The 72,089-nt window shown below is 40.0% G+C and overlaps 1 protein-coding gene, 1 long non-coding RNA gene and 1 other non-coding gene across 7 annotated transcripts; all 3 read left to right on the top strand.

Moving 5' to 3' along the window:
• The first annotated feature begins 3,812 nt into the window (after window positions 1-3,812).
• RNF138 (ring finger protein 138) lies at window positions 3,813-44,166 on the top strand. 5 transcript variants are annotated; one of them, XM_003914282.4, is made up of 8 exons: window positions 3,813-4,201; window positions 4,670-4,856; window positions 23,836-24,001; window positions 26,003-26,118; window positions 36,362-36,418; window positions 37,559-37,670; window positions 39,504-39,611; window positions 41,815-44,166. In XM_003914282.4, the coding sequence occupies exons 2-8, from the start codon at window positions 4,747-4,749 to the stop codon at window positions 41,881-41,883; spliced, it is 738 nt and encodes a 245-aa protein (XP_003914331.1). In that variant the 5' UTR covers window positions 3,813-4,201; window positions 4,670-4,746; the 3' UTR covers window positions 41,884-44,166. The 5 variants fall into 5 exon arrangements, with proteins under 5 accessions (XP_003914331.1, XP_021785707.1, XP_009190837.1 ...); XM_021930015.2 differs by lacking the exon at window positions 39,504-39,611; XM_009192573.3 differs by lacking the exon at window positions 4,670-4,856.
• On the top strand, window positions 6,303-6,405 carry LOC116271538. Its single transcript, XR_004180165.1, has one exon. It is a non-coding gene; the product is annotated as a small nucleolar RNA U13 (small nucleolar RNA).
• Window positions 14,586-16,121, top strand: LOC116271460. Its single transcript, XR_004180041.1, has 2 exons — window positions 14,586-15,083; window positions 15,926-16,121. It is a non-coding gene; the product is annotated as an uncharacterized LOC116271460 (long non-coding RNA).
• Window positions 44,167-72,089: the final 27,923 nt, after the last annotated feature.

Raw genomic sequence — 72,089 nt, forward strand, 5'->3', positions numbered from 1 at the left:
CTGCACCTAGATATTTGTAGTTTTTTGTTATTTTTTTGAGACAGGTTCTCTGTTGCTCAGGCTGGAGTGCAGTGGAGTGATCATGGCTCACTGCAGCCTCGACCTCCCAGGCTCAAGTAATCCTCCTAATTCAGTCTCCTGGGTAGCTGGGATTACAGGTGTGAGCCACCACACCATGCTAATTTCTAATTTTTTTTTTTTTTTGAGACGGAGTTTTGCTCTTGTTGCCCAGGCTGAAGTGCAATGGCATGATCTCAGCTCATTGCAACCTCCGCCTCCCAGGTTCAAGCGATTCTCCTGCCTCAGCCTCCTTAGTAGCTGGGATTACAGGTATGCAACACCATGCCCAGCTAATTTTGCATTTTTAGCAGAGGCAGGGTTTCTCCATATTGATCAGGCTGGTCTCAAACTCCCGACCTCAGGTGATCCACCCACCTCGGCCTCCCAAAGTTTTGGGATTACAGGTGTGAGCCACCATGTCTGGCCTCTAAAATTTTTTTGTACAGACAGGGTCCCACTATGTTGTCCAGGCTGGTCTCAAATTCCTGACCTCAAGCTCTTCTCCCACCTCAGCTTCCCAAAGTGCTGGAATTACAGGAATGAGCCACCATGCCTGGCCTTGTCTTTGATCATCAAAGAAAAGTACTTGCTGATGCCCCTCATAATAATTCCCTTCACAGCCTTTTGGTCATAATTGAGTCACATACAGACTCATGCTTAAACCACTGGTAAGAGGAAAGGGCCAATCCAGGGAGGGCATGGAAGCTCTGCACCTCTTCCCCCATACCTTACTCCATGCATCTCGTCATCTGTATCATTTGCAATATCCTTTATAATACACCAGTAATCGTGTTTCTGAGTTCTCTGTGCTGCTCCAGCTTCAAGTTGCGGTTCCCACAGCCCACTCTTTGGGTTTCATTAATTTGCTGGAGCAGCGCACAGAACTCAGAGAAACACAATTACTGGTGTATTATAAAGGATATTGCTCCAGCAAATTAATGAAACCCAAAGAGTGGACTGTGGGAACCGCAACTTGAAGCTCATTGGTCAGAAGTTCTGGAGGCCCGGACTCGTAAGTGGTGTCTGGGGGTATGGAAGCCAGTCTTGGGAACTGGGCCCCCAACCTGTGGGATCTGACACTGTCTCTGGGTAGGTAGGAACTGAATTAGGGGACACCCAGCTGCTGTCTGCTGCTTGGTGCGAGGGGAAAAACCCCCACATATTTGTTCACAGAAGTCTTCTTCTGTGTTGATTGTTGTGGTGGTATGAGAGTAAAGGTAAAATAGGATTAGAGTTTTCCCTACACAATTGGTTATCGTGGAGCTTAAAGAACTCCATCATGGATGTTAATATGCTAGGTTAACTTCCGATTAACCCTAGTTCCAGGAATGCCCCTAAGAGTTCTTCTTTATGATTCCTTGTGTAAAAAGAGCATGTTCTTAATCATAAATCCTGCCCTTAAGCAAATTATAGGCTGTAATCCACATAGTATTCTTGTCTTTCCCTCAGGGGTGAACTTTAATTTTCCTACACATTATGTATACCCTTTCCTTATGGTATAAAAGCCCTGGGTCTGCAGGATAACAGTACAAAGACCCACCTGTTTTGCTGCTGCCCAAGACCACACTTCCATCCATAAGTTCCCCAGTAAATCACCTGCTACCAGCGAACTCCTGGATTTGTTTGCCTCTTCTTTGGATTTTTGGCTGCTTCTGCATTTGAGAGTCACTTTGCATATATAGTCCTTTCATGGAACAGTCATGTATGTACATAGTCAAGAGTAATATTAAAAATATTTAGCAACTGGAACCAAATTGGCGCTGGTCATTCAGAACAGACTACTGACCAATCAGGATGGACAAGGCTGAAAAAGACTGGGAAAGTGGTACTGGTACAAACCAGCTGAGCGTCAACACTGCACGTGGTACCAATTTACAAAGATACCAAAGGGTAGAGAGTGAAACATGAGCCTCTCTCCTGTTCCATCCTCCAGCTTCCCAGTTCACTTCTTCAAAGGCGATCACTTTTACCAGCAAAACAGGATTTTGAGGGTTTGTAGTAAGATAAAGCCAGGCCTTGTCAAGAAATCAGTATTCTAAATTATTTTATTTTTCTCTTTAGCATATCAAGGTCTATCTCATTTGACTGGAGAGTTTTATTTATTTTTATTTTTTGAGATTGAGTCTTGCTCTGTCACCCAGGCTGGAGTGCAGTGGTGTGATCTCAGCTCACTGCAACTTCCGCCTCCTGGGCTGCTTTTGAGATGTACACTAAAACTCGTTTCCTCCATAACGTTTTCTGTTAAATCCATATATTTCTAATCATTCCATTTCCGATCCTCATTATAGCCATCGCTTAATGCAAAATTTGATACTTTGGCAAATACCATTTTTTCTCTCTCATTCTGATAGATATGTAATAATGTAAACTAGTGGAAAGCAAAGTTCATGACATCTGCATAACACCTAACAGTGCCAATGTCAACATAGACAATAAATGGCGGAATTGATTTAACTAGTCCCTTAAATGGCTTCTATTTATTCATTTAGACCATGGGGGAGGGTTTTAACAAAGTATGGTAATAAAACCTTTCTTTTCTCTGAAGCTAATTGAATATGCTATATAATGTTCCAGATTTTCCTTAGCTTCTTTCAGGTCATTGTGATCCCATCTTATAGATTTATCCTTTTTTTCTGTTTTTCTTTTTTTTTTTTTGAGACAGAGTCTCACTGTCGCCAGGTCTGGAGTGCAGTGGCACAATCTCAGCTCACTGCAACCTCTGCCTCCCAGGTTCAAGCGATTCTCGTGCCTCAGCCTCCCGAGTACCTGGGATTACAGGCTCCCACCACCATGTCCGGTTAACTTTTGTATTTTTGGTAGAGATGGGATTTCATCATGTTGGCCAGGCTAGTCTTGAACTCCTGACCTCAAGTGATCCACCGCCTTGGCCTCCCAAAGTGCTTGGATTTCAGGCGTGCGTCCAGCCTTCTCTATTTTTTTTTCTGAGACGGAGTCTCACTCTGTTATCCAGGCTGAACCATCTTATAAATTATCAATTGTGCAGATATATCTGGAAATTAAGGGCTCATCAAACAAACAAACAAAACAAAAAAAACAAGCAAGGCGTGGTGGCTCACGCTTGTAATTCCAGCACTTTGGGAGGCCCAGGCGTGTGGATCGCTTGAGGTCAGTTTAAGACCAGCCTGCCCAGCGTGGTAAAACCCTGTCTCTAATAAAAACACAAAAATTAGCGGGTGTGGTGGCACACGCCTGTGGTCCCAGCTACACGGGAGGCTGAGGGGGCAGAATCGCTTGAAACCGGGTGGCAGACGTTGCAGTGACCCAAGATCGCTCCACTGCACTCCAGCCTGGGAGATAGAGTGAGTACCTGTCTCAAAAAAACAAAAAAAGAATAAAATAAAATAAAACACTTAAATTAGTGAATAACCTTGGTGAAAATCCACGTCCATGCTTCTACAGCATTTCTCTTCAAAGTTAAAAAAAAAAGAAAAAATCAAAAATCAACCCAAAGGTGTGGGTAGAAGACTCCATCTGCGACCGTATTTAAGCATCAGTCATGCCGTTAAAGGAGAAAGTGGACATTCTCTCAAGGAAACTTTAATCCTGTCCCCAAAGGATTAAAATCCTATAACAAATACTTGTTTATAACACATCTTGACAAGATCAAATCATTCTGGTGGGGCAAATAGTAAAGACTAAATCTTGAACATTGACGAAAACTTCCTGAAAAGCCCAATGTATTTGACAGGAAAGGTGGCTGGGGTCCCGGGCCTAGGGAGGCAGGGCGGGGAGGCGCAGGTGTCACCGCGGGCGCCCAGCTGCTTATGTCACAACCCGCAGAAGGTGCCACGCGCCGGTTGCTATAGAGGCCGCGCTTCACACCCCGTCCCGGCTCCCAGGCGCTCCCGCGTTCGGTGACGGCCGGGTAGGCTGTAGGCAGCGCGATGCCAAGAGAGAGCTGCTGGCGGGGGCGGGCGAATCTCCCTACACCATGAGCCTCGGGTCCGGCCCCGTTTGGGGCCGATAAGCACAGCGCAGGCCGCCCTCCATTTGCCCCGGGGCCTCGGCTGCGAAGGTAGCGGCGGCCGGACAGAAAGCCCGAGGAAAGCGCAGGGCCGCGTCTCTACGAACACGTGAAGGAAAAGCAGCTCCGTCCACAGCACCGCTTCGGGGCTCCTAGGTGAAGGTCCCCCCGGCGGAAGCGTGGAGGGGCCGGGGTGCCGGGAAGCGAGGCGGGGAGGAAGTCGCGGACACGGGTTGGGGGCTCGGGGCTCGGGGCTCGGGGCTCGGGGTCGCGGTGAGGAGAAGAGGCGGGAAAACAGTGAAAAGGAAGACCTTGGGCGAAGACGAGGGCTGAGGGCGGAGCTACAGCCCGCGCCTGGAGCTCGGTGAGGGCGTGGCCTGGGGCGTGAGGCCGCGGCCTGGGGGCGAGCCGCGCTGGCCCACGGCACGCTGCAAGCCCAGCCTCCCGCCAAGCACCGCCCCCATCCAGCCCCTGTGGGAGGAGCCGTGGGAGGGGTCGCCTCTTGCCCGGCGCGTGCGGCAGTCGCGTCTCTGCGTTCGGCCCCGCCCTACCCAGGGCCCCGCCCCCTTCCTGGCGCGCGCCGCATCCTGACGCGATCCCCCTCCCCCCTCCGGGTTCGCGTAGGGAGTCGGGCCCCGGGCCGCCACCGTCACCTCGGCCGCTGCCGCTGTCGCCATCGCCTTGTTTCCCCATCCCCCGCCATGGCCGAGGACCTCTCCGCGGCCACGTCCTACACCGAAGATGATTTCTACTGCCCCGTCTGTCAGGAGGTGCTCAAAACGCCCGTGCGGACCGCGGCCTGTCAGCACGTGTGAGTAGACGCCCCCTCCCCCGCGCGGAGCCGGGTTGTCGCTTAGGCCCGGCCTCCGGCCCGGGACCCCCGGCTGCCGCCTGGCGGGAACCGAGCCCGCCGCGGCCTGCTCGAGCGTCGCTGCCCCCCGAGGTCCCGTTCCCTGCCCCTCAGAGCCCCGGGCCGCCCTCCTCCTTAGCCTCGGGGCCCGCTCTGCGCGTCCTGCCCCCTCAGCCCGAGCTCCCGCTCTCCCGCTCTCCCTGGCTTTCGCGCCCCCGGGGCAGTGGCCAGGCCGTTCCCTGCGGCGTCTTCAGGCCCCGGAGGCCCTAGTAGTCTCCGCCAGGCCCGGGAGGAATTGCAGGGAACTTGGAGCCTTTTTGTTTCTTAGCAACCCGGGTGAAGGTTGGGGTGTCGAGTGTCAAAAGCGGCCGGCGGTGCCCGCGCGGGCCCGCTCGCCCCGCGACCTGCCCAGCTTTCAAGTTTCCTCTTTCAGAACCTTGGTGCGTCCCCTCGGTCCAAGAGCTCTTCTGTAACTTCCCCTCACCCCTGCTTCACAGAACACCCTCCAGAGCGTTTTGTTTCGTTTCCAGTCCACTGTGTGTTAGAGGGATCTAGAATGAGTTTTCTTCTCTGGTCTGTGAAAACCGACAGGATTTTCGGGCATTGAAGTGAGCGTTCCCCTTTGTTTTACTTTTCTGCTTATTACTTGATTAATACAAGGGTGGAGAGGAGAAAGGAAGACTTCTGTTACGAGGAATGGGCCGAAAGTGAAATGCTCCCCAGGGTGGGGGAGAACACACAAAGGGGCTGGGTGAGATAACGCGTGCGTTTGATTGGCAGGCATATTTACAAGAACTTTGATAAGACTTTATGGACGGCTAGGGTGTGAGTAAGGGTTGGAAAGCGCCCTTCTTGAAAAGGTGTATAGCCCTTCTGACAGACCTGACTGATAATCAGAGTCCCCCGGGAACTTTTTAAGTAAACATACCAATTCCCAGGCTCCATTCCAAACTTACAAAAGAATTTTTGGGCAGGTGGGGCCTGGAAATCTTTATTTTTAAAAAATACACTCAGGCTTGAAAGTTACGTGTGCTTGCAAACAACCGAAAAGAATTGACTAACCTTCTAAATGTATTTCATTCTCCTTCCACTTTTTTTTTTTTTTTTTTTTTTTTTTTTTTGAGGTAAGGCTCTATAATTTTGTAAAGGATGGATTGAATTTTTGGGTCTTAATTGCAAATGCCCTTACTCTGGTTGTTTTCTTGATACCAACTCTTCTCATTTTGTTCCCCAATCTTAACTGCACTGTCTACTTTATTTCTATTTTGTGCTGGTTGTGTGAGCCAAGAGTGTGTGGATTTTCATGATAGAGATTATGCCAGTTACGCTTTCGCTCTTTAAGGGAGATGAATGACATCTTATTATTTTGTGCAACAAATGCAGATTCTTAGAGAAATGTTTTGAGGGATCCTTTTGTAGTTCATAATGTGATGATTGAGTGTTCACAGGCATGTGTGAGATGTGCCACCCTCAAACCTTGTTACAAGGTCAACACATTACCCATTTGACATGAAAAAAAAAGGTTTGGAGGTGTCTAGGGCACAATATAGATCTTTCACCTTTAATCTAGCATAACTTGGTCCCTTTCCAATATATAAAAAAATTTAAGTGCTGTGTTGGCAGTGGGTAGATAAAAGGGAGGGAGGAGGGCAAGGTGAGAGGAAGTTGTAATAGCTGCTAACTGTATATATACAAAGCAGGTATTTTTTAAGATAGAATCATTCTAATTATCCTTTGGGTCATTGACCTCATGGGCCTCATTGTAATTTTTTAGCACTCCCCAAAATTCCGTGTAGATTACTCTAGTCCACTTCCCTTGTGGGACATTTTAAATCAAGGACTATAATTTGGTTTGACCTCAAGACTGTGGAAAATGTTGGAGATGATTGTATTTAATTCAGGACCTTTCTCAAATCAACTCATTATGCTTAGACAGTTCTGCCTGAACAATGAATTAAAGAATAGGCAGAGGGAGAAAAAAGTTTAATTTGGAAGAGGTGGTAATGGAGGAACAGGATCTTAATCAGTTGGAGTTTAGTGGGGGAATTGGAGAGAATTTTTAAAAATTATTATTTTTTCGAGACATGGTCTTGCTCTGTTGTCCAGGGTGGAGTGCAGTGGTGTGATCACGTTTCATTGCAGCCTTGACTTCCCCCGTTCAAGCAACCGTCCCGCCTCAGCCTCTCAAGTTGCTGGGACTACAGGAGCATGCCACCATGCCTGGCTAATTTTGTTTTCTTTTTTATAGAGACAGGGCCTCACTATGTTGCCCAGTCAGGTCTTGAACTCCCAGGCTGAAGTCATCCTCTGCCTTGGCCTCCTGCCGTGGCCTCCCAAAGTGCTGGGATTACAGGCATGAGACATGGCGCCTGACCTATTTTTTAAGTAACATAGTTATCTATGTCATTTACCCTGCCTTCTTCACAAAGGACAGACCTGTGCCTTTAAAGAAATTTATATTTGGCTACAAAATCAATTTTTGATTCATGAATAGAGAGTTGAAATGATAAGGACTTTGGGTTACTGTGGATCAGTTAGAAAATGAAAAATTTTAATTGCCATTTCAATGACAGTACAGGATTTGACTACTGACTCTCCTAGTTAAAGGAGCAAGTTCATTATCATTAGAATAACATTACTAAAATATAAATTCCCATTTAATCCCCATTCATTCCCTGCAGTTGTTGAATGCTTTCTAGTTGTCTGGTGCAGGGACTACTAAGTACTGTTTCCCTGGAGACTGTTAATAGTCCGCTGGAGAGACCTATACATGAGTGTGATTGATACAGAAGATATTTTATGTGAGCATCTAGAGCAGGTATCTAAATTAGCCTAAAGGATAGGGATGATTTCCTAGATGAAGTAACGCCTTAGGTCAGCGTTTGTGTTCAGGGTTTGTGGGGAATGCCAGAGTCAAGGAGGGTACAGAGGATGAATGTGAGCTGGACTTTGAAATTTGGCTGGAGCCAAAGACAGCATAGTGGAGATGGAGCTTTTAGAGTTATTGGCAGGAACTTACTGTGTAAGCTAATTTGAGCGTTTTCCTGAAAACCTATTAAATAATTAGATAACCTAATGAATAATACTAGACCTAGTAAATAATTTTTGGCAGAGGAGCAGCATGGTCACATTTCATTTTTAGAAAATTTACCTTCATAGCAGGGTTTTCAGCTTGGTAGTGGTGAGACTAGTGAAGAGGTCATTCATTGATGTGTCAGGGAGAGAAATGATTAGAACCTGAACTAAGGAATTGATAGTAGGAATGGAGCAGAGAGACTCCTGACATTTTAAGGACAGTGTGTAAGATTTGTTGACTGTGTGTTCAGTAGTTAAGTGTATATACCATATGTAGATCTGGAATACATGGAGCTAAAGCTGTGGGTGTCGACGTAGTCACCGAGTGAGGTATATAAATGGAAAGATTGAAGAGCATCTAGATAAAGCAAAGTGCTGGAGAATACGTACTTAAATACTGAGTGGAGAAAATTGCAGCCTGACAAGGAGTGAACAGGATAGGAAGAACACCAGGAATAAAGTGAGTGGAAACTGAGGATTCAAATAATCTGCAAATGACTGTTAAGGAAGCAGTCAGCATTGTCAGATGCCTTAGAGTGGTCAGATGTAATTTTGTTTTTATTTTTTTTGAAATAGGGTCTCGCTCTGTTGTGAGGAGTGCAGTGGCATGATCATAGCTTACTGCAACCGCGACCTCCCAGGCTCAAGAAATCTTCCCACCTCAACCTCCCAATTAGCTGGGACTACAGGCACTCACCACCATACCTGGCTGTTAAAATTTTTTTTTTTTTTTTTTAAACTTGCTTTGTTGCCCAACCTAGTCTCTAACTCCTGGGCACAAGCTGTCCTCCTGCCTCAGCCTCCCAAAGTGCTGGGGTTACAGGCAAGAGCCTCCACACCTGGCAGATGTAATATTTTGAAAACATGTTAAGACAAATTAGTATGAAAGTTGAGCAGGTAGTCAAAGCAAGGTTTCAGAAGAAAGTACAGACTGGCGTAGGAGTAAGGTGTTTATCTCTTTTGGTGTTTATTCTGTAATCTTCAAAGGCTCTTGGAAACCTCTGTTCTTCCTTGTTTTGAACAGTCAAGGAAATAATTCTTTTTTTTTTTTTTTTTTTGAGAAAAAGATTCTTTCTTTGGCCCCCCAGGGGGGGAAGTGGCCGGATTTCACTCCCTGCAAGCTCCGCCTCCCGGGTTCACGCCATTCTCCTGCCTCAGCCTCCCGAGTAGCTGGGACTACAGGCGCCCGCTACCTCGCCCGGCTAGTTTTTTTTGTAGTTTTAGTAGAGACAGGGTTTCACCGTGTTAGCCAGGATGGTCTCGATGTTCTGACCTCGTGATCCGCCCGTCTTGGCCTCCCAAAGTGCTGGAATTACAGGCTTGAGCCACCGCGCCCGGCCAATTCTTGTACATGGCAGAAGTAAGCTACTATTGCAATAAAAAATTACATATAATAACAAGTTTGATTCTTTGCTAAACTCTTAAAAATGGAACTCTAATCTCTTTTTGTTTTTAGGCCTCTCTGTAAGTAGGCATCTTTTAAAATGAACTTCTACTTCTTGTTAAGCACAAATTTGTGTAATTTCCTATTTGACCAGCTTGAATATCCAATTCCTGAGTTTTTAGTTCATATTTACTTTTTTTAATCCTTAATTTAAAAAAAATTTTAAATTATTTATTTTTGAGACAGAGTCTCTCTCTGTTGCCCAGGCTGGAGTGCAGTGGTAGGATCTTGGCTCACTGTAATGTAACCTCCATCTCCTGGATTTAAGCGATTCTCCTGCCTCGTCCTCCTGAGTAGCTGGGACTACAGGCACAAGTAGCTGGACTACAGGCATGCACTACCATGTCCGGCTAATTTTTGTTTTTTTGTATTTTTAGTAGAAATGAGGTTTCACCATATTGGCCAGACTGGTCTCGAACCCTTGAGCTCAAGTGATCTGCTCGCCTTGGCCTCCTAAAGTGCTGGGATTATAGGCATGAGCCACTGGCCCAGGCCTAATTAATTAATTTAGAAACAGGGTCTCACTTTGTTACTCAGGCTGTGTATATATATATATATACACATATACATATATGTGTATGTGTGTGTGTGTGTGTATATATATGTATAATTTTTTTTTTTTTTTTTGAGACAATCTCGCTCTGTTGCCCAGGCTGGAGTGCAGTGGTGTGGTCTCGGCTCACTGCAACCTCCACCTCCCTGGTTCGAGTGATTGTCCTTCCTCAGCCTCCCAAGTAGTTGGGATTACGGGTGTGCACCACCACACTCCGCTAATTTTTTGTATTTTTAGTAGAGACAGGGATTTACCATGTTGGCTGGGCTGGTTTTGAACTCCTGACTTCAAGTGATCTGCTTGCCTCGGCCTCCCAAAGTGCTAGGACTACAGGTGTGAGCCACTGCGCCTGGCAATATATTTCTTATAGTTTAAAATTTTTTAGAGATGGGGTCTTGCTATGTTGCTCAGGCTGATCTCAAACTCCTGGCCTCAAGTGGTCCTCCCATCTGAGCAGCAGGGACTACAGGTAAGTGCCACAGCATCTGACTTTTTGTAATTTTAACAGCTTTATTGGTATCTTGTTACTTGAGAAGTTGTGCTCTAAGTATATACTTTAAAATAATTTTGTTTCCTAAAGTCTGTGCTATTTAATTATATAACAAAAGGTTGACTTCATTTTAAATCTTGAAGACTAATTTAAAACCTTTGATTTTTTTTTTTTTAAGTTTTTTTGGGGAATGATCTCAATTATAGACTAGGAAGATAGATAGACTAAGTGCCAGATTTTAAATTATTTAATTTATACTGAAATTGGGAGCATGATGAGTGGGACTATTGTTTTCACTCTCCCAGTATTGTTGATTAGCCTTTTGTTGGGAGAATGCGTAACGGAAATTCATCTAGCATCTGCTAGTTTAAAGTTGAGAGAAATGTAAACAGAACTTTTTTGGTTATAGGGTAATGCCCTATTCTGAAGATATAGGCCTTTTCAGAAACATGAAAATTAGTGTTAGTAATTCTTGATTTGTACCATTTTCCTTCCTACTTCTGCTTTGTTTTGAAATAATTCTGTCTGGCCCTTTCTGTTCCAGCCCAAAGTGAGATGAGAATAATTCGTTTTGTGTCTGAAGAAACATGCTTGGTTGTACAGAGAAAGGAACAGTAAAATTGGAGATAAAAGACCTGAATATCTCTATTTCATTTTATTTTATTTTTAGACGAAATCTTGCTCTGTTGCCCAGGCTGGAGTGCAGTGGTGCGGTCTCGGCTCACTGCAACCTCCACCCGATGGGTTCAAGAGATTCTCCTGCCTCAGCCTCCCGAGTAGCTGGAAGAACAGGCATGCGCCACCACACCTGGCTAATTTTTTTGTATTTTTAGTAGAGATGGTGTTTCACCATGTTGGTCAGGCTGGTCTCCAACTCCTGACCCCAAATGATCTGTCCGCCTCAGCCTCCCACGTGCTGAGATTACAGGTGTGAGCCACTGCACCCAGCCATTCTTTGTACCTCTTATCACAGTTTGTAATCACAACATTTTTGGAATCAGATGATTTGACCAATGTCATTTTCACTGGTTAGACTGCAAGCTTTATAAAGGCAGCATCCAAGATCTGCTTTTACTTATTTAAGCCTACTAATATATCGTTTCACATATGAGAGTTTTTCCTGCTAGCTAAATTCTGACAAATGGAATTGCTGGGTCAAAGGGTAGATACAAACAAATATTTCTGATACATCACACAAGAATGGTTGCAGCTCTAGTGAAGTGTCTTGTTCATGGAACGTGCTCATGGTTTTGATTTGAGAACTGTCAATTATATCTTTTGGTTAAGCGATTTAATAATTTTTAAATTAAGGTAAATTGGCATTCATTGCTTTAGCAAATATTAGTGACTGCTTAATAGGTGCCTGGCACTGTTAGGTGCCAGGGATGTTGTAAAGAGCAAATAGATAGGATCCCTGCCCCTTTGGAGCTGGGTGTTAGTGATTGAGATATATATATGGAAACATGCTTGGTTGTACAGAGGAAGGAACAGTAAAATTGGAGATAAAAGACCTGAATACCTCTATTTTATTTTATTATTTTATATATATATATATATATTTGAGACAGTTTCTTGCTCTGTTGCTCTGTTGCCCAGGCTAGAGTGCAGTGGCATGATCATGGCCCACTGCAGCCTTGATCTTCCTGGGCTCAAGTGATCCCCCTTTAGCCTCCCCAGTATCTGACGACAGGCATGTGCTACTGCCATGCTCAACTAATTTTTTTTTTTTTTGAGACGGAGTCTCGCTGTGTCGCCCAGGCTGGAGTGCAGTGGCCGGATCTCAGCTCACTGCAAGCTCCGCCTCCCGGGTTTACGCCATTCTCCTGCCTCAGCCTCCCGAGTAGCTGGGACTACAGGCGCCCGCCACCTCGCCCGGCTAGTTTTTTGTATTTTTAGTAGAGACGGGGTTTCACCATGTTAGCCAGGATGGTCTCGATCTCCTGACCTTGTGATCCGCCCGTCTCGGCCTCCCAAAGTGCTGGGATTACAGGCTTGAGCCACCGCGCCCGGCCATTTTTTTTTTTTTTTTTTTTTTGAGACGAAATTTCACTCTTGTTGCCTAGGCTGGAGTGCAATGGCGCGATCTCAGCTCACCACAACCTCCACCTCCCGGGTTTAAGTGATTTTCCTGCCTCAGCCTCCCAAGTAGCTGGGATTACAGGCATGCACCACCAGGCCTGGCTAATTTTGTAATTTTAATAGAGACAGGGTTTCACCGTGTTGGTCAGGCTGGTCTTGAACTCCCGACCTCAGGTGATCCGCCCACCTCGGCCTCCCAAAGTGTTGGGATTGCAGAGGGGAGCCACCGCGCCTGGACTGTGTTTTTTGTATAGACTGGGTTTCACCATATTGGCCAGGCTGGTCTTGATCGCCTGAGCTCAAGTGATCTGCTCGTCTTGGCCTCCTGGAGTATTGGGATTACAGGTCTGAGCCACTGTGCCTGGCCTGAGATATATTTAAATTAAAATAAACACTCAGAAAAATGGTGTAATTACAAATTTATAGGTTTTGAGAGAGTATAAGAGAGGGACCAGATCTAGTGGGTGAGTGGGTGAGTATCGATGACCCTTTCTTGAGGAAGCGATATTGTTGCTGAGATCTAAGTGAGTTATAGGTGTTAATTTGTGGAGGGCTGTGTTTGTGTATAGAACATTCTGGGGAGAGGAAACATTCTGAACAAAGATCCCGAGGTAGGAGGGAACATGCAGGGCTTTGTATTTGAATGACAGAAGCATCTTCTGGGCTTCAACCTCTTATAGGTTTGTTTCTTTTTTTTTTTTTTTTTTTTAAGACAGAGTCTCGCTCTGTTGTCCAGGCTGGAGTGCAGTGGCACACGCAATCTTGGCTCACTGCAACCTCCGCCTCCTAGGTTCAAGCCGTTCTCCTGCCTCAGCCTTCCGAGTAGCTGGGATTTCAGGCATGCACCACCGCTCCTGGCTAATTTTGTTTTCTTTTCTTTTTTTTTTTTTTTTTAGTAGAGTCAGGGTTTCACCATGTTGGTCAGATCGGTCTCAAACTCCTGACCTCAAGTGATCTGCCCGCCTCACTCTTATAGGTTTATTAACATTTTACTTTTTAAGCCGTAGTTTCCTCATCTGTGAAATAAAGGAACTTATTAAGAAATTTTTTTTTTTTTAAGAATTCAAGATCACGAATGGATAGTTTCTGGGACCCAGCCTAGCACCTAGCACATATTATGTACTCAATAAATGGTAACTGCTATATTCATACATGTCATGTTGCTTTCTCCAAAACTGAGCTAATTTACAAAATGCCATTAGTACTATAAAAGTATATTTGTAATCCATCATCTTTGCCAATTTTGTTTAAGCATTTTTATGCTATTTTAATACAGTTCACAATGGTGTCTAGAAGTCACATTAAAATGTATTTCTTTAGTTGCTAGCAAGGCTGCATGCATTTTTCCATATTACATTTTTGCTTGTTTGTTTTGAGACAAGGTCTAACTCTGTTGCCCGGGCTGGAGTACAGGGGCATAATCATGGCTTACTGCAGCTTCAGCCTCCTAGGCTCAAGCAATCCTCCCACCTCAGCCTCCCAAATAGCTGGGACTACAGACATGCACCACCATGCCTGGCTGATTTTTTGTTTGTTTGTTTGTTTGTTTTGGTAGAGAGGAGGTCTCGCTATGTTACCCAGGCTGGCCTCAAACTCCTGGACTCAAGTGATCCTCTCACCTTGGCCTCCCAAAGTGCTGGTATTACAGGTGTGAGCCACCACACCTGACCTTTTTTTAGTTTCTTATATGAATGTTTTTAATAATATCACTAGTCTGTAGTAATGCAATTAATATTTGAAGAGTTTGTATTGTATAGTTTGTCACCTGATTTATCACATGTAATAATTCTGGAGGTTAACTTGGGGTTTTCTTTTCTCGTTTTTGTTTTGTTTTGTTTTTGTTTGTTTGTTTTGTTTTGTTTTGTTTTGAGAAAGAGTCTCATTCCGTTGTCCAGGCTGGAGTGCAGTGGCACTATTTCGGCTCACTGAAACCTCCATCCCCCAGGTTCAAATGATTCTCCTGCCTCAGCCTCCCGAGTAGCTGGGATTACAGGTGTGCACCACCATGCCCAGCTAATTTTTATTTTTAGTAGAGGTGGGGTTTCACCATGTTGGCCAGGCTGGTCTCGAACTCCTGACCTTAGGTGATCCACCTGCCTTGGCCTCCCAAAGTGCTGGGATTACAGGTGTGAGCCACCATGTCCTGCCAATTTAGGATTTTCTAACAAAATCGTTTTGTGATCTAAATTGATTTTTTGCTTTTCTATATTTTTCTGCCTTTAAATATTTGCTTTGTTTTTATAGCCTATATATGTGTATGTGTGTGTGTGTGTATATATTTTGAATCCAGACCATTCAGTTTATTAGTTGTGTGTCAGTATTTTTGAAAGTAAATGCTGAATAGAAATTATTGGCTTTGTTTCTCCTTTTTAGTAAAAATTCCTTTAGCGTTTGTTTATTTTTCATTTTTTGGTTAGAGACTAATTTTAATTTAACTCTGTTGATCAGGCTGGAGTTCAGTGGTGTGATCACTGTTCATTGTAGCTTTGAACTCCTGCAATCAAGGAATCCTACTGCCTCATCCTTGCAAGTAGCTGAGACTACAAGGTGCACACCACCACACTTCACTAATTTTTAAAAATTTTTGTAGAGATGGGGAAATCTCACAATGTTGCCCAGGCTGGTCTTGAACCCCTAGGCTCAAGTGATCCTCCTGCCTCAGCCTCCCAAAGTGTTGAGATTACAGGTGTGAGCCACTGTGTCTGGTCTCATTCAGCATTTGATTAAACATTTTTGTGTACCTGATATTCAAGGCACCAAGAAAAAAGAAAAAGGTTTGTCCTTCAAGGAATACAATCAATAAACAGCAATTTTCCACTAAATAACATTTTTTTATCCCTTTTTATCATTACAATTTTTTTTTTTAAGACCAGAATACATGCTGAGCTTTTGAAAACTTTATAGCAAATTAGGAATAGGCTCAAAAACTTTTTCTTTTTTTTTTTTTTGGAGACAGAGTCTAGTTCTGTCACCCATGCCAGAGTGCAGGGGCCTGATCTTGGCTCACGGCAATGTCTGCCTCCTGGGTTCAAACAATTCTGGTGACTTAGCCCCCCAGATAGTTGGAATTACAGGCATACGCCACCATGCCTGGCTAATTTTTGTATTTTTAGTAGAGACGGGGTTTCATCATGTTGGCCAGGCTGGTCTCGAGCTCCTGAGGTCAAGTGATCCCCCTACCTCGGCCTCCCAAAGTGCTGAGATTACATGCATGAGCCACGGGGCCTGGCCTAAAACTTAAAAAACAAACAAACAAAAAAATCTACCTTAAGGGTGGCTTCCCTAAAATCTATAGCAAATATACCTAGTTGTAAACTTTAGGTGCTTTTCTAGTTAGGAAGTAGTCAAAGATGTCCGCATCACCCCTGACATTTAACATTGTGTTTCAGACAATTCAATGAGAAAAGAAGAAATAAGATACACAGAGATGGAAAAGGAAGAGATAAAATGTCATAACTTGTCGATTAAAAGCGAGAGAAACAAGAGTACAGAGAGATTTGATGCAAGAACAGACAAAAATCAACAACATATCTTTATGCCAGCAGTAATCAATCAGATAAAACATTTAATAAAAGAAAAACCTCACTTACAATAGCAACAAAATTATAAAGTTCTTTGGACTAAAAAATAAAAATATACACAGCTTCTTGAAGAAAATTACAAAACTTTATTGAAAAGCATAAGAGAACATGACATTTATGGTTAGAAAGATTTAGTAAATTTAAGGTATCAATTTTCTCCACACAGTTCTAAACATACAGTTCTGGTGAAGTCCCAACATGATGTTTTGGTAGAACTTGAAAAATGGATTAAAAAATTCTAATGAAGAGTTAATGACTATGAATAACTAAGAAAATATTTGAAAAAGAACATAGAGATAGCACAACCCTATCAGATATAATGAGATATTAGGAAACAATAGTAATTAAAATAGTATGGTTGGCTTCTTTGATTTTCCTGTCAAAATGTTATTAAAAATACAAACATACAAGATGAAAATTAAAAAATCATATGCTTTTATTTTTTTTTTGAGGCGGAGTCTCCCTCTATCTCGCAGGCTGGAGTGCAGTGGCGCCATCTTGGCTCACTGCAACCTCCGCCTCCTGGATTCAAGTGATTCTCCTGCCTTAGTCTCCTGAGTAACTGGGATTACAGGCACCTGCCACCATACCTGGCTAATTTTTGTATTTTTAGTAGAGACAGGTTTCACCATGTTGGCCAGGCTGGTCTTGAACTCCTGACCTCAATTGATCCTCCCACCTCGGCCTCCCAAAGTGCTGGGATTACAGGCATGAGCCACTGCACCTGGCCAAATCATATTGTGTTCATTCAGCAGTAGATAAATGACTAGAATATACTATAGAGTCCGGAAATAGTTCCACGTATATTTTGGAACTTTTTATCTTTGATAGACGTGACATTGCAAATGAATGAGGAAAAGGTGGCTTTGATCAGTAAGATAGTATTTGGGCAATAGCTTTATATGTAGAATCTCTGCTATGTGCTATACATAATAATATTTGTAGATGGATTGAAAACTTTAATGAGCAAAGCTTAAACTTTAGAAGGAAATGTGGGGGAATATCTCTGATCTTGAAGTGGGGAATTCTTTTTTTTTTTTTTTGAGACGGAGTCGCGCTCTGTCGCCCAGGCTGGAGTGCAGTGGCGCGATCTCGGCTCACTGCAAGCTCCACCTCCCGGGTTCACGCCATTCTCCCGCCTCAGCCTCCGAGTAGCTGGGACTACAGGCGCCCGCCACCACGCCCGGCTAGTTTTTTGTATTTTTAGTAGAGACGGGGTTTCACCATGTTAGCCAGGATGGTCTCGATCTCCTGACCTCGTGATCCACCCGCCTCGGCCTCCCAAAGTGCTGGGATTACAGGCTTGAGCCACCGCGCCCGGCCAAAGTGGGGAATTCTTAAGACTGCAAAAACATAAACCATAATTTTAGGAAAACGCCATGACTGAAAGTTAAAAAATGTCCATATCAGAAGACCACAAGCAAGGTTAAAGACAAATGATGGACTAAACAGTAATGTAGTCTGTTCTGCTTGCTACAACAGATTATATCAGAATGGATAGATTTATATGTGACTTTTTTTCCCCTGAAAATTGTTTTGGTCCATCAACAAATGGCAGCTGAAGCAAAGCACACTAAAAACATAGCTGAATATAACAAACCACGGAATTAAGCACTGTGACACAAGGTGCCCAGCCTTCATCATCTTAGTTCAGTTTGGCTATGAGTCCTCTCTCGGAATACCTATTGCATGTACCTTTCCCTTGTGCATTTTAAATTTATTTCCATAATTTACCAGCTTCAACCACTTATCCCTCTTTTCTTTTAAAAAAATTTTAGGGTGAAATGTTTGTTAGGAACTTTATATACCTTTTCAGAATTGTTCGTATTTTTATTTGGATTGTTTGGGTTTTGTTGGTCATCAGGAAACAAGGTTGCACGAGTGGTCTATTCCAACCATTTTTTTCCATAAGCCCTATAAGTTTCAGTGTGCAGGTATGCAGAATGCAAAGTTTTTCAGTGTTTCATATGTTACATTATATCAGAAATGCCTTAAGTGATACTAAATGATTTAGTATCCAGAAGATGCAGTTCTAGGTTATAAATCATTTCTCCTCAGAACTTTGAACACATCATTCTATTGTTTTGTCATTTGTTATTGCTCATGAGTTTGATGCTAATCTGATTCTCTTTCCTTAGTAGGTGATCTATTTTTACTTCGTCTGTGGAAGATATTAGAAGTTGAAAAATTATTTTTTAATTTTTATTTATTTATTTATTTATTTTGAGATGGAGTCTCACTCTATCACCCAGGCTGGAGTGCACTGGTGCAATCTTGGCTCACTGCAAGCTCCACCTCCCGGGTTCATGCCATTCTCCTGCCTCAGCCTCCTGAGTAGCTGGGACTACAGGCACCCTCCACCACGCCTGGCTAATTTTTTGTATTTTTAGTAGAGACAGGGTTTCACCGTGTTAGCCAGGATGGTCTTGATCTCCTGACCTCATGATCCACCCACCTCAGCCTCCCAAGGTGCTATGATTACAGGCATGAGCCACCGCGCTTGGCCGAAAAATTATTATTTGAAATTTTTTCCAGTAATCTATCTGGTTGTGACTCTTAAATTTATTGTACAGGTCATTCACTTGTCTCTATTCTGCTGACATATTTTTTAGCTCTGGAAATTCCCCTCACACTCTCACTTTCTCCTTTTGTTTCTTTAAACATAATTTTCTCTGTCTTCTGTGGCTGTTGGGCCACTGGATTAGGGCTCTAATGTGTTAACTGTCTCTGGTTAAATTCACTTTCCTTTTTTTGTTTTTTGTTTTTTTTTTGGAGATGGAGTCTCGCACTGTCACCCAGGCTGGAGTGCAGTGGCGTGATCTCGGCTCACTGCAACCTCTGCCTTCTGGGTTTAAGCAATTCTCCTGCCTCAGCCTCCCGAGTAGCTGGGACTACAGGTGCACGCCGCCATGCCTGGCTAATTTTTTTTGTATTTTTGTATTTTAGTAGAGACGGGGTTTCACCATGTTGGCCAGGCTGGTCTCAAACTCCTGAGCTCAAGCAATCCGCCCTCCTCAGCCTCCCAAAGTGCTGGGATTACAGGTGTGATCCACTGCACCTGGCCCACTTTCTTTTTTTTCTAGTAATTCATTCTTTTTTAAATTTTAGTGTTTTTTTTAAGGCCAGTTAGAAGATAATCTTAATTTAGTTTTTTGTTTGTTTTTTGTTTTGTTTTGTTTTTGAGACAGTCTCACCCTGTCACCCAGGCTGGAGTGCAATGGTGTGATCTCAGCTTACTGCAACCTCTGCCTCCCAGATTCAAATGATTCTCCTGTCTCAGCCTCCCAAGCAGCTGGCTTACAGGCGCGCGCCACCACGCCTGGCTAATTTTTTGTATCATTAGTCAAGACGGGGTTTCACCATGTTGGCCAGGCTAGTCTCAAACTCCTGACCTTGTGATCCACTCGCCTCGGCCTCCCAAAGTGCTGGGATTACAGGCGTGAGCCACTGCTCCTGGTCTTATTTAGTTATTTTTATAACAGTTTTAATATAACTCCCCTTGTGTAAGGGGTACTCCTTTTCTTTTTTTTGAGACAGAGTCCCGCTCTATTGCCCAGAGTGGAGGGCAGTGGCGTGATCTCGGTTCACTGCAGCCTCCGCCTCCCAGGTACAAGTGAATCTCCTGCCTCAGCCTCCTGAGTAGCTGGGATTACAGGCACCCTCCACCACACCTGGCTGAGTTTTGTATTTTTAGTGTAGATAGAGTTTTGCCATGTTGGCCAAGCTGGTCTTGAACTCCTGACTTCAGGTGATCCACCCGCCTCGGCTCCCCAAAGTGCTGGGATTACAGGCATTAGCCACCATGCCTGGCCAAATATTTTTTATTTAAGTATAAAATGCATACAGAAACGTGTCCCTATCACAAATGTCCATCTCAGTGAATTTTCCCAAATTGAGTACACCCATATCAAGCAACCATTCAGCACCTATGTCAAGCAACAGAACATTAGCATCCCAGAAACTCCCTTAATGTTCCCTTCACCAAGGGAACATATCCCACCTCCTTCAGGATACCATTATTCTGACCTTTAAATAGTTGAACTGCTTTTTGTAGATTCTAAAAATAGAATCATGCAGTTTGTACTCTTTTATATCTGGCTTAACTCAACATTTTATCATTATGTTCATGTTGTTGCTTATAGCTGTAACATTTTCATTCTCAGTACATCATATTGTAGTTTTCATTTTGTGAATATACCATAATTAGTTATGCATTCTTCTGTTGGCAGACCTATGTATAGTTTTCAGTTTGGGGCTATTATAAATAGTGTGGCTAAGAACTTTCTAGCAAATTTTTTCTGATTATATATGTAATTTTTGTTTTCAAATAAATGCAGGGTCTCACTTTTGCTCAGGCAGGAGTGTAATGGAGTGATCATAGCTCACTGCAGCCTTGACCCCCTGGGCTCAAGCAATCCTCCTTTCTTAGTCTCTCAAGTAGGTAGGACTACAGGCATGCACCACCATGGCCAGCTAATTTTTTATTTTTATTTTTAAATTTTTTATAGGAGCAGAATCTCATTATGTTGTCCAGTCTGGCCTCAAACTCCTGGCCTCCAGTAATCCTCCTGCCTTGGCCTCCCAAAGTGCTGGGATTATAGGCATAAGCCACTGCCCATGGTTTTATGTATATAGGTTTGATGGGTATATATTTCAGAGTGGAATTTATGGGCTCTAATGGATATTGCCACCCAGTTTTCCAAATGGTTGTATAAATTTATACTCCCATAGCATCCAGTGTGAGTTTAGGTTGGTTCATATCCTTCCTAACACTTGGTATTTCCTACCTTTTTCATTTTTGTCTTTTTCTTTTCTTTTTTTTTGAAACAAGGTCTCACTCTGTCGCTCAGGCTGAAGTGCAGTGGCACAATCTTGGCTCACTGCAACCTCCGCCTGCCAGGCTCAAGTGATCCTCTTACCTCAGCCTCCCGAGTAGCTGGGACTACAGGCATGCGCCAGCATGCCAGGCTGGTAGAGATGGGGTTTCGCCTTGTTGCTCAGGCTGGTCTTGTGAGATTAAGCCATTTGCTGCGCTAGCCTCTCAAAGTGCAGGATTACAGGTGTGAGCCACTGTGCCTGGCCATTGTTTTATTATTACTACTTTTTTAGAGATAGGGTCATGCTGTGTTACCCAGGTGGGCCTTGAACTCATTGGCTCAAGAAACCCTCCCACCTCAGCCTCCCAAGTGGCTAAGACTACAGGTACATGCTGCTGTGCCCAGATTTGGTTACTTTTACTATATTTAAAACTAGTTTTGCTGGGCACCATGGCTCACGCCTGTAATCCCAACACTTTGGGAGGCCGAGACAGCTGGATCACTTGAACTCAGGAGTTCAAGACTAACCTGGGCAACTGGCGAAATCCCATCTCTGCAAAAAGTACAAAAATTAGCCATCGCAGTGGTGTGTGCCTGTAGTCCCACCTACTGGGGAGGCTGAGGCAGGAAAATTAGTTGAGCCCTGGAGGCGGAGGTTGCAGTGAACCGAGATTGCATCAGTGCACTCCAGCCTGGGCGACAGAGCAAAGCTGTCTCAAAAAAATAAAGATAAATAAATAAAATTAGTTTTTAGTTTGACAAGTGAAAACTGGCATCTTGTTTACTTTGCGTTATTTTGGTTTCTGGCTATGGTAAATATTTTTAATTGTTATTGTGTTTTGAGGGACAGTATTGCTCTGTCACCCAGGCTGGAATGCAGTGGCACTTTCATAGCTCACTACAGCTTCAACCTCCTGTGCTCAAGTGATCCTTCGCCTCAGCCTCCTGAATAGCTGGGACTGGACGTGCATGCTATCATAGCCAGCTAATTTTTTTTATTTTTAATTTTTGTAGAGACAGTGTCTTGCTATGTTGCCCAGGCTAGTCTTCAACTCCTTGCCTCAAGCCGTCCTCCAGCCTTGACCTCCCAAAGCACTGGGATTATGGGCATGAGCCACTGCACCCTGCCTAATGTTTTGGTTTGTAGTATTAATTGGTAATGACTTCTAGTGCTGTTTTAATGATGTTAGCTACCATTTGTTGAGCACTTTCCTGACTATCACAAATACTGTGTTAAGCATTTTATATGTGTTATCTATTTTTTTTTTTTTGAGACAGAGTCTCGCTCTGTCGCCCAGGCTGGAGTGCAGTGGCCGGATCTCAGCTCACTGCAAGCTCCGCCTCCCGGGTTTACGCCATTCTCCTGCCTCAGCCTCCCGAGTAGCTGGGACTACAGGCGTCCGCCACCTCGCCCGGCTAGTTTTTTTTGTATTTTTTAGTAGAGACGGGGTTTCACCGTGTTAGCCAGGATGGTCTCGATCTCCTGACCTCGTGATCCGCCCGTCTCGGCCTCCCAAAGTGCTGGGATTACAGGCTTGAGCCACCGCGCCCGGCCTGTGTTATCTATTTTAATCCTCTGAACAGCCCAGTCAATTGTAGATACTTTTAATATGTCATGACTGAGGAAACGGATTTTATAGGGGAAAACTGACTTGTTTAAAAGTGCTACATTGGCCAGGCGCGGTGGCTCAAGCCTGTAATCCCAGCACTTTGGGAGGCCAAGACGGGCGGATCACGAGGTCAGGAGACTGAGACCATCCTGGCTAACCCGGTGAAACCTCGTCTCTACTAAAAAATACAAAAAAAACTAGCCGGGCAAGGTGGCGGGCACCTGTAGTCCCAGCTACTCGGGAGGCTGAGGTAGGAGAATGGCGTAAACCCGGGAGGCGGAGCTTGCAGTGAGCTGAGATCCGGCCACTGCACTCCAGCCTGGGCGACAGAGCGCGACTCCGTCTCAAAAAAAAAAAAAAAGGTGCTACATGGTTAGGAAACTCAGGTTATGTGATCTGTTACTGCACCATTTCCCCTCAACTTTTGTTATGAGGAATATTCATATATATTTATAGAAGATTGGATTAAATGTATATATATTCTAGATCCCAGATATATGTCTGTAATTTAACTGGTTCTCTTAAAAGCAAAATGATCAAATAAGGTATTTGGTAGGGCTAGAGAAGATAAAAAGATTTTAGTTTGATTCTAATTAGAAAGTTGGTTATAAATGTTTAAAGCTGGAAGTATTCTTAAATATTTCTCAAATTACATTCCATTGCACAGTTTGGGAAATTTTCCTATTTCCTGACCAGATAACTTTGAGTAACACCTATTAACACGCAGATAACTTTGAGTAACACCTAACTTTGGGTAAAACCTATTAACTTTATTCTAGAACTTCCCAAATCATTTGTGTGCTCTTTTGTAGTAGACCTGTTTATGTCTTGTGGAACAACATGTCACAAATACATCAGTTTGAGACAAAAGCTTATGTCATTCATCCTTTTACTTTGTAAGGGGGGGAATGGAGATCCAGTGTGGGTTAATTTGTTGGCCTAAGATTACACAGCTACTAAATGGCAGAGCCAGGATCCAGTTCTTCCTTTGTACCATGTTTCCTCTAGTAATATTATTAATATGTAGCATTAATATTTATTCATCATATACTGTGTTAGGAAGTTGTAAAGAAGACTTGAGTGTAATTTTTAAAACCTTACCATCTAGTCCAGTTATCAGTCTTACTCTCTGATAATTACATATACAGTTCTTAAACTTCTGAGATTTATGTGCATATGAGTAGCTTAACTTATTTAATTTGAATACATATTTATAATCACTTGTTTGTATTTATAGAGATGAAAAGAGTAATTTTTTTCTGTAATTAATGTGTCATAATGTTTGCTTTAGCTTCTGTAGAAAATGTTTCCTGACTGCAATGAGGGAAAGCGGAGCACATTGTCCCCTGTGTCGTGGAAATGTGACTAGAAGAGAGAGAGCATGTCCTGAACGGGCCTTAGACCTTGAAAATATAATGCGGAAGTTTTCTGGTAGCTGCAGATGCTGTGCAAAACAGGTAGAGTAAATGTGACATATCTCTTCTTTGGAAGCCAAGTTTCTACTCTGAAATTCTTGTTTGAATTTTCTTGGTTGCTGCTTTTTTTGTTTGTTTTTTTTTATTGAAAAGATGAAAGATATTTAGACTGGGAATTGGATAGAAAAGGCCAAAAAAAGCTGTGGTCATAGATCTTACTAGATTATAAACTTACTGAGAAATGACACTGAAAAAAATCACTGAATTTCATGATATTTAGCATGGCATTTTTCTAAAAGTAGTTTCTCATTGATTACTTACTTAAAGTAACTAAATTAGCAAACTGGCATTTAGCTCATTTAAACCTCATTCTGGTACAAATTCAACCCTTAAGTTTTTCTCATGGTAGCATCATTATTGCAGCTTTGCACATAGACATGTTACTAGTTTGGGCACATGGATTTATGTAGTTAAGGAACTCTCTAGCTGCGCACTTTACTTATATATTTATGTATTTAAGAAATCACAAGCTCCGGGCATGGTGGCTTACGCCTATAATCCCAGCACTTTGGGAGGCCAAGGTGGGTAGATGACCTGAGGTCAGGAGTTCGAGACCACCCTGACCAACATGGTGAAACCCTATCTCTACTAAAAATACAAAAATCAGCTGGTGTGGTGGTGCATGCCTATAATCCCAGCTACTTGGGAGGCTGAGGCAGAATTGTTTGAACCCAGGAGGTGGAGGTTGTGGTGAGCTGAGATTGTGCCATTGCACTCCACACTGGGCAACAAGAACAAAACTGTCAGAAAAAAAAAAAAAAAGAAATCACAACATATTTGGTTAATTTTAAGGAACATGTAGGAAAATCAGGTGTTAACAAATAACCAGCATTAATTCTCTAATCTGGATTTTATTGTTCTAGCATTTGGAGAAGGAATAAAATAGTGAGGGGTGGTTAGGCTTTGAGTATATCCATGTGTCTATAGATTTATCACCGACATTTTTTCTAATAGCTAATGAATTCAGAGCAAAACTGGTTGCTATTTCATGCATTCACACAAGCCAGATCTGCTTTTCCATCTTTTTGAAGGAAGTGTTTGACAGGGCAATGAATTGAAGCTAGAAAACACACTTGAGGGATTCTGGCTATTCCTCTCAGTGAGAAACTGAAAAATGTTCCAAGTATTCCTGGGAACTTAATTTTTTTTTCTTTTTTTGGAGACAAGGTCTCACTTTGTCACCCAGGCTGGAGTACAGTGGCACAGTCTTGGCTCACTGTAGCTTTGACTTCCCAGTCTTTAAGCAATCCTCCTGCCTCAGCCCCTCAGGTAGCTGAGATTACACCTGGCTAATTTTTGTATTTTTTTTATAAACGGGGTTTTACAATGTTGCTCAGGCTGGTCTCGAACCCCTGAACTCAAGCAGTCCACCGCCCCAGCCTCCCAAAGGGCTGGGATTACAAGTGTGAGCCACTGCACCCAGCTAGGAACTTAATTTTTTTAAACTGCTTTCTAACTCTGCCAGGCTGCAGAAGTTAAATAATAAGACATGCCCAATAGCATCTGGCATCCTCTTAGTGCTTTTAATTTTTTTGTCTACTACTAGTAGTATCTTTTCAAGTGTGAAGTTATTTGCTATTTTTTGCAGTGAATTTATGGACAGATGGACTCTTCTCCATCTCTTCATTTAATGAACAGAAATGTATTATCTATTTTTAACTCCTACTTAAGGATGAAATCATTTACTTAAAAAAAATACAACTCTTGTTTAAAAGGAGTATTTAGGCCGGGCGCGGTGGCTCAAGCCTGTAATCCTAGCACTTTGGGAGGCCGAGGCAGGAGAATGGCGTAAACCCGGGAGGCGGAGCTTGCAGTGAGCCGAGATCCGGCCACTGCACTCCAGCCCGGGCGACAGAGCCAGACTCCGTCTCAAAAAAAAAAAAAAAAAAAAGGAGTATTTAGTTTTTTTCCCCTCTTTTTGACACTATCTCAAATCTTATGAGTTCTATTTTAAATTAAAAGTCACATTTTAATAATTTACAGATTAAATTCTATCGCATGAGACATCATTACAAATCTTGTAAGAAGTATCAGGATGAATATGGTGTTTCTTCTATCATTCCAAACTTTCAGATCTCTCAAGATTCAGTAGGGAACAGGTAAGCAATACTTATTCCTAAATACAGAATTTTCATAATTGAAATGGAAATTGTTTTGGGAACTATATGATAAGGTATTTGGGGTGATGTGTGTGTGTATGTACACATGTGTTTTTAAAGTGAATTGCCAAGTATCAGAACTACAGCATTTGCCTTCAAAATCTGTTTGGCACACGTAAGATCTCATCTGGGAGATGAACTTCATGAACTTAAGCTTATGTTATTTAAAATCATTCTAAGAATTTTCATTTTTGAGTAAAAAAATAAGTTGGAGATTTTTCTCTTACTGATTTTGCAACTGAAGTGATTTGAAAAACTATAGAAAAATCTTTTCAGTAATGTATTTGCAAACTACAGCCTATTTTTTCTTTGCTATCTAAGGGATAGACTTAGAGTTTGAAATTTTTATTCTAAAATGTCATGTAAAAGTGAAACTAGGTGCAATGCAGTTCTATTTGAGTCTCATTTCTTTTAAACAACTAGATTTGGATTGATTTGTATCTTATTTCAGATTTATGTACATTAAACATTTTTATGAAATGTATTTTACACAGAAAAATGGCCAAAATGCACTTGTGGCTTAAAAAAATAATGATAAACATCCAGTTACCTATTAACCCAGGTCAAGAAATAGGACATTTTTCAGAACTTTAGAATCTCTATGTGAACTCCTGCCCCATTTGAACCGTATACTCCTAGATGCAACCACTATCCTCTTATTTGGATTATTCATTCCTTTGATTTTCTTTATGTATCATCACCCATGCATGTATCCCTATAACAATGCATTGTTAATTTTGAAAACTTCAGTAGTAAGCACACACATAACTGTGTAAGGAAAGACAATATTGCCACTATTATAGAAAGGTTCCCAGGAGGCAGTATGTTAAGCAATCTGTAAGATTTTATTTTAGTGTCTTTTCATTTTACATATTGCTAATTTTTAGTAACTTAACCGCCCGTGAGCACTTCATGTTGATCATACTACATTGGGCGTCTTCCCTACTCAGTTGAAATTTCTGGTAAAGATCTTTAGTGATTGTCTGGTAAAGATCTGTAGTAATTTTCTGATTGCCTAGTCTGAAAAATCTTTTCAGGTTGTCATTTTACTTGATTTGTTAGTGTCAAGGAAATTTGGTTGAAATTTGTTGCTCTTGTAGTTTTGTTTAGTCCTTCTGGGTTTCTTCATTTCTATGTTTTTCTTATTGTTGTACTTCTACTTTATTGTAATTTCCTATCTGCTTTTTTACCCAGTAGACTGTTCTTGTGTGAGGGGATGGTGTTTGTCTTGTTGAGTATATCCCCAGCTTTCAGTAAAGTTCTTAGTGTACATGACTATAATCACTGCTTTTAATGACCAAATTTTCTTGTCAGGAGACAGGCCTTCCTCCCCCTTACTTCTTAGATCCACTTGGTCATAGACACTTGATTCCTAATAGCAATATTCCTCATCTATACTTTTATCTTGTCACTTCCCTAGCTCAGGCCCTCATCATCTCTCACTCGAACTATGATAATAGCCTTTTAGTTGGTAGTTATCCTCTAATCTGTGTTGCATTCTGTCGCCAAAGTAATATTAATGAAGTATAAAAGACAAAATTCCGGCTGGGCGCGGTGGCTCACACCTGTAATCCCAGCACTTTGGGAGGCCACGGTGGGCAGATCACTTGAGGTCAGGTGTTCAAGACCAGCCTGGACAATATAGTGAAACCTTGTCTCTACTAAAAATACAAAAATTAGCCAGGCGTGGTGGCACGTGCCTATATTCCCAGCTACTTGGGAGGCTGAGGCAGGAGAATCACTTGAACCTAGGAAACCTAGCCTGGGCGACAGAGTCAGACTCCATCTAAAACACACACACACACACATACACACACACACACACGACAAAATTCCTTATTCCAAAGCCTTTCTGATCTGGCCCTTTCCTTTCTTTTTATAGCCTCTTTCTTGGTTATCCATCATTGCATCACATGCCTTAGCCATGTTGAATTATTTGTTCCGTATCTTTGCCATTCTTGAAAAACAATATGACTGTGGTTAAAAATGTAGGCTTGGACCCAGAGAGCTGGGTCCAAATTTCAGATGTCACTAATTGTATTACATTGGCAAGAAACTGCCACAGTTGTCTCATCTGTTGAAGGAAAGGTATGAGAGGCGATGATGATATTAGGACCTCATTGGGTTGAAGTTAATAAATGAGTTAATACAGGTAAAGAAACTTGAATGGTACTTTGCTTGAAAAATGTTATTTCTTCCTCATCATCATTATTATCACTCCCTCACCTCCACACTTTTACCAGTAATATCCCAACCTGCATTTTGCCAGCTGGTCGACTTTTTTCTTCTCCTTGAAGACTTAGACCAAGTATTAGCTGCTCAGTAAAATTCTTCCTGAACTCTAGAATTTCTTCTTCTTGGTAGAACTGTTGTATTTATTTATTTATTTCAGCCTGTCTCCTCACCTAGAATGAGCTTTTTAGTCTTATTTATTTCTATATCCTATGCAGAGTTCTGATTGCAATGGAATAACTGAGTTTGCATATGGATTTTTAGTAAGAAAATTGGCAAAGGAAGGAAAAGTGTTTTTTTAATTTTTAAATTTATTTTGTTTGTTCTGTTTTGTTTTTAGACAGGGTCTTGCTCTGTCATCCAGGCTGGAATGCAATGGCGTGAACATGGCTCACTGTAGCCTCAACCTCCTGAGCTCAAGCAATCCTTCTGCCTCAGTCTCCCATGTAGCTAGGACCACAGGCGCATGCCACCACGTCCATCTAATTTTTGATTTTTTGGGGGGCGGGGGGGTTTTTGGTGTTAAACAAATTGAGCTGGGGTTCTCAATTTGTTGCCCACGCTGGTCTCGAACTCCTGACCTCAGGCGATCTACCTGCCTTGGCTTCTCAAAGTGCTGGGATTACAGGTGTGAGCCACCATGCCCAGCCAGAAATGTTTATTTTTTTTATTTTTAATTTATTTATTTGTAGACAGAGTTTTGCTCTTGTTGCCCAGGCTGGAGTGCAATGACGCGATCTCAGCTCACTGCAACATCCACCTCCCAGGTTCAAGTGATTCTCCTGCCTAAGCCTCCCAAGTAGCTGGGATTACAGGTGCCCACGACCACTCCCAACTAATTAATTTTTGCATTTTTTGTAGAGATGGGGTTTCACCATGTTGGCCAGGCTGGTCTCCAACTCCTGACCTCAGGTGATTGATCTACCTGCCTTGGCCTCCCAAAGTGTTGGGATTACAGGCATGAACCACCGTGCCCAGCCAGAAATTTTTTGTTTGTTTTAATGGTAGGAAAAATAAGATATGATCCATGGTATACTCATGGTCTGAGCAGGAAAACAGTGGGCTCTAATTATGCAGTTTGAGGAGAATTTAGTAAAGGGACTATTTTCAAAGAATAGTATATTAAGTAGGGTATAGGAAGCCACAAGGAATAATGGTATGCTCTGGGTCTGCTGAAAGCAGGAGAGAGGAGGAAATAGATACCAGAACCTGAAGAAGACAGCTGAATAGAGCATGGCTATGGAAATTCTTAAAGTGGCATTATCTGAGTAGAAAAAAAAATTGCAAAATAAATTCATAGATCATTTCACGAATTCATACTGTTTATTATACCTTCTGAAGTGCTGGACACACTCCACATGTTATTGAATATACAGGAATCGGTAAAACAGACATTATTTTTTCCATATATCTGACTGTAAGCTATAACTTCCAGTTGAGCCATCTAAAATAATCTATGCCACTTTCATTCATATCATTCAGAGTAGTACTGTTTACTATAAATTAGTAAATATTGGAGGATGTTTTAGTAAAATTCTTGCATTGGTGTGGGGTAGTTTCCCATAATAATTAGATAGCAGTGCTAATTTTACTAAGGCCATTCCTATTTTATAACAAAATTCTGCTTCTAACATAAGGTTATATATTTCTGTTTTCTTTAACCACAGGAAGTGGGGAGGAGGAGGGAAGATGAATGTAATCATTAAGATACAGAAGACATTTCAATTTTATCTTCCTTGGAAATCATTTGGTCTGTTTTCAGACTGTTCCTACTAATCTTGACTCTTTGTAAACATTAATAACTGGGTATCATTAGGCTCATACAGTTTATTTCAAATACAGCTCTTCACAAAAACTAAAAAAGGAAAATTCCCAGCAGTCTTTTATTTTTCCTAATAAATTTCTCTCCAGATTGTTTAATATTTTAAGTGGCTAAATAACTATGCAGAAATCTGGCATAGTATTAAAATGTTCTTTTTCTTGTTTATAGGTATTCTTCATATATTCTGGATAATAATCTTTTGTTATGGCTGGGTGCAGTGGCTTACGCCTGTAATCCCAGCTTTGGGAGGCTGAGGTGGGCAGATCACCTGAGGTCTGGAGTTCAAGACCAGCCTGGCCAACATGGTGAAACCTTGTCTCTACTAAAAATAAAAAAATTAGCTAGGCGTGGTGACACACAACTGTAGTCCCAACTACTCAGGAAGCTGAGGCAGGAGAATTGCTTAAACCCGGGAGGCAGAGGTTGCAGTGATCCGAGATCTGGCCACTGCATTCCAGCCTGGGAGATAGGGCAAGACTCTTTCTCAAAAAATAATGATAATGCTGGCGCGGTGGTTCCCGCCTGTGATCCCAGCACTTTGGGAGGCCGAGGTGGGCAGATCACTAGGTCAGAAGTTTGAGACCAGCGTGGCCAACATGGTGAAACCTTGTCTCTACTAAAAATACAAAAATTAGCTGGGCGTGGTGATGCGCACCTGTAATCCCAGCTACTCAGGAGGCTGAGGCAGGAGAATTGCTTGAACCTGGGAGGCCGAGGTTGCAGTGAGCTGGGATCGTGTCAGTACACTCCAGCCTGGGCAACAGAGCGAGACTCTGTCTCAAAAAAAGAAAAAAAAAATCCTTTGTTACATGCATTGCAGATATCTTTGTTTAGTCTTTGGCTGGTTTTGTATGGTGTCTTTTGACATAGAAAAGTATTTACATGTATTTACATGTATTACACTCCCAAAGTGCTGGGATTACAGCACTTGTATTTATATGTATATGTATATTCTTTAATTTTCTTTTTATATCATGCTTGAGAAATTTTTTCTACATCGAGGTTATAAAAGATATTTTCTTCTTAAACTTTAAAAGCTGAGCTTTTCACATTTATTTGAGATGTATAATGTGAGGTAGGAAAAATTTTCCCTATGTGATAAACCATTTGTTTTGGTACCATTCATTGAGGAGCCAGTTCTTTGTCTACTGATTTATAATGCCACTTCTGTTCTACACATCTCTGCATTCTGGTGTTTTTTCCGGGGGTGGGGGGGGTGGCAGTAGGAGGTGATCCATTTTTCATTCCTCTAGAAACATGACCTCTCCTATTTTATTATTTATTTTATTGAAGCAGGGTCTCACTGTGTTGCCCAGACCGATCTCAAACTCTGGGGATCAAACAGTCCTCCTGCCTTAGCCTCCCAAAGTGTTGAGATCACAGGCATGAGCCACTGTGGTGCCTGGCCTCTTTCTCATTTTATTTTATTTATTATTTTTATTTTTTTGAGACAGAGTCTCACTCTCTCTCTCAGACTGGAGTGCAGTGGCGCTATCTCAGCTCACTACAACCTCCACCGCTGGGTTCAAGTGATTCTTCTGCCTCAGACTCCCGAGTAACGGGGACTACAGGCATGCACTACCACGCCTGGCTAATTTTTGTATTTTTGGTACAGACAGAGTTTCGCCATGTTGGCCAAGCTGGTCTTGGCCTCCTGGCCTCAGGTGATCCACCTGCCTTAGCCTCCCAAAGTGCTGGGATTACAGGAGTGAGCCACTGCGCCCAGCCTCTTTCTCATTTTAAAAAAATGCATTAACAGTTCATTTAGAACATGAGTAAATGTTTTATATCTTTTTCTAGTAAAACCTTATAGTTTTTGTTGCTATAAAAATGAGCCCTTTTTTCCCTGTTTGATAATCTAATTAGTTATTACTAGAGAGTAGAAATATCAATTGATTTTTATGTTAATCTTGTTTTCAGCAACTTTGATGATTTATTAGTTGTAATAGTTCTAATCTAGTAGTTCTTAAAATCTATCTGTTGATTCTTTTACATTTATTATATAGAAAATCATATTTTCCTACAGTTTTGTCTGCTCCTTTTAAACCTACTGTTCTAGATAATACTTGATTTATTGCATTGAGGTTTTCTATTCAGTGTTAAATAGCAGGCACCTTTTTCTTGTTCCTGATTTTAGTGGGAATACACCTATAATTTTACAAATAAGTATAATATTTACTATAGTTTTTTAGCATAGATCTTTTAGTTTTACAGTTTATCTGCTCCATGTCAGTATTACCCTGAATTTAAGATTTCCCCATTAAATAGTTTTACTCAAATCAGAATCATATATGAAATTAAAAACATATATACATCTGGCTAGAGTTCCAGATATTCTGATATCTGGAGTCTAGGCATTTATATTTTTAAAAAGCATTATGCTTACTCTTTAACATTGGATAGAGATCCTATTAAATGCAGTAAACCAAATGAGATATAGAACATTAAATTTAAAAGCAACAGACATAACTATGGGAAAATAAATTTTTGTTTTTGTTTTATTATGGAGATTGAATTTTATTGGTGTCTCTGTATCTGATAAAATCATATAATTTTTAAAAAATAAGAATTTACTGTAATTGATTTTCTATTGTGAACCTATTCTGAGCTAAATGAGCAGGCATGATACAAGGATGAGCAGGCATGATGAATACAACAGGCCAGGCATGAAACAAGGATGACTAAGAAGAACTAGAATGATGATAATGATAGTAATAATGGAAAAATTGAGAGTTACAATGGTAGATAGAAAGGAGAACATGTTTAAAAAGGGTATTAACTTTGATATTAAATGCTTTAAATCAGAAGTTTTGTGATTGCATTACCCTATCAGTAAAAGAATTGAGTATGTATCCGCAGTGTTTGTTTATTTAAAGCTATGCATAGTACTGGCTGGGTGCGGTGGCTCACGCCTATAATCCCTGCACTTTGGGAGATCGAGGTGGGTGGATCACTTGAGGTCAGGACCAGCTGGGCCAACATGTAAAACCCTGGCTCTACTAAAAATACAAAAATTAGCCAGGCATGGTGGCATGTGCCGGTAGACCCAGCTACTCGGGAGGCCGAGGCATGAGAATCACTTGAACCCAGGAGGAGGAGTTTGCAATGAGCTGAGATTGCGCTACTGCACTCCAGCCTGGGAGACAGAGCAAGACTGTCTCAAAAAAAAAAAAAAAAGTAGATCCAAATGGAAAATGTATGCCATAGGATAAAATAAAAATTTTCAATCCTGGCTGTGTGTGGTAGCTCACGCTTATAATCTCAGCACTTTGGGAGGCCAAGGCAGGCGGATCCCCTGAGGTCGGGAGTTCGAGACCAGCCTGACCAACGTGGAGAAACTCTGTCTCTACTAAAAATACAAAACGAGCTGGGTGTGGTCGTGCATGCCGGTAATGCCAACTTCTCAGGAGGCTGAGGCAGGAGAATCACTTGAACCCGGGAGACGGAGGTTGCAGTGAGCCACGATTGTGCCACTGCATTCCAGCCCGGGCAAGAAGAGCGAAACTCCATCTTAAAAAAAAAAAAAGCCCCCAAATTTTAGGCCTATTTTCTAAATATAAAAAGGACTGTTGCTGAAATTTGCATCTTCCCCAATGATGTTATAGTTCTATAAACCAATTAGAAGCTGTTATAGTATTTTTAAAGGGCACATTTAAAACCCATTGATTATGTTAATTTGGAAGATTTTTAAGCTGGTTAGAAAAATCTACCAATTTTAAATGTATAGATATGAGTTGTTTAATTGGTGACACATGCTGTTTTTGGTAACAAAATCATATAACACTCCCTTAATAAATACACTCTCCATAATTTGACTTTATTTTGAAGAGCAAGTTTTTAGTTCCAGAAAGGTGCAAATAGTAGTTTAATAGTCTATTTGGGTTATGTACTTTCTTTTCAGACAGAGTTTTGCTCTTGTTGCCCAGGCTGGAGTGCAGTGGCACAATCTCAGCTCACTACAACCTCTGCCTTCTGGTTTCAAGCAATTCTGCCTCAGCCTCCCAAGTAGCTGGGATTACACGCCCGGCTAATTTTTGTTTTTAGTAGAGACGGGGTTTCACCATGTTGGCTAGGCTAGTCTCGAACTCCTGACTTTGTGATCCGCCCGCCTCGGCCTCCCAAAGTGCTGGGATTACAGGTGTGAGCCACTGCGCCCAGCCTGGGTTATGTTTTTTTTTTTTTTTGAGACGGAGTCTTGCTCTGTTGCCCAGGCTGGAGTGCAGTGGCGCAATCTCGACTCACTGCAAGCTCCGCCTCCTGGGTTCATGCCATTCTCCTACCTCAGCCTCCCCAGCAGCTGGGACTACAGGCACCTGCCGCCACGCCTGGCTAATTTTTTTGTATTTTTAGTAGAGACAGGGTTTCACCGTGTTAGCCAGGATGGTCTCGATCTCCTGACCTTGTGATCCGCCACCTTGGCCTCCCACAGTGCTGGGATTACAGGCGTGAGCTGCCGCGCCCAGCCAGGTTATGTAGTTTAACAGTGAAGTTTGCTTGCTTGCTTGGGCTATGTGTGGAGACATAACATGGTTATCTTCACAGAAGTGAACTGTCATTGGAATGGTGCTCTTTCACTGTGTACACATTGTTGTATATACATTTATTATGAAAGTAAACAGAGGCCGGGCGCGGTGGCTCAAGCCTGTAATCCCAGCACTTTGGGAGGCCGAGACGGGCGGATCACGAGGTCAGGAGATCGAGACCATCCTGGCTAACACGGTGAAACCCCGTCTCTACTAAAAAAATACAAAAAACTAGCCGGGCGAGGTGGCGGGCGCCTGTAGTCCCAGCTACTCGGGAGGCTGAGGCAGGAGAATGGCGTAAACCTGGGAGGCGGAGCTTGCAGTGAGCTGAGATCCGGCCACTGCACTCCAGCCTGGGCAACAGAGCAAGACTCTGTCTCAGAAAAAAAAAAAAAAAAAAAAAAAAGAAAGTAAACAGAAAAGAAAGATCAGCTGCTAGGTAGATGATATAGTACTCCTTGTCTTTTTATAAAGGAAAAATGAATAACCAGTTTAAGTTCAACTTTTTAAACTTTGGCATTGAGATATAGAACCAACCTGTGTTGTACAATTTTTTCTTAGCCACTACCTATCTTATTACTGTGTTAAGATTTCTACTGTTGAAAGACATTTGCTTTTATAAAATTGACCACGTTGGGCTGGGCGTGGTGGCTCACGCCTGTAATCCCAGCAGTTTGGGAGGCTGGGGTGGGTGGATCACCTGAGCTCAGGAGTTCAAGACCAGCCTGGCCAACATGGCAAAACCCCATCTCTACTGAAAATACAAAAATTAGCCAGTCGTGGTGGCTCACGCCTGTAATCCCAGCTACTTGGGAGGCTGAGGCAGAAGAATTGCTCGAACCCAGGAGGCGGAGGTTGCAGTGAGCCAGGATTGCACCACTGCACTCCAGCCTGGGCGACAGATTGAGACTGCATCTCAAAAAATAAATAAATAAATAAAAATTGACCGCATTGATCAAATTCTGTAGCACACAAGTGACAGTCCCTGTATGGAATACTTACTCTTCCCTCAGGATTCCTCTGATATTCCATATGACACATGACTCTTTGGCATATGGTAAAAGTAGAGATGTCAAGTTGTTCTATATATTAAATGTTAGTGAAGCCTGGTTTCTTTCCTTTTTGGAAATAAAATACAAACATAATGAACATTTACATATTTTCTTAAATTACTCCACTTTGGAGGGCATAACCTTATACCACGTCCTAGTTTCGAGTAAAAAAGTTCACAAATTCTTGAGTCTACCCTAGCATTTAAAAGCTTACTAGTCTAGGTAAAGGTAGAGGAATGGGATTTAAGGTAATTCTGCAGAATTCTCCATACTTCTGTAACTGTGCATAAGTTAATTTTAAAGAACATGAATAAGAATCTAGTAAGCAGTCAATTTATTTAAAAGTAATTAATATTGTAATTATTTCATAGTTCAGAACCATTTGAAGTTCAGATTTTGTTTTTTAAAGGACCCAATAGGAAAAAGGAGTATTGAAGTTCAGAATTTTAAAACAAATTCAGACTAGTCTTCTTCATTAATGGTTCAAGATAATGAACCTTTAATGTGTTTTCATAACTTTGAGGTACTAACTTTTTCCCCCTGTGCTTCTTAAGCAATAGGAGTGAAACATCCACATCTGATAACACAGAAACTTACCAAGAGAATACAAGGTAAGCTTTTGAAAAATCCTGCCACTTTAGCAAATAATATATTTATTACTTTATCAAATAGCTTTTTAAATTAAACTTTTTTTTTTTTTGAGACAGAGTCTCGCTTTGTTTGCCGAGGCTGGAGCAGTGGTGTGATCTTGGCTCACTGCAACCTGCGCCTCCCAGGTTCAAGTGATTCTTCTGCCTCAGCCTCCTAAGTATCTGGTATTACAGGCGCCCGCCACCACGCCTGGCTAATTTTTGTATTTTTAGTAGAGACAGGGTTTCACCATGTTGGCCAGGCTGGTCTCGAACTCCTGACCTCAGATAATCCACCTACCTCAGGCTCCCAAAGTGCTGGGATTACAGGCATGAGCCACCGCGCCTGGCTGTAAATTAAACTTTAAAAATTCAGTTAAATCATTAGGCATAGTGTTTGAAGTTAGCAGTTTAGAAACAGAAAATGCAGTTACTGCTTTCAAGAATCACATTAGGTTAGAAGAGTTTAGCTATTCTCTTTCATTGTGGTCAGGTTTCTTCCACACATTATTCAAGTAAAGTTGTCCATGTTGAACTGTCCCTTCCTGAAATTCAGAAGTATTAAAACTCAGTGATGCTTGATCCTTAGAATGTTTTCGAGTATTTCATTCTCATGATCAGTGCTTTTTTTGCTTTTCCTTTGAATTTTGGATGTTGGATTCCTAGGGCCTGATATTTATTAGAGATACAATATTGATGGAAGTCTTTTACAAGTTTTAAGTTCCTAGATATAAGGTTTGCAAAATGTGGAATACTACAGAATATTAAAAATTTTCAAGAGACATACAATGACAGCTATTGGCATCACACAAACGACTACAATTAAGTTTGGACCTAACTACGCAATAAATGGAGCCAGCTAGGTTTTTGGTTTTGTTTTTGTTTTGACCTAGAGACACCATGAAAAAATTTACTGAGGACACTAAAAGTACTGTAAACTGAGATTGGGAACCTCTGTAATGCATCATTTCCTGAAAACATGTTCAAAATGAGAGAATCTTTGAATAGTCTAAAAATTATAACTTTTTAAAAAATGTGTAGTGATTCCTCAAAAAATAGGAGAGCATTATTTTTATGTTATGATTTTGAAGTAAGTATGTTTCATTTAAAATTGTTTTATAGTTCTTCTGGTCATCCTACTTTTAAGTGTCCCCTGTGTCAAGAATCAAATTTTACCAGACAGCGTTTACTGGATCACTGTAACAGTAATCACCTATTTCAGATAGTTCCTGTGGTAAGTACATATGTTTAAGACAGTCTTCTGCTTAGAATAAAACGTGCTGTTCTATTTATTTCACTTTATGTATACGAGGGAAAGTAGTTGATTTATATTTGGTTGGGGCTTTATCAGTAAGGTAGATTTTTGTCAACAAAGGATTGATGACTGTGAAGCAAAATGAGATATTTAAAATTGCAGTAACTCTCATTATAAAAAGGGAGATGCATAGTGTGAGGTAATATAGCAGTCTGGAGAAGAGTGAAATAATGAAAGATGAACTGGGAACTCATTCCTGCGCAGTAGCACAACCTGTCCATTGAGGCCTCAGTTACTACTTGCTCTGTAGATGGCACACAAGTAGATCTAGTCAGGTAGATTGCTATAGGTGAAAATACCTATAAGTAAGAATAAAGTCAGTAGGTCTTTTTATTGTTTTCTTGCAGAATATAGTATGTGAATGCATAAAGCAAGGACATAAAAGACTTAGACTTTCTATTTGATGCCTACATATTTTTTATGACATTTTGAGAGTATGTAAGAAAATGGTGAGAGCTTTTTGATAGTGAGGGAGATAGAGCAGAATTCAGGATTCCAGCATACAATGATCCTAGAAGTGTTTCACAGGTAAGTTATTTCAGCTGTGAATGGAACAGGAGAAACTGAGCTGGGAGAGATATTTCCCTTTCAGCTGAACATTTGGATATATAAATACTGTCTTCAGAAAGAAGAGGAAGGAAAATGTTATCAATAAGAATTGTAGATATTTCTAAGTTGTTTTATTGAGTATGCTAGGAAGAGTTGTGAAAGAATATGCTTCAGGACCGGGCACGGTGGCTCATGCCTGTAATTTAGCACTTTGGGAGGCCAAGAGGGGAGGATTGCTTGAGCCCAAGAGTTCGAGACTAGCCTGGGCAACATAGTGAGACCCTGTCTATTTAAAAATAAAGAAAATAAAAAGAATATCCTTCAATAACCATTGAGGGATGATCTTAAGCTCTCACATACCACCTAAGAAGGTGTACTACCTACTTTGCTTATTAGAATGGGTTCAGTTATGCTTAGGCAAATACAGTGCCAAAGAAATTCCAGGAAATCTCACTCATATTTAAGATTTTACTTAGTTTTATATTGGATTACCAAATTTTTATTCATTTCTGCATAATATTCGATATATCATAAACTTTGACTAGAGTTTAATTACTGAAGGTTTTTTGTGTGTTATTACAATTATGTTATCCATTCACTTTTTAAGATGTACTTCATTTAAATGTAAGGATATGGCTGGGTGTGGTGGCATACGCCTTTAATCCCAGCACTATGGGAGGCCAAGGCAGGAGGATTGCTTGAGCCCAGGAGTTTGAGACCCAACCTGGACAACAGCGAGACCGTGTCTCTAGTTTAAAAAAAGAAAAGAAAAACTAAGGATACAATTTAAAGTAAATTTTCCAGTTTACTTCATTTTTATTTTACTTACAAATGAAATAAAACTAATACTAATTATATGATTATTGTATAGATCAAATGAGATAATATATTGGGTATGTTGCAGGCAACCAGTTAGTGATAACTATTACAGTTGGTATTATTAAAAGCTAGATGTGCTGTTTCTGTTGAAACATTTGTGTAATAAGAGATTTAAGGAATAGAATGATATTCTTACTGTGTTAATGTCATTTATCTAAGGTAATTAATTGGGAAATGATCTAGTCGTGGAACTTGGCCTTTAAAAATGCTTCTCATGTAGATATTTTTGGTTACATATCCCTGTGCTATTTTAATAGTCTAAATAATTGTATAATATTTCATTGTTTTTATTAATTTTTGTTTAAAACAATCCGTTTCTTATAGACATGTCCTATTTGTGTGTCTCTTCCTTGGGGAGATCCTAGCCAGATTACCAGAAATTTTGTTAGTCATCTAAATCAGAGACATCAGTTTGATTATGGAGAATTTGTGGTAAGTGAATTCTTCAAGATTAAAAAAGTACTGTTTAAATATTCAAGTTAAAATAACTTTTTAAAAAAATCTAGACTTAAATTTTGTAGCAAGCTGTTGTATCTTACTGGATGGATTTAGAGCAAGTTCTTAGGTTTTTAATAATATTGGTGAACTTTAGCTTGTAGAAATGGTAAAAATGGAGTTTATTCTCTACCTCCTGTACTAAAGAGAATTAATAGAGGAACAGCAAGCACCCAGATTAGCAAAATGATGATTTACATGAAAACTCTGTATAGATTTAAGGGAAAATTGTACCTACAAGAGAAGTAAAATTGGTACAACATATGGAGGATACATTTCTCATGTCATATAAGTTGCTTGTATTATGCTAGAAATCTTAGATTTCTCACATCTAACAAACATGTAAGACACATCCTTTTTAAAATGAGGGAGCTTAGTTATCAGGCAAAGCTAGGTTACAAAGAGACTAAGAGTGTAAGAGAAGTTGTATAATGTAAAAATGAATTCATAGAGCAAAATGGATTAATTTCTACTTCTAAATATGTGTGATATACTTTTAAAATTAGGTGAATACCTGTTTTATTAATTGTTAAATTGCATTTTATTCAACTTCAGTTTAATCAAAACTTTATTTAAAATTAGCCCTGACAAAGAATGGCTATTTGTTTTCCAGTTTAGGTAAGCACAGTGACATGAACAAAATCTACATTTTTGTCTGCCTTCCAGTGTTGATTCTAGATTATTATTAAATTCTCATTGTAAGAAAGATTGTAATGTATTTGGAAATACAAAAATTTGTGAACCACTTTTGATCTAATTGTCAAGTTGTTTTACCTTGCCATAGAAAAGTAGGTAATCTAGGCAGGGCGCGGTGGCTCACACCTGTAATCCCAGCACTTTGGGAGGCAGAGGTGGGCGGATCACAAGGTCAGGAGATCAAGACCATCCTTACTAATACGGTGAAACCCGGTCTCTACTAAAAATACAAAAAATTAGCCGGGTGTGGTTGCGGGTGCCTGTAGTTCCAGCTACTCAGGAGGCTAAGGCAGGAGAATGGGATGAACCCAGGAGGCAGAGCTTGCAGCGAGCAGAGATCATGCCACTGCACTCCAGCCTGGATGACAAAGCGAAATTCCATATTAAAAAAAAAAAAAGACAAGAAAAGTCAATAATCTAATTATTTCACATTGTCAAATAGAGGCCTTAATTTTAAAGCAGAACTCATAGGGCATAAAATTGATAGCAAATATAGCAAATGTAATTTTTAAAATTAAGGAGTAGTTTTATAACTGATTGAATAAGCTGTAGACTTCATGTGATGGTTAAGAATTTATTACTCAGCTGGGCACGATGGCTCATGCCTGTAATCCCATTACTTTGGGAGGCTAAGGCAGGTGGATCACCGGAGGTCGGGAGTTCAAGACCAGCCTGACCAACATGGCGAAACCCTGTCTCTACTAAAGATACAAAAATTAGGTGGGCGTGATGGTGTGTACCTGTAATCCCAGCTACTTGGGAGGCTGAGGCATAAGAATTGCTTGAGCTCAGGAGGTGGAGGTTGCGGTGAGCCAAGATTGCACCACTGCACTCCAGCCTGAGTGACAGAGCCAAACTCCCGGAAAAAAAAAAAAAAATTCTTACTCAACTTATAAATCAATAAATGCTTGTTTTCTTAAAATCAGTTTACTGTCAGATATTTGGCATTATTTTCTAGAGATGAAATTTTCAAAAAATTCATAAATCAAAAAATATTTATGATTGTGTATTATGATTAACTTCAGTTGTGTTTTTCATTTTTTTTTATTTTTATTTTTTAAAGAGACAGTCTCCCTGTGTTGCCCAGGCTGGCCTGAAACTTATAGGCTCAAACTTACTTTCTGCCTCAGCCTCCTGAATAGCTGCAACTACAGGCGCATGCTTACCCAGCTTTACAATTAACCACGTTTTTTATTAATGACTTATAAGGCATTATAAAACTCAGATTTTGTTCTGTGCTGATCTCTCTGTTTTACAACTGAACTTAAGTTTTTATTAAAGTTTAGGTATTCAAATCTTGTATCTTAAAAGATACCGTTATATATGTTGTACGTAACCGTCCTGAGTGTGTGTAATGTGTATCAAGATGTCTAATGTATTGGGCAAAGTATTGAGTAGTTGAGTATGTTTTTCCTGTTGACATGAATGTTGTTACTGTTTTTAGAATCTTCAGCTAGATGAAGAAACCCAATATCAAACTGCTGTTGAAGAATCTTTTCAAGTAAACATCTGAAGGCTGTAGACATCTCTGCATCTTTGTACCTGCAAGTGCCATCTTTAAGGGGGAAACTACATGAAGTCACCGTTTCAGTAACTTGATGTGTATATTAATAAAAGTAATTCAGTCATTTTAGTTTTTTATTGACAATAAAGGTGGGGCTTCTAAAAACTTCATCCTCTTGATAAGTTAAAAAATGAAAGTTATGACATGAGCTTTAAAAGCATAAAAAAGATGTTTCACTAATGTAATGGTAAAAGAGAATCCCTGTTGTACTTTATCTTTTTGTAATATTAAATATTCTTGAATTTTTCATTATTATGTTGCTTTTGGAATTTGGTGCATTCCTCCCATTTGCTTTATTATTGTACACATTTAACACACAGTATCAAATTTTGAACGATGTGATTGATATAACCTAACAAATCTGAGCCAGTTATTAGAGTTGCAGAATAGAAACTTGAAGTGCTAAATGGAATAATCCAAAGGAAATTTTTAAAATGCAGATTCTAGCTGAAAAATTCAACTATAAGAAAATTGTATTTATATAACATTTGCTATTTTTGAAGACTAGTGAGATTTCTGTAATAATTTTAGTTCTTTAAAAAGTGAAAGCTTGTTGTAAAGATAATTTCTTTTTGTTATTAGAAGGAAATACAAAGAGAAAACTTTATTTCTTTCATGGGCATTTGGTAATTTCAGTCTTTGACTGATTTGTAAGCCTGGAATATACTAAGCTGAATAACAGCTCTTTGGCCTCAGAATTTTCAGTAGCCAGTATTTCTGATTAACTAAGTTGAAACTCTTATTAGAAACTTTCAGTTGGTGATATTGTATTCTAGAAGATGTAAATGAGAGGTTTGACTTCATCTCAGTTTAGAAATTTATTCAAAGCTAAAGATGTATATGTATATATACATACACTTTTGTGTGTATATATACACACACATATGTATGTATGCTGTTTGTCAGGTTATATATAGAATTTCTATTAAGGATTTTTTAAATGGACAAGCAATAGGGGGTTGAAGTGTTTATCTGATTTGTTAAAATTTTGTATATCACCAAATTAAAAAGTGATAGTCACAGTGCTAAGTGATCTAGTTGGCTGCTATTACACCTTAAAAATTGAGTTTACACACACACACAATTACCTGTGTATATGGTGCTCATTTGTTATTCTCAAATATAATGTGTGACCGTGATACAATGAGAAAGATTCTACCAACCACTGTTTCACTACTTTTTAGTCAAAATTGGGTTTGTTCTTAGTATTCATTAGTGAAAATCATAAAGTATTTTGTAGAAGGCCCAAATCACAGAATAAAGGACTAAGAATGGATTCGCTGACATTCCATACTAATATACATTGTTTATGCTTTCTTTAAAATAACTAAAAGAACATAAAAGAGAATCTCAGAAGTAGTTTGCTGCTAATATATACATATATTGTATAAAAAGGTATATTTTGGTTTTGTTAAAACCCTTGTTGACTTTTCTACACTGAACGTTTTTTTAACTTGATTTAATAAAAATGTTAATTTTGGAAGTGGAGTTTTGTAAAAACCTTTTTCAGTCAAACAGTAAAGACTTTATTTATGGATTGTAATAACCACAAAAAAAGCCATACATCTTAATGAACATATGCCTTTGTTCTGTCATTTTAAGAGTGATGTTTACTATGTATGTGCTTGAGCATTTTCTCTGCAGTTACATGGGTGTAATTTAAAAAACAGCTCCTTTTTAAGAGACTTTTGACCATAGTTTTTTCCAGTTTAAAGCAGTAACTTTCATAGTTTCTTTCAAAGTTTAATACATCCAATATGTCAAGTTAAACCATTCTGGGATTTGGGAACTTCTTTAAAGGAAAATTGTAGTAGAGGTCATCTTGATGGAATTGTGTTTTAAAGTTTTGTGAATGAGTTAAATATCATTGATAGTCTTGTGTGTCTCACATACCAGCTTTTTCATAAGGAAAATACTATTTGCTTTTATCTGAGAATTTCTCAGTATGAAAATGATTGTTTAAAATTTCCCTTCTTTTTGTCAGTGAATTGGGAATAGGGATAGACTTTACAGATTTAATTTATGGAAATTAAATTTATGGGGAAAAGTTTTTATTTTTAATATTATAACTGAGTCAGGATTAAAAGAGGGAAACTGTATTGATACTCCCAATACCTAAATTTCACAGTACCACTTAGGAAAGCTATTTCAACAAATTACAGTTTTGTTGTTAAACAGAGCCTTATTTGAGATGTATTGCTTTATTTTTCAATTAAAAGTGGTTTTCTCCTACTTGTGTGTCTAATTAAAATTTTGTCTGGAGGCAAACATTTAACTCTCATAATTCACCCTGAAAGACATATAGGAGATAACCCATTATTTTGCATTTAAAAACGTGGATAAGAAAAAGCTACCACATGCTGGTGCTATATGTCAGATTTAACTTTATAAACCTATTTTATCCATTTCAAATTGTTAATCACCTTATAAAGCAATTTTATGAAGTGTCCATGGAGCAAGATTTTCAAGCCCTGTTAGCAGCTAGGCAGAAAGATTGTTCATTGCTTAATAAATACTTTTATATGGAGATACTACTTTTAAGTAAGACATCAGGATTATAAGACTACATTGCCAAATACAATGTCATATACCTATGGGCTGCTTGGTAAGTATTAATTACGATCTTCAATACATCATAACTTCTACAGAAACCCCTTACAGCTGCTACTCAAACCCCTTGTAGAAGCGTGATTTTTTATCATACTATGTAGAAAAGGTGTGACCCAGAAAACATGTAAATACACATAAAACTCATAATAGACATAAGTAAAGCACCCATTCCATGATACCAGTTAGTGTGTAACATAATTCTCTGTGCAGTACAGTTCTGAAAAAAGATAGGGAAGGGAGGTGAGTTAAAGGGGGATACAGGAATCTCAGGAAAATGGGTGTTACAGCCTGTCTCCCCGCTTCAACAACAGTGGTCCAGTCCTGGGATTGAGAAAGATGACATACACTGCATTCTTCCCCCAAGAGGAGTAAAATGGGCGTATTCCATTTTGTACTTTATTGACAAACAATTTAAACTATATTGTACTATGTCCTGTATAACGAACTCCTCCATCCTGAGGAACATATACCCCCATCTCTACAAGTAATCAAAAAATTGGCCAGGTGTGGTGGTGTGCACCTGTAGTCCCAACTACTCAGGAGGCTGAGGTGGGAGGATGGCTTGAGCTTGGGAGGATGAGGCTGCAGTAAGCTGTTACCGTACCACTGTACTCCAGTCTGGATAACAGCAAGACTCTCTCAACAAAACAAAAAACAGAATTTTTATTTTTATTTTTTTGAGATGGAGTTTGCTGCTGTTGCCCAGGCTGGAGTGCAATGGCATGATCTCGGGTCACTGCAACCTCCACCTCCCGGGTTCAAGCGATTCTCCTGCCTTAGCTGGGATGATAGGCACGCGCCACCACGCCCGGCTGATTTTTTGTATTTAGTAGAGACAGGATTTCACTATGTTGGTCAGGCTGGTCTTGAACTCCTGACCTCAAGGGATCCACCCACTTCAGCCTCCCAAAGTGCTGGGATTACAGGTGTGGGCCACCATGTCCGGCCAAAAAAACAGGAATTCTTAAGACTGTAATAGTGAAAGACATACTGCAGAATTTAAGACGAGCAAGGGAGGGGAATAAATATGGAAGACTGGTAACCAGATGAGTCACAGCCATTTGGTGGAGGATATGGAGAGGAAGAAAACAGGATGTGAGGGAGATTTCATATTTGTCTAAGTGGGCAATAATGGTACATGATGCTGAAAGTGTACAAAGTGAACAATAACCTGAAGTAATCCATGCTCAGGTCAAGAAGAAAAAAAAAGCATTACTAGAATCTCCTAAGTCTTTTTGTTTCTACTTCCAGTCACAACTAACTACTATCAGTATGTAACTTCTAATACCACACATGGGTTTGTGATAAGTGGAAGCACACAGTAAATATTATTTTATATTTGGCTTTTATAACATTGTTTTGTGATTTTTCTGTTTTTTTCTTGTGTTTACAGCAGCAGTGACTTGTCTTTGTCCAGAACAGGAAAGCTTAGTCTTCTAAAGTTACATTTTAATATTTGTAAAAGTTGTATTAAATGTATTACAAGTGATTCTTTTATGTATGCTGGCACCTGGGGATGCCAAATGTAGCTAAAAACAAAACAGGTTGGTCTTCTCCTCATAACTGAGGAAGGAAGTGAAGAGCCTAGCCAAGTGACCTTCCGTTGCTCTTACCTGACTTTCCATGAGCTGTGTATGGGATGTTCTATCTTTCTTTTTTCTTTTTTTTTTTTTTGAGACAGTGTCTCACTCTTACCCAGGCTAGAATGCAGTGGTGCAATTTCTGCTTACTGCAACCTCCATCTCCCAGGTTCAAATGATTCTCCTGCCTCAGCCTCCTGAGTAGCTGGGATTACAGGTATGCCTCTACACTTGGCTAATTTTTATACTTTTAGTAGAGATGGGTTTCACCATGTTGTCTAGGCTGGTCTCAAACTCCTGGCCCCAAGTGATCCGCCTGCCTTGGCCTCCCACAGTGCTAGAATTACGGGTGTGTACCACCGTGCAGGGCCTGGATGGTTTTGTTGTTGTTTTTTTGGGAGGATGGAGTCTCACTCTGTCACCTCGGCTGGAGTGCAGTGGTGTGACTTCGGCTCACTTCAGCCCCTCCCAGGTTTAAGTGATTCTCCTGCCTCAGCCTCTCGAGTAGCTGGGATTACGGGCATGCGCCACCACACCTAGCTAATTTTTGTATTTTAGTAGAGACAGGGTTTTGCCATCTTGGCCAGGCTGGTCTCAAACTCCTGACCTCAGGTGATCTGCCCACCTCGGACTCCCAAAGTCCGATTACAGGCGTGAGCCACCATGCCCTACCTCAGCCTGGATGTTTTCTTTTCAAGGCATTTTTGTAGGTATAGAATTTTATTTTTCTATTTTATTTTTTTTGCTAGGCTCCCTCAAATCATGGGAAGTATGAGATTTTAATAAGTATTTAAGGACTATATTTTCTGGGATAGGATCTGAAGCCACCAATAGAAACAAAAGGGGTTACAGCAGATACAGAAGGGTGTTGGGTAGATCTTTGTCAGAAGACCACACGTTTAAAACAACTGAGCCTACTTTCTTGGACCAGACAGCCTAGTTTTGATGATTCTGCTGGTTGCTACTTGTGTGGTTTGGACACATTTCTTAGCCCCTTTTACCTCTATGGTTTGTGAGGATTTAATTAGTTAATATTACAAAGAGCTTGGAAGAGAGCATGTTATGTTTACTATTACTGTGTATCCAATACAAGTCAACCTATTGTATTTATATCTGGCAGGTCCTACTTTAGTCTAAAATCCTGTCAGGACAGTCTGGATTTTTTTCCCCCCTTAAAGATAGAGTCTAAAGAGTTATTAGTCTTTATTTGCTGGCCTCAACTGTTTGTATTTTTTGTAGAGACAGGGTTTCGCCATGTTGCCCAGGTGGGTCTCAAACTCCTGAGTTCAAGTGATCATCCTGCATTGGCCTCAAGGCCTCAATCCCTTGAGCCTAAACTCCTTGTCTCAAGGGATCTTCAGCCTCTTGAGTTGCTGAGACTACAGGTGTGTGTTGCACCTGGCTTGCTAGCCTCAACTTTTGTGGGAAGATCTGAGACATTGTCTTTGCTTCCGAGAAGTACAAACACCCCACACATGAGGAATTCTAAATAAAACATATCTTTTAGAATAATTGTGCCATTGTACTCCAGCCTGGGCAACAAGAGCGAAACTCCTCAAAAAAAAGAAGAATAAAGAACAATCAGCTGATGATCATACTTCTCAATTGAATGTATACCTAGGATTTATGATGAGAAATTTACTTAACCCACCCATTTTTTAACATGTTTGGTTCTTAGTCCAATAATTACAATGAAACTATTGTCTCTAGGAGAAAAATTATTTTGCAACATTAGCAAATCACTTGACTAGCTTACATATGATATCTAGGGTATTTGGTAGTATCAAAGGGTATAAAATAGTTTTTCTGACCTTTTTGAAAATTTTATGAGTAATGGTTGAGAATACTACTCTGTACCAACTGTTTCTGTTTCCAGATATAATTGATATGTCACAACAGCATTTTCTGTGTTTATGAAGTAATTTTAGCTTTACTTAGCTCACACTTTTCAAACTTCTTGCCTCAGGAGCCCTTTACCCTTAGAAATTATTGAGAACCCAAAAGCAGTTTTGTTTTTGTGAATATAGTCATGCACCACATAACGACATTTTGTTGTTGATGGGCCACATACACAATGGTGGTCCCTTAAGGTTATAATACTGTATTTTCACTCTACCTTCTCTATGTTTAGATATGTTTTCTATGTTTAGATGTGTTTAGATAAACTGTGTTACAGTTTCTTACAGTATTCAGTATAGTAGCATGCCGTACAGTTCTGTAGCCTAGGAGCAATAGGCCACACCATGTAATCCAGGTGTGTAATAGGCTTATACTATTGAGGTTTGTGTAAATATACTCTGTGATGTTAACGCAATGAGGAAATCACCTAATGATAATGTTTCTCAGAACATATTCCTGTCATCAAGCAATGCGTGACTGTATTTATCACATGTTTATCACATATGAAACTGATAAAGTGAACTAGGCCCAGTGGCTGATGGCTGTAATCTCAGCACTTTAGGAGGCCAAAGGAGGAGTATCCCTTGAGGCCAGGCTCAAGACCAGCCTGGGCAACACAATGAGACCCTGTCTCTAAAAAAAAAACCAAAACCAAAAGCAAACAAACAATAAAAAGGAATTGATAAAGAATTGACAAAGTGAAAACATCAACATTTAAAATAATAAGCTCATTACATTATCATTAACACTTGTAATGGAATATAACTTGACAAAAATATTCAGATCTCTCAAATATCTAGATTAATGGAAGACAGCTAGATTGTTCATATTGTTCATATATGCATCAGCATTCAACCTATTGTGGGTTATTTTGCTTAAAGGATATGAAGATAATCTAGTCTCATACAGATAATGTTGTTGGAAAAGAGAAGAATATTTTAATAGCCTTTAAAAAAAGATAACTGAGTCCCAGCAAGGTGGCTCATATCTGTAATCCCAGCACTTTGGGAGCCCAAGGTGAGCAGATGGCTTGAGCTCAGGAGTTTGAGACCAGTCTGGGCAATGTGATAAAACCCTGTCTCTACCAAAAAAAACAAAAAAAAAACAAAAAAACAAAAATTAAATGAGTGTGGTGGCATGTGCCTGTAGTCCCAGCTATCCAAGGCGGCTGAAGTGGCAGGTTTTCTTGAGCCCAGGGAGGTCGAGGGTGAAGTGAGCCATGATTGTGCCACTGCATGCACTCCAGCCTGGGTGACAGAGCAAAACTCAGTTTCAAAAAAAAAAGGTTGACTGGGTATTCTTACACACTACATCAAAACAAAAACAACAAATAGTAACTTTTTTTTTTTTTTTTTTTTTTTTTTTTTTTTTTTTTTTTTGAGATGGAGTTTCGCTTTTGTTGCCCAGGCTGGAGTGCAATGGCACGATCTCAGCTCATTGCAAGCTCCGCCTCCTGGGTTCAAGCAATTCTCCTGCCTCAGCCTCCTGAACAAATAGTAACTTCTTAAAAGTTGGTTGTAATCCGAACCATATCAAACTTTTTGTACACTTAACAGGAAAATCCATAGATCTACCTTGTATTTGAATGGACCTTTTACCTGCATGTGATTGCATAGCATTATGTAATGGTCAGTCCAAAAGACAGTCCAAAAGACGATCAGTCCAAAAGAGTTATGGAGATCTTCCAAATATTGACTCGCTTTTTATACTGTAGCAATTACATTAATATCACCATGGATCTCATCAAATCTTTAAAAACTAGGAAGCCAGGAAGCTTACAAAACTCTGATTTTTGCTTAAAACCTCAAATTTTATCTTTGACAACAAATGGTTGTTACCCTGAAGTGACATGCTGGTTTTCTCCCTCCGAATACCCACATATAAATATTTTGCCAGCCACTCTTTTAAGTGAAAGTGGCCATGCCATGGAAAAAAAAAAGTTGGTTGAGGTCATAACTCAATATAATTTGCACAAATATATTTCCTTGAGACAACCATTGCACCTCCTTATGCAGGAAATATGCTTTGTGTCTCTTCCCCATTTTGTTTTCCAGAACATTAAAAAAGACTTGTACTTAAGGGTTAAAATTTTATAGCTTTTTTTTTTTTTTTGAGACAGCATCTTACTCTGTCACCCAGGCTGGAGTGCGGTGGCATGATCTCAGTTCCCTGCAACCTCCACCTCCCGGGTTCAAGCGATTCTCGTGCCTCAGTGTCTGGAGTAGCTGGAATTACAAGCACAAGTCACATGGTTATGAGTATTTTTTCTATTTTAGCCATTCAAATAGATATATAATGACATTTCATTGTGATTTAATTTTTTATTCTGTAATAGCTAATGGTATTTGACATCTTTTAGTGTGTTACTGGCCATCTCTCTTTAGTGAAATGTCCTTTTATATGTTCTTATCATTTGCCCATTTTCTAATTGGATTATTTGTTTTTCTACTGCATATTTTCTCCCCATCTGTATCTGTTGTTTCCTTATTCTTATAGGGACATAAGGGATATAAAAGATGTCAAATACCACGATCTATTACAGAATAAAAATTTAAACCACAAATGAAATGTCATTATAAACCTATTTGAATGTTTAAAATAGAAAAAATAATCATAATACCAAATGCTGGTAAGGATGCAGAGAAACTGGGTCTCTCATATACTGGATCTCTCATCTTACAGGGAAGGAGGAAATAACAGATACAGATGGGGAGAAAATATATATGTTTTTAATAAATTAAAAACTTTACGAGAGCAAAGTTTTTAATATTCACGAAATCCAATTTATTGATTTTTACTTTTATGGATTATACTTCGGGTATCATACCTAAAAACTCTTTACCTAGTCCTATGTCCTGCAGATTTTTTTCTATTTTCTTCTAAAATTCTTTATAATTTTATGCTTTCCATTTAAATCTACTCCACTTAGAGTTGATGTTTATATAAGTGGTGTGGTTTAGGCTGACATTGTCTTGTTATTGCTTATCGTTCTCCAATTGATCCAGCACCATCTGTTGAAAATACTATCCATCCTGCATTGAGTTTGCTGTTGCAACTTTGTAAAAAATCATTTGAGCATACATGAGTTTCTTTTGGGGTTCTGTTCTGTTCCATTGATCTATGTGCCTTACCACTCTGTCACAGGGTGAAACACAAAACTGGGGCTTAGCCCAGAAGGCCAGGTAGGTTCTTTGCTTTGCATAGGAAAGAATTCAAGAGTGAGCTGACAGAGTAAAGCAAAAGCACATTTATTAAAAAGTAAAGGAATAAAAGGGTGGCTACCCCATAGGCAGAGTAGCAGTGTGGGCTGCTTGACTGGCTATACTTAGTTATTTCTGGATTATATGCTAAACAAGAGATGGATTATTCATGAATTTTCCAGGAAAGGAGTGAGGAGTTCCTGGAACTGAGGGTTTGTGCCCCTTTTAGAGCATGTAGAGTAACTTCTAGATGTAGCCATGGCATTTATAAACAGTCATGGCACTAATGGAAGTTTCCTTTAGTATACTAATGTATTATAATTAACATATAATGAGCAGTGAGGATAGCCAGAGGTCGCTTTGGTCACCATCTTGGTTTTGACAGCTTTTGACTGGCGTCTTTATTGCATCTTGTTTTTTTTTTTTTTTTCTCTGTAATACCAAAGTGTTGGGATCATAGGTCTGAGCCACTTTTGAGACGGAGTCTCGCTCTGTCGCCCAGGCTGGAGTGCAGTGGTGCCATCTCCACTCACTCCACTCACTGCAAGGTCCGCCTCCCGGGTTCAGGCCATTCTTCTGCCTCAGCCTCCCAAGTAGCTGGGACCACGGGCGCGGACCACGGGCGCCCACCACCACGCCCGGCTAATTTTTTGTATTTTTAGTAGAAAGGGGGTTTCACCATGTTAGCCAGGATGGTCTCCATCTCCTGACCTCGTGATCCACCTGCCTTAGCCTCCCAAAGTGCTGGCGTGAGCCACCGCGCCTGGCCGCCCAGCCACAAATTTTCTTTAAGTTTGGATATATTTCAAAAGGAACTAACAAGTGCATGAACATTTTTTTAAAAAGTACTTTTATTAAGGAAAGAAGTTTACATTGTGTCTTTTGAAATGTAAACCATGTCTTCAACTGACAAGCAGCAAACTGCAGCAGATTATGAAGAAGATTAAGTGAAGCAGATATGATAGTTTAGCAAAAAAAAAAAAAAAAAAAAAAAACCATAATAACCATAAAAAAAAAAAAAAAAAAAAAAAAAAAAACCATAATAACCATAATAATTAATTCTGTGGAACTAGTGCCATGGAGCTGAGAGGAGGACTTTCTGAGCTGGTAGGCTTTTACAGAATGTTTTCAGGCTGTGGCATGATAACATTCCATCCAAGTGATTGCCATAAAACAACTTCGTAATTCTATACTCTCATCTTATCAAAATAAATGACATAAAATTCTGTCCTTTTATGATGTAATTTTGAACGCATATGAGTCTCTTACAATATCAGCAAAATTTTACTTCATTTCAGGGTAACATCCTCATTTGCTTTGATCATTCCTCATGGCCTGGTTTTAGGATCACTTCTCTTCCTGGTTTTCGTTGTCTGGCCTCAGTTCAGTTTTGTCAATGCCCTAAATTGTTGGCTCCTTAATTCCAGTCCAGCGCTTTAAATTGTTTTCCCATCAAAGCAAAACAATTTGGTACCATTACGTGCATTGTATTAGAAACCACATTTTAATCAAAATTGCTCAAGACTACATGACCAGGGATGGAAGTTTATGTCAATCATAATCCCTAAAATGTTTTTCACAATTTAGGACATTACATTTATGACTATTGAATTTCATTGTTTTTAGTTTTGGCCATTGTTCTCACCTATGAAGATGTTTTGAATTTTGATTTTGGCACTCAACATATTAGCTACCACTCCCAGATTCATGTGCAGACTAATAAGCAAGGCCTTCACCTTATTGCACAGGACCAAGGTGAGCCTGGGAACAAATCATTAAAGGCTATTTTAGACTGGGATTCATCTATTAATCAATCATCTTTGAGTGTGGTTATTAAACTATTACTTTAGTATTTATGCTTAAATGTTCTAGTCTCCAGCCCTCGCATAGCATATTGTTTGCAATGATAACAATTCTTAATCTTCTGGCCCATTAAATGTGTTAAAATGTGAAATGTATTTAGTTTGATTTGACTTAGTGAATATACCTTGGGTCCTTTAATTACTGTTTCATTTTCTAATTGCTTACAAGTCAGATACTCTATAATTTTGTCAAACAATATGATTCTCACTGGTAATTTCCAGAACATGCATTCTTTTTCTCTGGAAAGATAGGTTAGCTGGGTGCAGTGGCTCACACTTGTAATCCCAGTACTTTGAGAGGCCGAGGAGGGTGGATTGCTTGCATGCAGGAGTTCGAGACCAGCGTGGGCAACATGGCGAAACCCTGTCTCTACAAAATGTTTAAATATATGTATCACTAAAAGGTGACCACATGTAAAATGTTGTATATGCTTCACTGGTGATAGGTGTATTACTGCAAAAGAGCTGAAAGTTTTTGTTTCCTCCTCTTGTTATTTGGGCCATGGATGTTGGGGGGCATTTCTGATGAAAGTATCTCTTGCAACAAAAAATCAGGAGCAGTTTGATCCAGATAGGCTTTCTTAAGTACTGAGTGGCTGGGGCTTATCAAGGGCCTATGATATCATGAGTATGAGACTCCTCAGTACAAATATGTCTAAATTGAAGTGAAGATTCAGTTTGCAGCCTTGTTTCTTTCATATTTCTCATAAATATCCTGCTGCTTATTTTGTAATATGGGCTAATATCACGTTAAAGAAGCAAGTTGAGGTCAGCTGCAGTGGCTTGTGCTTGTAATCCCTGCATTTTGGGAGGCCGAGGTGAGCATATCGCTTCAGCCTAGCAGTTCGAGACCAGCCTGGGCAACAAAGTGAGACTCCATCTCTACAAGAAGCCCAAAAATTACCCGGGTGTGGGCAAGTGCCTATGAACCCAGCTACACAAGGAGGCTTAGGGAGGAAGACTGCCTGGGCCCGGGAGGTTGAGGCTGCAGTGAACAAAGATCACACCACTGTACTCCAGTCTGGGTGACACAGCAAGACCCTGTCTCAAAAAAAAGAAGAAGAAGGGGGTGGGGAGCAAGATGGCCTAACAGGAACAGCCCCAGCCTCCAGCTCCCAGTGTGAGTGACACAGAAGACGGGTGATTTCTGCATTGTCAACTGAGGTACTGGGTTCATCTCACTGGGGAGTGCCGGACAATCTGTGCTGGTCAGCTGGTGCAGCCCGACCAGCGAGAGCTGAAGCAGAGTGAGGCATCGCCTCACTTGGGAATCACGAGGGGGAAGGGAATCCCTTTTCCTAGCCAAGGGAAACTGAGACACACAACACCTGGAAAATCGGGTAACTCCCACCTTAATACTGCACTTTACCAAGGGTCTTAGCAAATGGCATATCAGGAGATTATATCCCACACCTGGCCCGGAGGGTCTCACGCCCACGGAGCCTCCCTCACTGCTAGCACAGCACTCTGAGATCTAACTGCAAGGTGGCAGCAAGGCTGGGGGAGGGGCGCCCACCACTGCTGAGGCTTAAGTAGGTGAACAAAGCCTCAGGGAAGCTCGAACTGGGTGGAGCCCACCACAGCTCAAGGAGGCCTGCCTGTCTCTGTAGACTCCACCTCTGGGTGGAGTCTGACAGTTGTCTGACAGCTTTGAGGAAAGCATTGGCTCTCCCAGCATGGAGGTTGAGATCTGAGAACGGACAGACTGCCTGCTCAAGTGGATCCCTGACCCCTGAGTAGCCTAACTGGGAGACATCCCCCACTAGGTGCAGACCGACACCTCACATGGCGGGGTACATCCCTGAGACGAAGCTTCCAGAACAAGAATCAGACAACAGCACTCGCTGTTCAGCAATATTCTATCTTCTGCAGCCTCTGCTCCTGATACCCAGGCAAACAGGGTCTGGAGTGGACCTCAAGCAATCTCCAACAGACCTACAGCTGAGGGTCCTGACTGTTAGAAGGAAAACTAACAAACAGAAAGGACACCCACACCAAAACCCCATCAGTACATCACCAGCATCAAAGACCAAAGGCAGATAAAACCACAAAGATGGGGAAAAAGCAGGGCAGAAAAGCTGGAAATTCAAAAAATCAGAGCACATCTCCCCCTCCAAAAGAATGCAGCTCATCGCCAGCAACGGATCAAAGCTGGATGGAGAATGACTTTGATGAATTGAGAGGAGAAGGCTTCAGTCGATCAAACTTCTCAGAGCTAAAGGAGGAACTATGTACCCAGCGCAAAGAAACTAAAAATCTTGAAAAAAGAATGGAAGAATGGATAACTAGAATAATCAATGCAGAGAACTGACAGAGATAAAAACCATGACACGAGAAATACGTTACAAATGCACAAGCTTCAGTAACCGACTCGATCAACCAGAAGAAAGAGTATCAATGACTGAAGATCAAATGAATGAAGTGAGAAGAGAAATCTAGAGGAAAAAAAGGAAAAAGAAATGAACAAAGCCTCCAAGAAATATGGGATTATGTGAAAAGACCAAATCTACATCTGATTGGTGTGCCTGAAAGTGAGGGGGAGAAGTTTGAAAACACTCTTCAGGATATCATCCAGGAGAACTTCCCCAACCTAGTAAGGCAGGCCAACATTCAAATTCAGGAAATACAAAAAACATCACAAAGATACTCCTCGAGAAGAGCAACTCCAAGACACATAATTGTCATATTCACCAAAGTTGAAATGAAGGAAAAAATATTAAGGGCAGCCAAAGAGAAAGGTCGGGTTACCCACAAAGGGAAGCCCATCAGACTAACAGCAGATCTCTCAGCAGAAACTCTACAAGCCAGAAGAGAGTGGGGGCCAGTATTCAACATTCTTAAAGAATTTTCAACCCAGAATTTCATATCCGGCCAAACTAAGTTTCATAAGTGAAGGAGAAATAAAACCCTTTACAGACAAGTAAATGCTTAGAGATTTTGTCACCACCAGGCCTGCCCTACAAGAGATCCTGAAGGAAGCACTAAACATGGAAAGGAACAACCGGTACCAGCCATTGCAAAAACATGCCAAGATGTAAAGATCATCGATGCTAGGAAGAAACTGCATCAACTAATGACCAAAATAACCAGCTAATATCATAATGACAGGATCAAGTTCACACATAACAATATTACCTTAAATGTAAATGGACTAAATGGTCCAATTAAAAGACACAGACTGGCAAATTGGATAAAGAGTCAAGACCCATTGGTGTGCTGTATTCAGGAGACCCATCTCATGTGCAGAGACACACATAGGCTCAAAATAAAGGGATGGAGGAAGATCTACCAAGCAAATGGAGAACAAAAAAAAGCAGGAGTTGCAATCCTAGTCTCTGATAAAACAGACTTTAAACCATCAAAGATCAAAAGAGATAAAGAAGGTCATTATATAATGGTAAAGGGATCAATTCAACAGGAAGAGCTAACTATCCTAAATATATATGCACCCAATACAGGAGCACCCAGATTCATAAAGCAAGTCCTTAGAGACTTACAAAGAGACTTAGACTCCCATACAATAATAATGGGAGACTTCAACACCCCAATGTCAACATTAGACAGATCAACGAGATAGAAAGTTAACAAGGATATCTAGGAATTGAACTCAACTCTGCAGCAAGCAGACCTAATAGACATCTACAGAACTCTCCACCCCAAATCAACAGAATATACATTCTTCTCAGGACCACATCACACTTATTCCAAAATTGACCACATAGTTGGAAGTAAAGCACTCCTCAGCAAATGTAAAAGAACAGAAATTACAACAAGCTGTCTCAAACTAGAACTCAGAACTAAGAAAATCAATCAAAACCACTCAACTACATGGAAACTGAACAACCTGCTCCTGAATGACTACTGGGTACATAACGAAATGAAGGCAGAAATAAAGATGTTCTTTGAAACCAATGAGAACAAAGATAAAACATACCAGCATCTCTGGGACACATTTAAAGCAGTGTGTAGAGGGAAATTTATAGCACTAAATGCCCACAAGAGAAAGCAGGAAAGATCTAAAATTGACACCCTAACATCACAATTAAAAGAACTAGAGAAGCAAGAACAAACACATTCAAAAGCTAGCAGAAGGCAAGAAATAACTAAGATCAGAGCAGAACTGAAGGAGATAGAGACACAAAAAACCCTCCAAAAAATCAAGGAATCCAGGAGCTGGTTTTTTGAAAAGATCAACAAAATTGATAGACCGCTAGCAAGACTAATAAAGAAGAAAAGAGAGAAGAATCAAATAGATGCAATAAAAATTGATAAAGGGGATATCACCACTGACCCCACAGAAATACAAACTACTATCAGAGAATACTATAAACACCTCTACACAAATAAACTAGAAAACCTAGAAGAAATGGATAATTTCCTGGACACTTACACTCTCCCAAGACTAAACCAGGAAGAAGTTGGATCCCTGAATAGACCAATAGCAGGTTCTGAAATTGAGGCAATAATTAATAGCCTACCAACCAAAAAAAGTCCAGGACCAGATGGATTCATAGCCGAATTCTACTGGAGGTACAAGGAGGAGTTGGTACCATTCCTTCTGAAACTATTCCAATCAATAGAAAAAGAGAGAATCCTCCCTAACTCATTTTATGAGGCCAACATCATCCTGATACCAAAGCCTGGCAGAGATACAACAAAAAAAGAGAATTTTAGACCAATATCCCTGCTGAACATTGATGCAAAAATCCTCAGTAAAATACTGGCAAACCGAATCCAGCAGCACATCAAAAACCTTATCCACCATGATCAAGTGGGCTTCATCCCTGGGATGCAAGGTTGGTTCAACAAACATAAATCAATAAACATAACCCAGCATATAAACAGAACCAAAGACAAAAACCACATGATTATCTCAATAGATGCAGAAAAGGCCTTTGACAAAATTCAACAGCCCTTCATGCTAAAAACTCTCAATAAATTCGGTACTGAAGGAACATATCTCAAAATCATAAGAGTTATTTATGACAAACCCACAGCCAATATCATACTGAATGTGCAAAAACTGGAAGCATTCCCTTTGAAAACTGGCACAAGACAGGGATGCCCTCTCTCACCACTCCTATTCAACATAGTGTTGGAAGTTCTGGCCAGGGCAATCAGGCAAGAGAAAGAAATAAACGGTATTCGGTTAGGAAAAGAAGAAGTCAAATTGTCCCTGTTTGCAGATGACATGATTGTATATTTAGAAAACCCCATTGTCTCAGCCCAAAATCTCCTTAAGCTGATAAGCAACTTCAGCAAAGTCTCAGGATACAAAATCAATGTGCAAAAATCACAAGCATTCTTATACACCAGTAACAGACAGAGAGCCAAATCATGAATGAACTCCCATTCACAATAGCTTCAAAGAGAATAAAATACCTAGGAATCCAACTTACAAGGGATGTAAACGACCTCTTCAAGGAGAACTACAAACCACTGCTCAGTGAAATAAAAGAGGACACAAACAAATGGAAGAACATACCATGCTCATGGAGAGGAAGAATCAATATCGTGAAAATGGCCATAATGCCCAAGGTAATTTATAGATTCAATGCCATTCCCATCAAGCTACCAATGACTTTCTTCACAGAACTGGAAAAAACTGCTTTAAAGTTCATATGGAACCAAAAAAGAGCCCACATTGCCAAGATAATCCTAAGTCAAAAGAACAAAGCTGGAGGCATCATGCTACCTGACTTCAAACTATACTACAAGGCTACAGTAACCAAAACAGCATGGTAGTGGAACCAAAACAGAGATATAGACTAATGGAACAGAAGAGAGCCCTCAAAAATAATACCACACATCTACAGCCATCTGATCTTTGACAAACCTGAGAAAAATAAGAGATGGGGAAAGGATTCCCTATTTAATACATGGTGCTGGGAAAATTGGCTAGCCATAAGTAGAAAGCTGAAACTGGATCCTTTCCTTACTCCTTATATGAAAATTAATTCAAGATGGAGTAGAGACTTAAATGTTAGACCTGAAACCATAAAAACGCTAGAAGAAAACCTAGGTAATACCATTCAGGACATAGGCATGGGCAAGGACTTCATGTCTAAAACACCAAAAGGACATAGGCATGGGCAAGGACTTCATATCTAAAACACCAAAAGCAATGGCAACAAAAGCCAAAATTGACAAATGGTATCTCATTAAACTAAAGAGCTTCTGCACAGCAAAAGAAACTACCGTCAGAGTGAACAGGCAACCTACAGAATGGGAGAAAAATTTTGCAATCTACTCACCTGACAAAGGGCTAATATCCAGAACCTACAAAGAACACAAACAAATTTAAGAGAAAAAAACAAACAACCCCATCAAAAAGTGGGCAAAGGATATGAACAGTTCTCAAAAGAAGACATGCATACAGCCAACAGATACATGAAAAAATGCTCATCATCACTGGCCATCAGAGAAATGCAAATCAAAGCCACAATGAGATACCATCTCACACCAGTTAGAATGGCAATCATTAAAAAGTCAGGAAACAACAGGTGCTGGAGAGGATGTGGAGAAATAGGAACACTTTTACACTGTTGGTGGGATTGTAAACTGCTTCAACCATTGTAGAAAACAGTATGGCAATTCCTCAAGGATCTAGAACTAGAAATACCATAGGACCCAGCCATCCCATTACTGGGTATATACCCAAAGGATTATAAATCATGCTGCTATAAAGACACATGCACACATATGTTTATTGCGGCACTATTCACAATAGCAAAGACTTGGAATCAACCCAAATGTCCATCAGTGACAGATTGGATTAAGAAAATGTGGCACATATACACTACGGAATACTATGCAGCCATAAAAAAGGATGAGTTCGTGTCCTTTGTAGGGACATGGATGCAGCTGGAAACCATCATTCTCAGCAAACTATCACAAGAACAGAAAACCAAACACCGCATGTTCTCACTCATAGATGAGAACTGAACAATGAGATAACTTGGACTCTGAAAGAGGAACATCACACACTGGGGCCTATTATGGGGAGGGGGCAGGGGGGAGGGATGGCATTGGGAGTTATACCTGACGTAAATGACAAGTTGATGGGTGCTGACGAGTTGATGAGTGCAGCACACCAACATGGCACAAGTACACATATGTAACAAACCTGCACGTTGTGCACATGTACCCTAGAACTTAAAGTATTAAAAAAAAAAAAAAAAGAAATACATATAGCCAATAAATAAATTTAAAAATGCTCAGTGTCACTAATCCTCAGGGAAATACAAATCAAATCTACAATGTGATATAATCTTGCTTCAATTTGAATAAATTGCTCTCATTGAAAAGACCAAAAAAAAAAAAAAAAAAATGCTGCTGAGGTTCCAGAGAACAGTAAACTGTTACATGCTGTTGGTGGGAAGGTAAATTAGTGCAGCCACTATAGAAAACAACACGAGGTTTTTCTCAAAAAAAAAAAGAAGATGCAAGTTGATCTGAGGCTTGTGAAATTTATAACATAGGAAAGCATGTATTTATTTATTAGTTTTTGAGACAGAGTCTTGTCAGTATGCTCAGCCCCCTACAGGTGTTTTCTGTACCTCCAAAATAAATTACTTACACTTGAATCCTTGTCTTAGTGTCTACTTTTTGTGGAATCCAAACCAAGACACACACTAAGTCAGTCTTGGAGCATGGTGCTTGTCCCAGCAGCATCAGCATTACTGGGAACTTGTTAGAAAATCAGATTCCCAAGTCCTATCTCAGTCCTCTGAATACAGAAGCTCTGGGGCTGAGGTCAGCAATCTTTGTTTTCATAAGGCCTCCATGCGATTCTCATGCAGGCAAGGTTTGAGAACCACTGGAGTAAATGAATGACATTATTATCTTCTGCTCCTAACAGAAACCTATCGATCTTTTTTTCTCTTGTTCCAAAAATTTCTCTAAAAGGTTAAAACATAAAATCTTCAGAATTTTTCAAGAGTCTTAGATATCTGGGGTACTAACCTTCTTGAAATGATTCACTGCTATTTATCCTTGTATACATGTCTCTTTTATACACTGATTTTTCATCTTGTTAGAATGGCAGTTAATTTCTTCAAATATTTCCCCCTTTCCTTCCCCATTGGGATCAATTTATAATAACATTGTTAGAATATCCTCTCTACTAACTTTTCTTTTTAATATCTCTTGCCTAAGGATCATATTACCTTAGTCTGAACTTGTTGAAATATGACTTTTTTTCACTAATTCATGGGTCTTCCTCCAAAAAGAAATTTTCTTTAAAGAATTGCCTTTCCAATCTGTTAAGACATTAAATTCAGAATTCTGTTCAGGTGTACCTAAATAGCTTTATAATTTCCTTTATCTTAGGAGATACTTATTTCCAACAGTGTTACATATTTTCAGTATGTAAATTCCAATATTTCAATATTGCACCTCTAATGTAATCTCTGTTTGTGTCTTGTGCTTCTGTAACAAAAGCCAGGCATCTACCAGTTCAGCTTCTTTGATCAAACTATTAGTGGAGTTTTAAACACAGGAAGACTGACCTCATCAACTTTCTTCCACTACAAAAATGGAGGCAGTTATTGTGTCAATAGGAATCCAGGTCCATAAAGAGAAATGTCTGATAACCTTAGAACTTGAGTATTACTTTTGAAAACTATAAATTGTGTACCATTTTGTTCTTTGGTACCTTACCAATTTTTGCACACTACAGAACAAATTTCTTTCTATAGAAATAAAAGGAGTTTTACACTAGTTCATTATATACCATACATTATAGATTATACATTATAATCTAGCTTTAGTCAACTATTTGAAATTTTTCCCGTATGTGCTGCACTGACTTTTGTTTTTTTTCTTTTCCAAGTACCTCTTCTTTGAATGCCTTTCCCATACCTTGCCTCGCTGACATTCTATTTGTTCACTCTTAAAGCTACAGCTCAACAATATGAATTGAATGGCTATGCTAGAAATAAAGGCTCTAGTACTTGAGACATATCAGTAAACAGAATAAAGGCTTCTATCCTCACTGAGCTCATATTCTATTGGAGCCCCAAGCAGAATGTATGATTTCAATAGCACTTTTTTCATGCCTCTATCACAGCATTACCATCAACTTGTGTAAGTCTCTTTCCTAACTAGATCTTCAACATTGTCTGCTCAATAGAATCACGTGAGAATCTTTGGAAAGAATCTTTGGAAAAACAACTATATCCCAGGTCCCACCTCCAGAGATTTTGATTTAGTTTGGGGCAGGGGCCAGATGATTCTAATGTACAGCCAGAGTTAAGAACTGCTGTAAAATTTTTTTTTTTGCTTTTAACTTGCACTTCCTTCAATTTTTATTTTTTGGTTTGTTTAATATCTTCTATTTACTTCTGCACGTTTTATTTAGACCAAATATATATATATAATTTACCATCTTTACCATCTTTAAGGTAGAGGTTAGTGGCAATAAAATACACTTTTACTATTTTTTCCCCTTTATCCTCTCATCTCCCTCTCCTGGCCTCTGGTAACCATGAATCTACTCTCTATCTTCATAAGATCCACTTTTTAAGCTCCCACATATGAGAGAGAACATGCAATATCTGTCTTTCTGTGTTTGGTTTATTTCACTTAACATAATGGCCCCTCAGTTCTATCTATGTTGCTAAATGACATAATTCCTTTTTATGGCTGAATATTATTCCATTGTGTATATGTACCACATTTTCTTTATTCATTCATCCACTGGTGGGCACTTTGATTCCATATTTTGACTATTGTGAGTAGTGCTGCAATAAACATGGGAGTACAGATATCTCTTTTACATATTCATTTCCTTGATTAATGGATTTCTATACATTGAACCATCCTTGCATCTCTGGCATGAATCTCAATCATGGTGAATGATTTTCTAAATATTGAATTTGGGTTACTAATATTTTGTTGAGGATTTTTGCATCTGTGTTCATCAATTATATTGGCCTATAGTTTCCTTTTTTCTGCTGTGCCCTTGTCTGGTTTTGGTATCAGGGTAATGCTGGTATTGTAGAGTTTGGAAGTAGTCTCTGCTCTTCAGTTATTTTGAAGGGTTTGAGTAGGATTGGTATTAGTTCTTCTTTAAATATTTGGTAGAATGCAGCAGTGAAGTCATCAGTTCCTGGGCTTTTCTTTGATGGGAGACCTTTTATTACAGCTTTGACCTTGTTACTTGTTATTAGTTTGTTGACGTTTTCTATTTCTTCTTGGTTCATCCTTGGTAAGTTGTATGTGTCCAGGAATTTATTCATTTCTTCTAGGCTTTTCAATTGTTGGCATATAGTTGTTCATAATAGTCTCTAATGTTTCTATTTCTGAGATCTCTTTTTTGTTTCTGATTTATTTGGGTCTTCTCTCCTTTTTTCTTAGTCTAGCTAAAGGTTTGTTGATTTTGCTTATCTTTTCAAAAAACAACCCTTTTGTTGATCTTTTGTATTGTGTTTTAGTCTCAATTTCATTTATTTCTACTCTGATCTTTATTATTTCTTCTACTAATTTTGGGTTTGGTTTGCTCTTGCTTTTCTAGTTCCTTGAGGTGCACTCAAGGAACTTTATTTATTTGAAGTCCTTCTACTTTTTTGATATAGGCATTTATTGCTGTAATCTTACCTCTTATTATTACTTTTTCCATATCTCATATGGAAACATTTCGGTATGTTGTATTTCCATTTTCATTTGTTTCAAGAAAATTTTTAATTTCCTTCTTTTTTCATTGATCCATTAGTTGTTCAGTAGCATGTTGTTTAATTTCCATGTGTTTGTGTATTTTCCGAGGTTTCTTTTGTTACTGATTTCTAGTTTTATTCCACTGTGGTCAGAAGAGATACTTGGTAAATTTTTTTTTTTTTTTTTGACAGAGTTTCACTCTTGTTGCCCAGGCTGGAGTGCAATGGTGCGATCTCGGCTCACTGCAACCTGCTTCCCATGTTCAAGTGATTCTTCTGCCTCAGCCTCCTGAGTAGCTGGGATTACATGAATGCACCACCACACCCAGCTAATTTTATATTTTTAGTAGAGATGGGGTTTCTCCATATTGGTCAGGCTGGTCTTGAACTCCCAGCCTCAGGTAATCCACCTGCCTTGGCCTCCCAAAATGCTGGGATTACAGGTGTGAGCTACCATACCTGGCGATACAATCTGTATTTTTAAAATTTTGTTGTTTTGTGGCCTAAGATAGGGTTTATTCTGGAGAATGTTCCATGTGCTCATGAAAAAAAATGTGTATTCTGCAGCAGTTGAGTGAAATATTCTATAAATGTTAGTTAGGCCTATTAGGGCTAGTGTTCAGTTTAACTCCACTGTTTCTTTGTGGATAATCTGGATGATCTGTCCATTACTGAGATTGGGGTATTAAAATCCCCTACTATTGTTTCATTGCAGTCTATCTCTCCCTTTAGATCTATGTATTTTTTATTTTTTGGAGACAGGGTCTTACTCTGTCACCCAGGCTGAGTGCAATAGTGTGATCATAGCTAACTGTAGCTTCAAACTCCTAGGCTCAAGTGATCCTCCCACCTCAGCCTCCCAATTTGCTAGGACTACAGGGACATGCCACCATGCCCAGCCCAGGCTGGCCTTGAACTCCTGGCCTCAAGCAATCCTCCCACCTCTGCCTCCCAAAGTGCTGGGATTATAGGCACTTCGAGCCTGTCATTGAGCCACCATGCCTGGCCCTTCCTTTAGATCTATTAATGTGCTTTATATAGTTGGGGCTCTGGTGTTGGTTGCATAGATATTTATAATTGTTATATCCTCTTGCTGAATTGACCCCTTTATCATTATATAATGACCTTGTCTTTTTTGTAGTCTTTGATTTGTCTGAAATAAGTATTTCATCTGATTTTATCTGATATAAGAACAGATATTCCTGCTCTTTTTGGGTTTCTAATTGCTTGAAACATTTTTTCACCCTTTCACTTTTAATCTGTGTGTCTTTCTAGGTAAAGTGGGTTTCTTGAAGGCAGCATATAGTTGGGTCTTGTTTCTTTATCCATGCAGACACTCTATGCCTTTTAGTTGGAGAATTTAGACCATTTACATTCAGTGTTATTGATAAATAGGGGCTTATTACTGCCATTTTATTGCTTGTTTTCTCATTGTTTTGAGACTCTTCCACTTTTCCTTCTTTATTGTATTCCTTTGTGGCTAAGTGATTCTCTCTGATAGTATATTTTAATTTTTTTTGTATTTTAGTTTTAGTAATTGTATTGTAGGTTTTTGTACTGTGGTTACCATGAGGCTTACAGAAAACATCTTACATATGTAACAAGTTATTTTAAAGAGTTGATAACTTATCTTTGATTACAAGTAAAAGAGTAGAAGCAAACAAAGGCCAAGAAAAGCGCACACACACAAATTCTATTCTTGAACTCTATCCCCTCCTCCATTTTGATTTAGTTGTCTCAAATTATATATTTTTATATTACCTATATCTTAACAGGTTGCTGTAGCTATTATTGTTTTTAATAGATTTACCTTTTGGGTTTCATAATAAAGTTATGAGTGGATTGTACCCCACAAATACAGTAATAAAGTATTCTGGGTTTGTTTGTGTACTTAATTTTAACATGAATTTTATGCCTTGAAATGTTTTCTTTGGGATGTTGGTATGTTTTTGCTTTTCTTTCATATTGAAGAACTTCCTTTAGCATTTCTTGCAAGATGGATCTCGTGTTGATAAATTCTGGCAGCTTTTGTTTGTCTAGAAAATATTTTATTTTTCCTTCATATTTAAATGAGAAATTTTGCTGTATACATTACTCTTGAATGGTAGTTTTTTTGTTTTTCTTCTTGGCGCACTTTGAAAATTTCATTCCATTCCCTCCTGGCTTCTGTGGTTTCTGTTAGAAGTCTGTTGCTATACGAATTGGAGCTCCTTTACATGTTATTTGCTTCTTTTCTCTTGCTGCTTTTAGATTCTTTCTTTGCCTTTGACCTTTGAGAGTTGCATTATTATATGACTTGGGTTAGTCTTATTTGGGTTAAATCTGTTTGGTGTTCTAAGACCTTCCTATAATTGGATATTTATCCTTCTCAAGTTTTGGAGACTTTTCTGTTATTTATTTGAATACGCTTTCTACCTCTTGCTCATGTTCAGCTCCTTCTTGAATGCCAATAATTCTTAGATTTGATCTTTTGAGCTAATTTTCTATATCTTGTGGGTAGTCTTCTTTCCATTATTTTTCTTCTTTGACTGCATATTTTCAAATAGCCAGTCTTTGGGCTCACCAATTTTTTCCTGATTCATTGTGCTGTTGAGAGCCTCTAAAGGGTTCTTCAGTTCTGCAAATGTATTTCTCCATTCCAAGATTTCTATATTTTACTTACAATCTCTTTGTTAAATTTCTCTGATAAATTTCTGAAATGCTTTTCTGTGCAATCTTGGAGATCACTGAGTTTCCTTCAAACTACCATTTTGAGTGATTGGTCAGAGAGCTCACAAATTGCTGTCTCGTTAGGGTCAGTTACTGGATTTTTGCTTTATCGTTTTGGAGAGGTCATGGTTCTCTGCTCTTTCTTGTGGATGTCTAGGTCTTTGCATTGAATGATTATCCCAGTTGTCTCTGTCTTGTTTTTTATTGAATATATTTGCTTAGCACACCTTTGCCTGCAGATCATTGCTTCCTTTTCAGCTTTAGGTGACACCTTAAGCCCAGGTTTGCCTCGGCTTTAGTTAATGCTCAGAGTGCTTCTGGTCCTAAATGGAGGAGGTCCCAAAGGGATAATCCTGACAGTGTCAGAAGGCTGGCTAGAGGTTCATGCCCAGGGGACCTGTGGGACTTACTTCCTACAGTATGGTGCTGCTGAACAGCCATTCTGATTTATCATCTCCTTTGGCAGAGTTACAGAGCAGAGGTCCTAGGGCTGGAGATGGTAGTCCCATCTCCCCACTTTGTCTCTTCCTGTTCTCAGGGATATTTCTGTCATCAGGCAGTCACAACACTTCCCATAGGTTAAAGCAAGGACAGGGCTTCTGCCAGGGAACCCAAGAAAGTGGGGAAGCTGGTTGACCACCTTGGTTTCACTTTTTCTACTGTAGAAACTGAGTTTGGGAGAGATTTTTCACATACTTGGTACTGGGCAGAATCAGTGGGGAGGGTCATTGCAAATGTAGAAATCCATTTCTGCTGTTGTCTGCTCAGAGATTTTCCATTCCTCTAAGGCCCTGAAAACTGTCTCATCTCAGACCTAAGCTCTGGATTGTTGCTGGTGAAAATCTCAGTGCCGTATATATACTTTTTAGTACTCTGTTGGGGGAAGAGTGAAACCAGCTTACCTCTACACTGTCATTTTGAAACCAGAAGTCTCCCAGCTGTGAAATTTTTGAAACTGTGATGTTATATTACTCATTTGGTATTACCTAACATTTAACATGTAGTGGGGTAATCAATAAGTGTTTGTTGATCTGCTTTGTGACAGTAGGAAGAAATGATATTGGCTCTCATTTCACTGAGCTACTAAGGCATTAAGATAAATAGTCTTTATGGGGACTTTAAGAAATTGGGTTTATTTTAGGTAATTATTAAGATGCATAATCAATAAAAGTTAACAAATATCCAGAAAAACTATAGAAACTTAAGCAGCCTGGGCAACATGGCAAGGCCCTGTCTCTACAAAAATTTTTAAAAATTAGTCAGGTGTGGTGGTGTGTGCCTGTGTTCCTAGCTACTCGGGAGGCAAAAGTGGGAGGATTGCTTGAGCCCAGGAGGTTGAGGCTGCAGTGAGCTGTGATTGTGCAGGAAAAAAAAAAAGAAAAAAGAAAAAAAGAAATGGGAAAACTGAAGGGTTAAAAAGAAAAGAAATAATGTTTTATAAATTAGGAGAAGCTGAAGAGGAGAATCATAAAGAAGCACAGCAGGGTCTCAAATAACATGACTTTGTTCAACATGGTTTTGTTGTAATGTGGAAAAACTGCCTGTAATTCCAGCACTTTAGGAGGCTGAAACGGGTGGATCACCTGAAGTCAGGAGTTTGAGACCAGCCTGACCAAAATGTTGAAACCCCGTCTCTACTAAAAATACAAAAATTAGCCATATGTGGTGGCAGACCCCTGTAATACCAGCTACTTGGGAGGCTGAGGCAGAAGAATTGCTTGAACCCAGGAGGTAGATGCTGTGGTGAGCCAAGTTCACTTGATTGCACTCCAGCCTGGGTGATAGAGCGAGACTCTGTCTCAAAAAAAAAAAAAAAAAAAAAAAAAGAAAAGAAAAAACTGATTCCCAATGGGGACTACTGTCTCTGTGGGGTTTGTCCATCCTCCTCATGTCTGAGTGGGTTTTCTTTGGATACTCCAGTTTCCTCCCAAATCTCAAAGCTGTACACATTAGGTTAATTGGTATGTCTCCACGGTCCCACTTGGAGTGAGTATGTGGGTGTCTGTGAGTGTGTCCTGTAATGGAATGACATCCTCTCCAGGGTCAGTTCCCACCCTGCACCCTGAGCTTCTGGAAGAGAATCCAGCCATCTATGAACCTGAACTGAAATAAGTGGGTTAGAAAATGAATACAGGAATGAACACATATGATGGTAAAATAAAAATTCACAAAATACATGAAAATCATAAATACGTTGATATTATCTGGCTGTGTCCTCACCGAAATCTGACCTTGAATTGTAACAATCCCCATGTGTCAAGGACAGGACCGGGTGGAGATAATTAACTCATGGGGGCAGTTCCCCCATCCTGTTCTCATGATAATGAGTTCTCATGAGATCTGATGGTTTTATAAGGGGCCTCCACCTTTGTTTGGCACTTCTTCCTGCCGCCCTGTGCAGAAGGACATGTTTGCTTCCCTTTCTGCTATGATTGTAAGTTTCCTGAGGCCTCCACAGCCCTGCAGAACTGTGAGTCAATTAAACCTCTTTCCTTTATAAATTGTCCAGTCTCAGACAGTTCTTTATAGCAGTGTAAGAACAGACTTATACATGCATGAAAATAAATGATGCAGGACAAAAGCGCTTACTGAGCCTGCCACGTTTGTGATTGTTTTTGAGCTGCATAGTGGTAGGAAGTGCTGTGATATTTTTTGCTTTGCAAGCATTTATTCCTTGATTTAATCCACCACTACTGCAACCCCTGTCACTCACTGATTCACCAAAAATTGGGTAAATAATTATGTTACTTGTTTTTATTAATATTTCTTAAATGTATAGCTCACATTTATTTCAATGTTTAATATTAGAAGTTTTGTGTCTTTATTTAGAAGTTTGGTGATGTTTCTTTCACCAGAAAAATGCCACAAGAAACTAAACTCTTGTTTATAATAATTAGCCTGTGGTAAAATTGGTTTTGTTTTGCTTAAAGTTGACGTTTCCAAGCATCTATTGATGACATTAAGTGAGGACTTACTGTATTTAGAAAAAAATGCCACCTTTATATTTATCGAATACTCTATAATTTCACTATACTTTTGGGCCCATCATTTTGCTTGATTTTCACGATGATGATGTAGATAGGGACGACATCATCCCCATTTTACAGATTACGAATCCGATTCATGGTTGATGAGGTTAGATGTCTAATCCAAGGTTACATGCCAGGTTGATGGTAGGTAGATCCAGAACTTGAACCCACTATGTAGTTCCTAATCTAATGCTCTTTCTAACACACAGAACTGTCCATAAAAGGCGGAATTGCTCCTGACTTTGGCTGTTAGGCAGGATGCATTTATGAGCTTCACATTTCCCTTCCTCTACATATCTGGGTCTCCTCTCCTATGAGACCCACTTTCTCTGGAGATATCTACCAGCCACCAAGTTCCTTTAGATGGTTTACTTTGACATGTCATCCCTGGATTTATCTCCTAGGACTGGGACACAGGAACTTTTAGCTTATTGTACTTATTCACTGAGTGAGTTATTAGTGTGTGCTAGAAACTGCGCCGAACCCTGGACAGACAATAATGATTAGAAAGACATAAGGCCTGCCCGTATGATGTTTTACAGTAGTGGGAGAGAGACAGTCTACATCCACACTCACACACAACTCTAAAACTCCAACTGTGTTAAGTGCTGCGATGTTATGGAGCACATAATAGCAGAATTTAGTTATGTCAGGCAGGTCAGAAAAGATCCCAGTTAAAGCCAGATCTGAGGGAAGAGTAGGCATTAACTTGACAAAAGTGTTGTACAAAACTAAACTAGTGCTTCCTGTCTTGTCCAGCATGGTAAAATTTTGAACCTCACAAAATTTCTCAGACCTCTCTACATGATGAGTAGCTGATTTTTTAATGGTCTTCTGTGGAAGGCTCAGAGTAGCTGATTTTTAACGACTGGGGAATATATACAGTCCTATGAATCCACTAACAACTCTAAATGGATTTATAATTTATTAATCACCCAACCTTTAGATACATTTGAGCCATATTTCTTATTTTTGTGGGATGTTATTACTATACAGATAACACTTGCCACAAGGTGTGGCCCTCTTATAGTGTCTAAGGCTCCTAAGGGTTTGCTGCCCATGAGTTACCATCTCTGAGCTAATTTGTGGGCATGTACTGTTGTGACAAGAGAAAACAGGAGCTTTCCTCTCCTCTCTTTCCTCTGCTACTAGGTACCAAAAGTCCATTTTTTCAGTGGCTTCTTGGGGACATCAGTGTCAGTTTGCAGTCCAGTTTCAAGAGTGAACAGGCTGTGAAAAGACCTAGTATTGCTTTAGAATAAGTAGTTGTGATATGGAAAAACTCTATTAAGGGAAGACAGCACAAATATTGGGTAATGCAGTGGTTGGTCAAACTTTAATTCAGAAAGCCCTTATGGTTCAGTATATTTTATTTGGGTAAAAAGGGAGGGGTTCTCTTAAGGATACTTAAATACATTATTTAAAAAAAACTGAAACAGAGTCCCACTCTGTTGCTCAGGCTGGAGTGCAGTGGCTCATTCATAGCTCATGGCAGCCTCAAACTCCCGGGCTCCAGCCATCCTCCCACCTCAGCCTCCCAAGTAGCTGAGACTACAGGAATGCGCTACTATGACTGGCCAATTTTTAAAATTTGTAGTACAGACAGGGTCTTACTATGCTGCCTAGGCTGGTCTCAAATCACTAGGCTGGGCTCATGTGATCTTTCTGCCTCTGCCTCCCAAAGCACTGGGATTGCAGGTGTGAGCCACTGTGCCTGGCATAAATACATTCTTAAAAGCACCTGGAGTGCTGTTTGGGCTAGCAAAGATCTGGGGATCAAGTCCAAGAATGATGTGTGCACTTCCTCACCAAAATAGTGCTGCTTTTCCTTCTGTCTGGGATGTCTAACCTGTCTCCAACTTTGGCCTTCTGACCTGCCGACTTAAGCTTCAGTCTGGACTCTTCTGTGAAGGCATTGCTGACCCCTTCAGAGAGATTTTAGAGTGATTTCCCGGGTTCCCAATGTACAGCGGTTCACCTGCATTATTTGCAATTGTCACATGGTCCCATATGTCGCCTCATGAGGCTGGGAACTCCTGAAGGCAGTGGCTAATAGGTGCCCAATCAATGCTTGGGAAAGGAATTTGTTGTTGCTTTTCGGATACTGGGGCTTTAAAATAAACATTACAAAGTATTTCGGGAGAAAAATATAATTGTGTCTACTAGAGTTCAAAAGCAATGTGCAACTCTGCCATGATTTTAAGCTCTTGGTATACTTGTTATCCTGAATGATGTCAAGTGTAATCCAGTTTCGTGAATCTACAACAGGACAACTAGCAGCTCTGGAGGAAGGAAGCAAAAACGCAGAAAGCAAAAGGAACCGCATCAAATTACAAGTGCAGCTAGGCAAGCGGCACATTGAAGAGGCTGCTTAAAACACACACGCGGGACAGCCACAAGGTGGCAGCTTAGAACCGTGACATTACGCATCGACCATTCAAAGACCGAACAGCGGGGGAATATGGCAGACTGGAGAGTGGAGAGCGGGTTTACTGGGGCAATTAGAACCGGGAAAGGAGAAAGAGACCATGATTTATTGTACTTGGTGCACACATCTTTATAATTTTGTTTGCCCTAGAAAAAAGCACAGGCACACACACTTAAGCACATA

The sequence above is a fragment of the Papio anubis genome, chromosome 19 (assembly GCF_008728515.1).
Source record: "Papio anubis isolate 15944 chromosome 19, Panubis1.0, whole genome shotgun sequence".
Classification (NCBI taxonomy): domain Eukaryota; kingdom Metazoa; phylum Chordata; class Mammalia; order Primates; family Cercopithecidae; genus Papio; species Papio anubis.

Excerpts from the sequence above, each read along its gene's own strand:
- RNF138 (XM_003914282.4), top strand. The coding sequence starts at position 4,747 with ATGGCCGAGGACCTCTCCGCGGCCACGTCCTACACCGAAGATGATTTC. Across the intron at positions 26,119-36,361 it reads CAAGATTCAGTAGGGAACAG|CAATAGGAGTGAAACATCCA; the intron begins GTAAGCAATACT and ends GTGCTTCTTAAG. Across the intron at positions 36,419-37,558 it reads ACTTACCAAGAGAATACAAG|TTCTTCTGGTCATCCTACTT; the intron begins GTAAGCTTTTGA and ends ATTGTTTTATAG.